Source organism: Gouania willdenowi, chromosome 20 (assembly GCF_900634775.1).
Source record: "Gouania willdenowi chromosome 20, fGouWil2.1, whole genome shotgun sequence".
NCBI lineage: Eukaryota > Metazoa > Chordata > Actinopteri > Blenniiformes > Gobiesocidae > Gouania > Gouania willdenowi.
Genome location: NC_041063.1, coordinates 15,547,249 through 15,619,337, shown reverse-complemented (window position 1 = coordinate 15,619,337; position 72,089 = coordinate 15,547,249). Strand labels below are relative to the sequence as shown.

The 72,089-nt window shown below is 37.7% G+C and overlaps 1 protein-coding gene across 1 annotated transcript; it reads right to left on the bottom strand.

The window, feature by feature from the left end:
• Positions 1 to 15,200: 15,200 nt before the first annotated feature.
• On the bottom strand, positions 15,201 to 52,626 carry dipk2ab (divergent protein kinase domain 2Ab). The gene is made up of 4 exons (XM_028434439.1): positions 52,134 to 52,626; positions 44,388 to 45,237; positions 25,524 to 25,827; positions 15,201 to 15,835 (listed from the first exon to the last, which is right to left on the bottom strand). Exons 2-4 carry the CDS (start codon positions 45,039 to 45,041, stop codon positions 15,492 to 15,494), a joined length of 1,302 nt encoding a protein of 433 aa, XP_028290240.1. The 5' UTR covers positions 45,042 to 45,237; positions 52,134 to 52,626; the 3' UTR covers positions 15,201 to 15,491.
• Between the last annotated feature and the right edge of the window lie 19,463 nt (positions 52,627 to 72,089).

The following is a 72,089-nucleotide window of genomic DNA, read 5'->3' as shown; positions in this document are numbered from 1 at the left end:
TCTTTATATCTTAATGAGCTCATGTCTTTGACCCTGACAATTACAAATGTCTTACGTATCATAACCAAAGAAGACACATGTGCAGCCATGTGCCAGGCAAAGGAAGGAGAAACCAGATAACAACACTGGATAAAAATTACAACAAAAACTACGTGCGAGGCTGAAGTCGGTCGACCCCTGGGGCCTGTGGGTTTGGACAATGTCTATTCTTACACAAAAACAATAATTCATCCCCCTCACAGTAATTCATCGTTGAAAACATACTGATCCACTTGACTGGGGATCAAGCCCATCACAGCCTGTCATTTGACAAAGCCGCCGTTCCGAGAAGGTAAACAGAGTTAACAGCAATGAGTGTAAGTAAAGTGACAAAAAATGAGTAACAGGTGGCCAAAAATAGTCCAAAAGTGGTAAAAACGTGGCAAGAAAAGAGTGAAAAGTGACTAAAATGGGCCAAAAACAGTCAAGAATGGCAAAAAAAAAAAGGAAATAGGTGGTATGTAATGACAAAATGTAGCTTAAATGAGTAGAATTTGGCAAACAATAGTGAAAAATGTGGAACAAAAATGGAAAAAATGAAACAGATGTTTATTTGGCAAAAGGTAGCTCATTTGGATGAAAAATGGTTAAAGAATCAATAAAAAAAAAATGAATAAATGTGTCAAAAATAACTTGCAAAAAAGGACAAAAATTGGGTAAAAGGGATATTTATTAACAAAAGGAAGCTAAAATCTGAAAAAACAAGAAAGCATAATTTTTTTGGAAAAGGGGTAAAATGGGACAAAGGAAGCTGTAAAATGGCCAAAGAAAAAGGTAGAAATGGGTTAAAAAGTTTCCACCTTTCAAGTTTTTCTGGGCAAATAATCAAAATTAAAGCAAAGAGCCACATGTTGAGTATCACTGACTTAATAACAGCTTTATCATGGTTTTAGTAAATCAATTTAATAAACTAAATTGGGAGTCGACAGTTGTCTCACCCTTAGAACACCCTTAAATTCATCCCTGCTTCTATATTTACATTCATTATTATGTCCTAAGTCCATCATAGGGTTTATGCACAAATATAAACAGTTAGATTCTTATTCTGCAGTTATGCACTTTAGTTGGTATTTATTACAATGGATTGCTTGATTTCTGTAAAAGCATCTGCACATGAATCAAAATCTATGAACGATAAAGTAGCCTGAGACCTCCCAATCGACAATTAATGATGGATGTGAGCTATTTATTTAGCATCGTTTCTGAAATATTACCTCTTATAGTTCTTCAAATCACAACTAAACAAATGAACACATTTGATAGGTTAGATCAATTGTGAACTTAGAGCAGAACTGGTGTCCACAGGGTAAATGATCCATGAAAACAACAAGAAAGATGTGTGTTTTTACTTTGGAAGCTGTCAGTGTGTGAGAGTGTGTGTGTATTTCTAAGAGTTTGCATCTTTCACTGTAAACTCAGGTAAAAACCCACCTGGAATATTCAGCAATGTGGCAACAATCCAGGGTGAAACTTTCCGCCACATTACCAGCTTTAGTGGAATGTCACTCAATGAGGTGGACAGTCATCAGAGAAAATGCTCTATTTTGTCCACCTCTGTGTCTCTAAATGATGGATGGTCTCCAGAGAGAGTTGGTGCGCCTGGAGAGCTAATGTGAAAAGCATGAGGGATTTTTAGCACTGCTTTTCACAGCCACAGTGGAGATGCCATGTAAGGTCACAGTCACAGAGGAGTAAATGTATCCCAGAGGGAGTGCTTGACAACCTCCACACTCACGTTCCATGTGCTGTCCTTTGGAGGGCAGAGAAGCTGAACATCTCATATAGGTGTGCCAACACACTCATGACAAGCAAAGGGCAAGTGGTGAGGCTGGAAGATTCTCCATCTTTGCCCCACAGAAGAGTTTGATATGAGCCGTGGGAGAATAACCAATTATTATCGTCAACACAGTAAAAGTCCCCAAGAATTATCGCAAACCTGCTAAATACTTAGGAGAGATTGGGGTAAGATGAGCCATTTTTCATATCAGGCAATCATAGTTTTTTGGCTAACTAATGTATTTGTTTATATTTCAGGATGTTGTGCATCCCTTCACACAAACAGAATGAGTGTAAACATAATTCAATTCAACTTTATTTATATAGCGCAACTTCAGACACTAGGCAGATTGTCTACAGAGCGACAGTGGTCCCATCTTAATGCCACATACAGAGCACTTTTCTCTGTTTCGTGGGTAAATGTAGCCGAATCCCCTGTAGCCTCTCCACCCACCTCTCTTAAGCCCAGATTGTCTTCCACATTAACGGACGGCAATTTATAGCTTCCATTTCAAGATAGCCTTTGGAACTTTGGCTTTTCTGTTTCAGTTTGTCTGTACATTAGTCCTCTGCTCATTACCAGTAATAGAGACCCCTGTACGGGCCCTACAGTATTTCTCCCAACACCGGATCACCATGTAGTGTTGGACTTTTGAGCACAGGAAAGGATCATCTTTGATAAAACTTCTTGCACGTTCTTTGTACTTAAACTTGACAATTTAAGGTAACCCAAAAATACAAAACTAAAGTACAAAATCAGGGTGGGCTCAAGGGAAATGTAGGCTGAGTTAAAACCCCATGGGATGGAGACAGGAGCCAGACACCACACACACAACAATGACTCTGCTAAATAGTGAGGAAGGCTTGATTGGGAATGTGACACACATGAGTGTGGGAGCGAATCACTCACAACCCAAAAGCAGAAACACCTGGGAACACCACGACACAAGCGTTAAAAACATCAATCACAACAAGAAATAGAACCAAGTAAATAAAGATTTAGTATAAAAAACTCAAAGAGGAAAACAACAAAACAATACCAACCCTGACAACTTCTCTCATATGTTACTGCTGTAGTTTGCTGAAGTTTTTCTGTCTTTTATTGTAATTTTTAAATATTGTTATTTTTTATAATGAATTAACATGGAAAAATTAATTACAGGCCTACCTGTACTAATAATATAATCAAACCAAAATATAATCCCTATATAAAGTATATAAATTTGACTATAGTTGACTGTTCTTAGCTCAGGTATATCAACATCAATGACAACTTTATCTCTATAGCATCTTTAAACAGCCAAGGCTTACCAAAGTGCTTTACAATAAAATAGACAAAGCAAGACAAGCATTTCAAACACTTGAAGTTGACTGTCCATCCATCCATCCATCCATCCATCCATCTTCTTCCGCTTTATCCGGGGCCGGGTCGCAGAGGCAGCAGTCTCAGCAGAGATGCCCAGACCTCCCGATCCACGCACACCTCCTCCAGCCGTTCTGGGGGACCCCGAGGCGACACCAGGCCAGCTCAGAGACAAAGTCCCTCCAGTATGTGTCGACGTGAAGGAGCAGCGACTCTACTCCAAGCTCCTCCCGGGTGACTGAGCTTCTCACCCAATCTCTAAGGGTGCGCCCAGCCACCCTGCGAAGGAAACTCATTTCGGCCGCCTGTATCCGCGATCTTGTCCTTTCGGTCATTACCCAAATCTCATGACCATAGGTGAGGGTAGGAACGTAGATCGATCGGTAAATTGAGAGCTTTGCCCCCCGACTCAGCTCCCTCTTCACCACGACAGTCCGATACAGCGACCGCATCACTGCTGACGCCGCACCGATCCATTTATCGATCTCACGCTTCATCCTACCCTCACTCGTAAACAAGACCCCGAGATACTTGAACTCCTCCACTTGAGGCAAGGACTTTCCACCGACCCAGAGAGGGGAAGCCACCTTTTTCCGGTGGAGAACCATGGCCTCAGATTTGGAAGTGCTGATCCTCATCCCGGCCGCTTCACACTCGGCTGCAAACCGCCCCAGTGCACGCTGAAGGTCCTGGTTGAGTATGCTTGTACAGTCATTCTTGAATAATCATTTAATTATTCAAGAATAAACAGCTTCTGTCGTCTGTTTGTTTCCTGCTTATTTACTTTTGCACCAAAATGTCACCTACACCGCCTTCTTTTGAAAACTTCAAAAGGGCAACACAGCAGCTTTGTGCATTGTGCTGCGATACTTTTCTGACTTACAATAACAATGTCTGATTTCCCCAATAAAGGAAATTAAGACTTTTTTTTTTATTATTAACTGATTTATTTTTATTTAAGCCCGTTTATATTTTCATTTATTTATTTTTATTAAATGAAAATGGGGATTGTCTCAAAAGGAGGACAAATGACCGCATGGCCATCTTTAAAGGCACACTGTGTAACTTTTGGCCACTAGGGGCCCTAGATCAATAACTTTCACGCAAGCGCCCCTCGTGGCTACAAGAACCGTAGCACTGTCGCAAAAATCAACAAACAGTCAGTCGGGCCAGACTTCCTTCGTCTTTGGATTGTGTATGCAGAAAGTAGTTGACCTGTAACTTCTGGATGAAGATTGGCTTCAAGGGCTGGGGGTGCGAAGTGGGGATGGGCTCGCGCCGCGGCTCAGTCTATGGGCTGGAGGAACAGCCACCACCGCCCACTCTTCTCCCCACCGCTGGGGGCCCGGCGCTTTACCTTCCTCGCTGCGTTGGTGGCTCTCCCCCCTACTCCCTGGCCTCACTGCAGTCGTCGGCCCTCTTTACTGAGGGTCGGCGCGGTGGCCGGAGTCGGGGCGGATGGGTGACCATGCGCACGACGGGTTGCCCATCCCCTCCGACCCCCGACTGAGGGGGCTGAAAACGGCGGCGAGGCCAGGGAGTAGGGGGGAAGTGCCACCAACATGGTGAGGAAGATGGGGCGGGGAGAACAATACGGTGGTGGCGGCTGCTCCTCCAGCCCATAGACTGTAGCCGTGGTGCGAGGCCAGCCCTGAGAGCCAATCCTTATCCTGAAGTTACAGATTTGACTTGCCGACTTTCCTTACTAAAGAATCCACGTTTAACTGAACTATTGCGTTATTTAGTGCACCATTAACCCAAAATGAAACTACCATATTGTGCTATTTTGGCTGTAAACGGAGGCTAATTCGTTTCAGCTGCCCACAGCAATGGCACCAGGTCTGGAAATGCCCGTATGTTATATATACCTGAGCCTGTGGTCATGTGACTACCGTAAAGTGGAACGTTCTCTAGGCATTCTCCAGGTCACATGACCTGGTGATAGACGGTCCGTCTCCTCCAAACTTACATAGTCGGTATTTCAAGAGGGAAGCCCCGCTCGGAGTATTGATAGTATCTAACGCTGTACGTATATTGGCCTGAGGAATCATTTAAAATAACTCATATGGGTCAACTCTTTATGTCAAAAAGTCCACGGTGTGTACTTTAAATTTAGCATCCACTTGACCTTACTATTTATATTCATAAAACGGCGTTGATCTTAACTTTACTCGGACACAAGTTTAAAATACCTGACATATCACGAATAAAAATGATTTGTGAGTATCACAGTTATAGAAACTATATCTTAACAATAATTGACTTCCGGTTTCTCTTTCCTGACCTGGACACTTTAGCGTGTTCCTAATGTCAACATGACAAAAAAAAAGAAAGTGCCTATTCGTACGGTTGCCGTACAAACAACCCCCGATGCTATTGGTACGTTTACCGAATACACGTACGTAGCGTCTTAGAGTTAGTGTTTAAGGTTAGGTGTAGGTTATAACCCTTTATCGCAACAATTTTTTTGGGTTAGGGTTAGGTTTACGTTTAGGTTTAGTCTTAGTCGCATGACCTAAACTGGCCAATGAGGGGCGCTGCGTACCGATAGAATGTCGTTATATTGATATGGCAACCACACGGATAACCACGGCAAAAAAAAAAAACTCCTTAACACAATGTGTTGTTGAAAAAGCCAGAATTTTAGCTATTAAGTCTATCAGAATCAAGTACATTATCTTAAAGGACTTTAAATATAAGCTAATATCCTGTATGGAGGACAAAAAAGGCTTGTGGATTTGGTAAGTGATGAGACATGCAAAATAAATAAGACTTATCTACATTTCACTTCAGATGTCGATGAGATACGATGGAAAAAAGTAGGTTGGGGGTTGATATTGAACAGATGTGCACATCAGAATGTGATTAAGTGGGGTAGAACTGTAGCATCGTCTCCTATCTGCTGATCTGTGCATGGTGGGGATAATGTTTTGTCTTCAACAGGATTGAAAATAAGCCTGGATGAGTGAGTCTGATGAATAAATTATGTATCATCATAGATTTGAATGTTCAACTGGGGCAAAATTGGAACCTAAGTGTGGCCGTTTATGATCCATCAACAAAAAAAAGGTAAAGACAAATCACTTTTTGTGTGATGTTCTAAATATACATTTGCACAGGTTTTGACTTTGACTTTGTGGCTGAGGAAAGTGTTTTCCTTTTTAAACCTGGCCGAGCTGAAAATGCATTATGATCGAATAGCCCTGATGTAAATTGCTGCATGATGGGAATGGAATTGTGTTGTCTGGGATGTGCTGCTCCGATAGCACGACTGACCCCTTCCCCTGCAGATAGCAGGGATGGGAGCCTGTCTGCTTTGTTTGTTGTATACAGTGTGAAGGCTTCCTGCAGGTGATAGATAGAAAAAAAAAAAAACAGGGATGCAGGACGAAGGTGGAAGAGAAGAGTGTTTGAAACTTTGCACAGCTGTGTGAATGAATAACAATGAGGGACGATGGTGCAGGTGTGAATTACAGTTCATAGAAGGAAAAAAAACTATTGGTTTAAAATAGATTTTTAAATAAAAAAAGGAAAAATGACATATGCTCAAAACAATAAAGGGTACACTTAACACAGGGGTACTCCCAGGTATAAATTAGATAAAGTATGGAAGGTATGAACAATATCTAATGCAGTAAGTGACAGATACTTGAATGCCCTTATTTATTTTTGACTATTTTTTTATTCAATTCAGGAAGAATTTGTGGAATAATTTGAAAAAAAAATTGCAGGATTTTTCAAAAATTCTGAGTTCTTTCGACATCAATTTACAAGTGAAATGTTAGGTCATTTACACAATGATTCATGTTTTCTCTGTCATTTTCACTTTCTCCTGCGGGCCCAATCGGTTGCTCTGAAGGGCAGGATTTGGCCCCCGGGCCTTGAGTTTGACATATGTGACTTAACACATCCTGAAATATTCTAGTTCAATGCACTGAGAACAAACCAACACAAGAATGATCAATGGGAAACCAAATCTTTATCTAATGGAGGTTTACATTTAGAATCATACTTAATATAAAGGTTGAAAAATCCAACTTCTGTAGAAATACCTTAAGACAAAATGACAAAAAAAAAGGTAGTGTGTGTCCTATTATCCTCAGTGAGCCTGTTTCTGACGGTGCTAGGAGGACTAATGCCCACCAGACTTTAGCGTCAAGTCAAAAACAGAACATTTGCTCACCACTAATTTATTGTACAAAGCAAAATCGGTTAGAGTTAGTAAATATTTGAGCATATTTTAGAGGTTGGCATCAGGGATGTAACAATTCGTTTAGCATTGATTCGATTCAAGAATAATAGTGGTTAATTTAGAATGTTAAATACTAATCTAAACGTTAATATTAAATCTGAATAATAATGTGAAATCTAAATATCACGGGTGAAATAGAACTTGTTCACGTCAATGAGCTTTTATTTTGGTACTTTTGGTGAATTTGCATATTAGCTAAATATTTAATTTCACATTTCAACATTTAGATTGAACATTTAGATTTATTATTGACATTATATTTTTACGAGGATAAAAAAAAATCACAAATTTTAGAAATATTGCTGTAAATCTTCATTCACATACGGTTTTTAAACGTGTTTTATTGCTAAATGTTGCAAAAAAGTTGTTGATTTTAGCATGCACAACGTTATAATCACAGCACCGTGGAGTTGTCTTGCTAATATCCTCTCATTTCCACCTGTTGTCTGTTCCATTTGCACAACAGCAGGTGGAAATGATTCACAATCAGTGGCGCCTCCTAACTGGACACTTGAATTTCACAGGTGTGATTGACCTGGAGTCACATTGTATTGTTCGTGTGTTGCTTTTTCTTTCGTTTCCTCTGAGTTGGACTATGGTTGAACATTTTTTTAATTGGCCCTTTTGATCAAATTAGCTAACATTTTATTTTTATTTTTTTTTTATTAATAGCTTTTAATTTCAACACATGATTTGTCCCTTATCAGCTTAGTTGGGTGCCTTGTGTTCCTTTTAAACCCTAAACATCAAAGCACTGATTGCAACACCTCTTCACTGTGCTGCTAATTAGCAATCACACGATTGTACTAAATAGCTAATGTTTTATTTCACAGCAAAGGTCAGAAATCAAGCAGTTAGCTTGCAAAAGTTAATGGCTTTTATTAAACTCTTCCTATATCAACCAATTTCAGTCATAAAAGCAGTGTTGCTAAGGAGTGATGAAAGTTTCAAAGCAAGAGGAAGCTTGATGTATCAAATGAGGCTGTGTTTGTTCCATCCGTTTTCTACAGCTACACGCCAAAACTAACTGCTGGATGGATGGCAGATGTGTGTGCCAAATCTAATGCTTTGATGATGGTTTTTGACAGGCTATCAGTCAAGAAAACGGATACTTCAACAGCAGTTGCTGTAGGTTTCCTTTTATCCTCATCACTAAAATGTACAAAATCCAACGAAAAAACCAGTGACTGCACATAACATTTGGAATGGGTATAAACAACATTGGTTATAGTTGTAGTGCTTTCTCTTCGGAAGTAGGAAAAAATGTATGTAAAGTATTCTGTTTTTGTTTGTATGAAGAAAGAAACATTTTCTTAAAGCAGCCTATATATAATTTAACTTAATCTATAATTATAAAACATTTTATATTTTTTCAATGTCAGAAATTAATGATGCAATTAAAAAAAAATGTAATATGTCATTTAATGCTTTCAGGACTTTTTTATTATTATTTTTTTGGTTTTTTTTAAATTTGTATTTTTTGCCACATACAACACAAAGACAAAGACAATTACAGAAAAAAGACAGTATTTACAAATTATATATGTATATTAAAGTCTGAATATATATAAGAAAGTTTGAATATATATATATATATATATATATATATATATATATGAAAGACTTAATATATATGAAAACCCCGGACGCCATCTTTGCAGTCACGTATATCGCGCGAGACAGAAGGCAGGCAGATTTTTTTCAATCGTTGTACACTCATGTTCTCACACCTTTTCTGTCTCGAACGATTCCGAGTAAATGGGTGAAAGTTGTAGACAGAGGCTGCTTGGGGACTTTCTAGAGAAGTGCTGCACCTCCTTTCATATATATATATATATATATATATATATATATATATATATATATATATATATATATATATATATATATATATATATATATATATATGCATGCTTTCAGCTACCAAACGTCATTCTTATCATCTACCTCGGATGTCTAGCCGAGCCAACGCAAGAGATCATATCAAACCCAGAATCCCCACATCTCCGGTTGGTCCTTGTCATCCCAACTCTCAGACAGCAAACAGTTTAAACAGCAGGTCTTTGAGTTGGCCTGAAATCTGTGAAGCACTAAAAGAAAGATAAAAGAAGCATGTAGGCGGGGACTGGAATCAGAGTGTAATATAAACGAGGCATAATAGATGTGAGAGTGACATAACCATGTAAGCAGGCTGACAGGAACATTGCTACTAGCAACTCCTGTGCTGCATTAGTGATGACTTTCCAGGAGGCGTGCACAGAGAGTCTTCTGAGGACTGAGCTGAGCCTCAGCCAAACCCGGAAAAGAAACAAAACCAATAGTGATTATTGTTTTCCTCGTGAAAGTCAATTACAATTACGTTCTCAATTACTAAAGTTAATGCTGGGTTTTTTTTTTATGTGTACGATGTCGTTTCAGCATCTTTACATTTATATTTTAGTGCATTTATTATAATATCTAATGTAAAAGCACAACTAGGGACAAGAGTTGGAATTTTGCAATAGCTATAAACTCTTTCATTCACTCTTTATGGTCCCTATTTAAATATATTCAATTATATTCTAACTCTAACCCATAGACCTGTTCTGCGTTGAATTAAATTGTAATTTACCCTTTTTAGTGAATTTCCAAGGTAATTGCAATAACAAAAATAAATTATCTGAACTCAATTACAATTCAATTATGATTACAACAGCGACAGATTTTTAAAAATATAATAATTACGCCATAATTATTATTATCATTAATTATGCAATTACAATTATAATTGACCCCAACCCTGATTTTCAGTTCATGTCATTTTTGTGTGTTATTTAATTATTCTATTTCGGTTTTTGTGTGTGTGTTTGTGGTGTTGTGTGGTTGTTTCTTATGTACATTGTGTACTTAGTTTGTGTGTTTTTGTTGCTGTTTTGTGAGTTGCTGTAATATTTAGTATAATTTTTATTTGAACTAAAATAAACATAAAACTCCATATTTTATGCTTTCATGCTGTTGCTTACCTCCATTTGAGAAACACTGCATTAGAAGTACATAATAGACTTTATATGTGTGTCATTTAACACCTACTTTATATTTTTCCATTTGCTCCTGAACTTTTTATCTTTTTGATCAAATAGTAAATTTTCTCTTTTTTTTTTTTTTTTCTGTCAGCTGAATAAGATATCAGCAGTTTCCCTGGTTGGGAAACATGGACGTGCCTGATAATGTGGCAGCTGAACATTTCCCAACATTCCAGCTCTGCATTTCCATATTTTACTTCTGCACTGATAAGCGAGAATTGGAGGCGTATTTCAAAACTCTTTAGGATTAGAAAAATAGAGGACTGATATGGCAAAGGTAGTCACATCCAGCCTATTTGGAATGCTAGTGGTAAATGTGTGCAAATAAACATGTCAGTGCAATAGTAAGCAGTTTTTTGCTCTATTTTGGTTTTTCTAAAGTTGTTAATAGAAGAAAACTCCTTCACATTGAATTAGATAATACAGGAAGAAGAATTATTTTCTAGTTTCCACCACATTGTATAAGATCCCTTTCCCTCCAAATGGCTTCATGTTTATTTAAACTCAGAAATGGAGCGTTCGGGGCCTCATTCGGTTCCTGTGGTGTTTTCCTATAGCCAGCCAACCATGGAGCCTTTCATTAGCTACAGCACTTCACCACAATGAGTGTTACATTAACCCTCCACACACACAAACCATTGGGTGTGTCAAAGTAAGGCACAATTACAGAGCAGGGGAAAGAAGTGGAGAAGTGATCAGGAAGCGTCCGTCATGCAGCTTCTAATTTCAGCTCTGGTTTAAGCATTGCTCCACCCGACGTTTTTATATATAGATGAGAAACTTTTAAGTCTCAGCAAAATTGATAAGACAGAAGATATTCAATAAGCAGGAGTGAGACATAGTTAAAGCTGCTGGAGGTGATTTTTTTTTTTTTTTTAATCATTTAAAAACAAGTGTACAGGTCTCATATAGTTCAATAAGTTGAAGATTATTTGCTTGAAAAAAAAAAAAAAGTAAACGCTTAATATTGCAACTACAAGTTTGTTTTAAACGCCACTGCGCACTCGCTTATTACATTCTCAGAAACGTTTGGTGAATTGCATTGTGGGTTGTGGAGTCCCTTAAACCAGCGATTCTCAACTGGTGGGCCAGGACCCAAAAGTGAGTGGCAGAAAGCTGGTCAAAAACAAGATGACATAATTATCAACATCCCTCACCAGATTGGTTGTCAATATAACTCACAACCTAAATCTAAGAACTTAGATGTATACATGAGGAAATATCACATCAGAATATAAAATTACTATCTTAAACGGTTTCTAAGAAAAAGCTGTCCCCTTTGAAGATACCTCAAACATAGTTGAAAAAAAATAAATAAAAAATGGCACAAGGGCAATAATTCCGGAAAAAATATTTGCGCACTTCTCATTTTCGAACTCCATCAAGGTATTGATACCCTGAAGCCACACACCAAATTTGGTTATCCTATCTTAAACAATTTCTAAGAAAAGCTGTCCCTTTTGAAGATACCTCAAACAGAGGTAAAAGAAAACCGTGACAAGGCACAATAACTCTGGAAAAAATTATTGCGCACTTCTCATTTTCGAACTCCATCAAGGTATTGATACCCTGAAGCCACACACCAAATTTGGTTATCCTATCTTAAACAATTTCGAAGAAAAGCTGTCCCCTTTTAACTCAAGACAGACAAACAGTGCTCAAACATATAACCCCCTTCCACGCTTTGTGGCGGGGGAAAATAAATACTAGTCTCTCATGTGTGACTTTTCTTTTGACAAGCATGCTGTGAAATACATGTTGCACAGGAAAATATATAGATTTAAGTTTTATAAAACGTGTGCTTTTAACATCTTTTTTTTTGTTGAAAAACTAAATTTGGTTGGTTGAATTTTAAAAAGAAATGGGTCTCGATTTAATGACCGCGGCAAAATTTGGGTCCCAGGGTCAGAACCGATGCTCTGAAGTGTTTTTACTTCATTCTTCCCCTGATTTCTTGTGTTGACCCACTAAAAGGCTGTCAAAGTGTCCTCCCAACACATTTGTGGTGTTTTCACAGAGTAAAAAAATGGGACCAAACAATGGCGGCTGTTTTTTCTTAGGCCTGCACAAAAAGATTGGATACTGGCCAAAACTAAATGTCTCACGGAGTGAAATGATAGCACAGGAATACCGGCAAACGACTAGAACTATTATGATGTCAAGTGAATCACTGTCGTCCTTGTCTGCTAAAGAAACACAAGAAATCCCAGTAAGAATTAAGAATGAAGTAAAAACACTTCTATGCATCCGTCAACGAGACAACATCCAACAACGAAATGTGCAACACTTTAAATAAAGTGGAAATCAAAACAAACTTTTTAGTGGAGCAAATGGTCTATGAAGCATATTCTGTCTTAATCTGAAAAAAAAAAAAAACCTGTAGCTTTAATGGATTTAAAAATGTGCACGTCAAAGCAAACAACCACATTTATTTGCAAGCGAAGCAGTTTTGACTAAGAAGATTGATCAATTTTCATAATTAGCCTCATGAAGATTTCTCAGGAAAAAAAAATCCCTAAAAAATAAGTGAATTGAAATATAGATATATATCAACCCAAATACAGATCGAAGGGAAGAAGACATGAAAGAAAATGAATGTCCTGAAATCTAAGTTTTAAAGACCACAGAGTCAACATTTAAAGACAATAATAAATGACAGAGTCAAAAAGAGTCCACACAAAGATGATTTTTATATATATATATTTATCTCTTTCTATATATATATAATCTTCATTTATTTCAATATTTAAACCCACTAAAAGTTGCCTTAACAACTTTTGAATGAAAGGCACAGGAAAAATCAGACCGAGCTGATAAAATACTCCAAAGGAAAAGTACAGTACAAAAGTGGACAGTTAGTTACACATGATCAGATCCCTCCAGGTTGATCACCTTCTAGACTGGGAACAAAGAAGTCCAGTTTTTTCATTCCTCTCAAAGGTCAGACATGTTATTGCTTTTCCTGACAGACAGTCGGATCAGCTTTGTGAGCGCTGCTCAAGGGCAAAACCAGAACAGGTTCTTTACCGATTCTTTAAGTCGATTTCTGAGCATTAAAGTAAGACTTTAATCTTTTGTATTGAGCTTTTTTTCCCCTCCAACGTTTTCAAATGATCAAACCTTGATTTTTACACTAAATTCTAAACTAAATTTTTCCAATTGTATTTCAATTAACCATTTGTTTGTTTCTGATTTGATTCAACACATTTTAAACTCGACACCAGCTTCCAAAAAAAAAAAAACTATGTAATTATTTATGTTCTGTCGACTTGTCAAAGCCCAAAGAACTCCTAGCATTACGCCAGAGTTAAACATTGTACAATTTCAGTCCGTTAAGAATTACAGGCGTTTTTATGAGATCCTATTGAAATGATCAAGTCTGAGGCCACAATCGTCCCCATTTGGCAAGTTTTCTTGTGTTGTCCAGGTGACATTGTCAGGAGAAAGTGCCTAAACTTCTCCAATCTTCAATATGTCCATAGACACCAATGGCATAGTGTTTTTGGAGGAATTTTGTCAAGGCTGTGTACATTCTTATTAAGTTTGGTTAAAATAATACTCAACTGCAGTCTGGTGTTTATCATGGGTGTATACCAAATGCAAACAGTTTTTCTAATCCAAATTATGTAGGATGGAACGGACACAACATAGTCTGTTAATCCCCACTTTGACCTTAATATATCCAAATTATGACACATCTATCCACGCATCATCCTATCTGTCCTCAGTTTCCATCATCTGGTCCTTTACCAGGAGATCAGAACGCGTATGAAAACGATGAACTTCTTAGTTTTGTGTGAACACAGCCTTTTAGACCTTTGGTTCTTGTTCTTAGGGGAGGAAGATAATCAGTATGCAAGCCTGACAGCTCAGTACTGATTTTTGTACACATGATCTTTCTCCTGAACAGCTAGTAGGAAAACAACTGGAGGGAAAGCTACCGTCTCTGTAATGCTCCACGTTCACAATATTACAAATAGCCTCTTTGGTTTAGGCACGTCTGCATCAAGGAACCGCCGATGTCTGTTTAACGCCCCTTTTTTTTCCTACGTGCAGCTGTTTTGCTGTTATTCCTATGAAAAAAAGAACACAAAAAAATGATTGCCACTTTCCAGAAAACAGGAAACTAAGAGATTGATTAGAGGAGGGGGGAATTGGATAGCTGCAAAGGGTTTGCTTTGTTTTCCTGCATGAAAACCAAAAGCAGCCAAAGCCTTCTGCTTCTACTCTCACTGGGCGTTCCTTCTGCCTCGCAGCGGGGAAATCACGCTTCTCCTACCTTCCTTCCTTGCAGCGATGCCACAGAAAAGAGACAGCCATGGCATAGAAAACAATGAAAACATACCAAGTGAGTTCTAGCCTTCCTAAAAAAAAAAAGACAAACTAAAAAAAAGATGTTTAATAATAATCCTAACAAATCAGATGGTCTGAGGAGTAGATGATCTGGTTTGCATTTTCCTAAACCCACAAAAGCAGGGGTGCCAGACTCCAGTCCTCGAGGGCCGGATTCCTGAGACTTTTAGATGTCTTCCTGCTCCAACACACCTGAATCAACTAAATGGGTCGTTATCATGCTTCTGCAGAGCTTGATGACAACACATTGGTTTTAATGAAGTATGTTGGCGAAGGGACACATCTAAAAGTCTCAGGTATCCGGCCCTCGAGGACTGGAGTCCGGCACCCCTCCACTAAAGGATAATTCCCAGAGCCCTTTACCCTTCTCTCTATGGATGGCAGCCCACCCCAGGTGGGAAGAAGTTATCTCAATGCTTTCTATCCAAGCTTTAACTGAAACGGGAGCATAAACCCTGGCATTAAAACATTTCCTTTGAAGTTTGATTCCTTTCCTTCCTGATGTAAGACTTTACACCTTCCTGCTTCAGTGCTCCCAGGAGAAACGGATGACATCAGGTAAAAGAACCAGGATCTCAAGAGTATGGAGGTAAAGTGTACAGAATCCAAGTCTCTCAGTGCGTCAGGCCAACGCCCACTCCATTCACTACCTGGCTGTGGCGGAGGACGCGGCAGCTAGATGCGTGAGGTAATCACGCAGTTCCTTAGCCGCCTGAAAGCGGCCGTAGTGCTTTTTGGGTTTGGTGCACTCGTCCAATAGAGCCTCCAGCTGTCCATCTTTGGCTATGTGGGCGGGCGGGTCGTGGAGGAGGCCCCCGGTGGTGCCTCGCCACGTGGCGTAGCGGGACAGCAGGTTCTGACACACAGCGTAGTAGTTGTGGTCGACGGTGACTCGGGAACAAAGGGAGTCTTTGGAGAAAGACAGGCAGGCCTCCCTGTCGCACTCCTCAAAACGACTCTCGTACCACACGTCGTAGTTTTCTGGTTTGTCTGCAGAGAAACACATTTTCAGTGACTGTGGTGCTATGGGCAAGAAATCCAATGAGATTTATAACATTTTGGGGTGCAGCAGAGCACAATGCACAAATATTTGAACTAAAATCACTTGTTGATCAGCAAAACCTTGAGGTATGACTACAAAGTGTAAAGTTATACACATCTGAGGGTAAAAGCATTCATATGCAAACCAGAAAATGTTCACATTTATGAAGAAAGTGACATAATTTACTAACAGTAGAGGTCAGAATTGAATCAGAGAAAATTATTGTGTATTCTGAGCACTTACACAGCAACAGTTTATTTGTGCTTTGCAGCTGTAGAGCCTCTGTTTTTTTTTTTTTTTTTGCAATAAAAAAAACGCGTGGCTCTACAGCCGACATCGTCTTTTATTTTCATTCAGTGCAAAACATACTTCAGGCTTCACCTGGAGAGGGTGCGTTTTGTTATGGAAGAGTTGAAATAAAAGGTGTGGATGGCATCTTTAAAAGACTGTAAAGGATTTTGTCTTTGGAAGGAGGGTAGAGTGAAAACTTAGTGGTGTACATATATAGTCTAAAGGTCGAGTTTGCTTCTGTACAACTCTGCGGGTTTAAAAAGGAAAGCACAACCACTGACAAGTAAAACAAACACCAGCAGTGATTTTCATGGCACCTTAAACAAAGAACATTTTGTTTACAAAGTTGAGGAGTAGAAATATAGAAAAAAAAAAAAAAAAAAGAAAAGCTTGAAGATTTGAGCAAATTGACAAGTTCCAAGTTGGTGGTTGGAAAAGTGAGAGAGGCTATTTGGTGCTTGGATTCTCCACAAACCCTGTTTTGTATGTGTATTCTCCTTTTTCTGTAGGTACTTGTGTAATCCAAGGGCAAAAATATATATATTGTGTTCCTTGGAAAGGTCCAGCAGGTAAAAATGGTAGGAATAGCTATATGGGGAAATGCCTCTCTTTTAGGGCGTTGCCATTACGCAGGGGTTGGGTATGATAAAAAGCTATCACAGAAAGCAGTAAATGGACTGACCTACACAATTATTTGGCAGTTTTACAGAAATCAAAACAGATCACAATAATTCTGAGAAAGATATCACAATGACAATTGCAGATCACCATTGTTTATGACTAAATACAACCATTAGCATGAGCTAAATAGTTCCCAAAACGTTAACCTTTGTAGCGTCAGACTAGCGTGAAAAAGGAAAAGAACTGTTGTGTGAAACAATCGAACTACACGCCTACAGTTCCATTGGACGGAAATGAACCACTTTGCAGATTTATTGAGCAAATAAAACTCTTTCTTCAGCTCATTTCACATAGATCTTTTATTCTTTGGAGGATTGTGCCTGGGAAGATGGAAAAAAAGAGAACAGGAATGATGAGCTATTGGGTTTGTGCATCAAAAAGGCAGATCAATTATGTTGTAGATGTGTGTGTGTGTGTGTGTGATGTGGAGATGGTGTACAGACCCAGAGGATGCAAACACATAATCAGTGTAATAATGCACTTCTCCTCAGTCTCATCAGAACAACTCAATCAAGCAATTCACACTGCCCTGTTAGTGAGGGGCCCCCGTGGGGTCCCTGCAGAGGAGGGGCACATCAACCTCAATCAGCACGGGTGATGAAGATGGATCTGTCTGCATTGTGCATACACACACGTGCAGAGATGGGTGAGGTAAAAGCAATTAATGTTTCAGAGCTGGCTATGCATCACATATCAGAGCTGATTGACAGACGGCATCAGGAGAGTGAAAACACGCACTCACGCGCGCGCACGCCCCTAATGATGGAAATTGGTCAATCTTTAACAAGTCTGACGGGCACCACAAACATAAACTCCCTATAAACACTTGGCTAAAAACAAAAAATAAACTTTATATCAGTTTACTCAGCCCAAGGCTCATATTATTAATGCAGACGATATTCAAACATTTCCAAAGCAAACTAAATCATTTCCAATTCAAATAACGTCCCACTAATCCTTCTCCTACACAGCACTTTCAATGAGGTCACGATCCAAAAAAGGTTGGTAACCAATGCACTAAATTCTGTTTCTTTCCACTTATTTACAAAGTTAGATTCTTTAAAATGTGTGTTATCACTCGTTCGTATCCTCTATTAGTTGTTTTTAAATAGTTTTCTTTGCAAAATGTTGTCGTCGGACAAAGGGGGGACTTGGATCCAGACATAAGAGAAATGGGGTACTTGAGCCAAAAAAAAGTTTGAGAAACACTGCTATAGACCATGCAATCTGGTCCGCAGGAGAAAGTAAAAAAAAAAAACAAAGAAAAAACCATGAATTATTGTGTAAATAACCAAATGAATCAGTTGTAAATCTAAATCTCCCAGCTCTTCTAAATACACAAATTCAGTAAAACTCAAAAACTGCAGTCAAAATCTCATGTTGTTCAAAGAACTCATTTTCCTCAAATAAGTTCACATAATTGCCCCCAAATTAAATACAAACTTTAAATTGTATTGATAAAAATCAATACAATTTAAAAGAGAAAATCCTGCAGAGAGTGATATCTGTCACTTATTGCCTGGATAATGTACTTACATACTTTATGTATCATTTATACTTGGAAGTGCAAACATGGGGACATTAATGTTGAAATTGCTTGTTTTTCAGCCTAAATTCTGCGGCCCACTTAAGATGAAACTACTTCGTATTTGGCCCCTGAACTAAAATGACTTTAACACCCCTACTATAGACATTCTCCTCACTGCTCGGCCTTCATGAGGCCTCTCAGAGAAGCCGCATTGGGCTCTGAATGCTTGTTGGCGTGGCCTTACTTTTGGCATTCTGGAAAACGACTGAGTTTTAACAATGAGCTCCTGCATTACAGAGTGTGAGAGAAGCCCGTGTGTGTGTGTGTGTGTGTGTGTGTGTGTGTGTGTGCGTGCTTATTCCATGTGCTGTAGTGCGTTTATTCGAGAGCGACGGTGTCAGGAGAGAGCTAAGGAGCAGACCGAGTGATGTGTGTTACATTACACAGCATGTGTTTCCAAAAACCACTGGGAGGTGAAACCAGGCCTCAATGAGGAAACAGCTCCTTTTGCACCATTACACCACTGGTAATTATGCTGACTGAAGATTTACATCATAGTTTTCATCAACTACATTTTTTTAAGTTACAACAACAAGACTATGACTAGTTAAAAAAAACACAATTAAAATGTTTTGACATTTTTAGCTAAACTACAGGTTCACATAAAAAAAAAACTAGGTTTCTTTTTAGAAGACTTCGTCTTTGGAAGGAGAGCAAAGTGAGTTGGGAGGAACAAACTTAGCTGTGTACCTTTAAATGTTCAGTTTGCTTAAGCACAACTCTGTGGATTTAAAGGGAAGCACAACCACTGACAAGTTAAACAAACATCAGTGATTATCATGGCACCTTAAATATAAATAACATGTGTACAAGTTTGACAAGCACTTTTTTTTTTTCTATAATTCGGCAAGCTTGCAGATTTGAAGACATTGACAAGTTCCAAGATGTGGTCTCCACTCCACAATAAGGAAAAAGCTCCTTTTGCGCCATTACATCACTGGCAATTATGCCGACTAAAGATTTGCATCAACTACATTTTTTTAAGTGACAAGAACAAAAGACTATAACTAATTAAAAACAATACATCTTAATGAACACTATGTCAAAGATGTTTGTCTAAGAAAAGCTAAACTATAATGTTCACATGGGACAAAATCCTGTCAGAACTAGGTTTCTTTTACGGAAGGTTTTCAATCAAAACTACTTTTGTTGTGCAGAAGGCGGGACAAGCTGGTAATTGATCCAATAGAAAGTAAGCTGATTATGTCTGGATATTTTCAGCTCGTGATCCCATTTTTTATATCACAAATTTCTGGCGACTCCCTAGACATTTTTGATCAATAATTCATTTTTAATCATGTTTGTTATACTGTGCTACAAATACAGAGTAGCCAGGATTAGTGCACATATTTTTATACTTCTTTTGATATGAACTAGATTTTTAATCAAGAAGGTGAAAGTATTAATATTGCTAAGTATTGATAATTTAATAATTATATATAGTTTGTCAGTGATTTACTTTTATCATATTTCAGGCGACCACACATGGGGTCACAATCCTAAAATTGATAAACGATGTTTTATATTGTAATGGACTATATCTAACAGATTCAGTCGACTGCAATCATGTAATTTAGTAAAACTAGCCCCGATGACTACATTTTGTCTAAAACTATGTTGCATTTTAGTCAAAAGACTAACAAAACCAAATCCAAATTTGTCATCACAATTAAAGCACTATAGCGTGCAAACACGGCACATGGCCCCATGTGAACTTGAAGTGTTTTACAACTGAAAAAAATACAAACCATTAATACACTGTTGTTGCCAGAAAGATTTGGTTGCTAGAGCACTTGGTTTTCTAGTCATTTGATTTGCAAATCCATTGGTCTTGGTTCAGACTGAATAGATTTGCTTCTTACCATTTATTACATTTTCATTCTAAAGGTGCAGATATTTGTATAAATAGAATTTTGTTGTTTGAGTGTTCTCAAACAAAGTTACTGCACATGATTCCTCCTGTTGTCCGACTCGCAGCCGTGACCTCATAATACTCATTACCGACATCATCCCTCTTCTTCCTGCTGTGCCTTTGCACACACACACACACGCACGCACTCTCTGACTATAAACAAATCCAGTCACACAAACCCACGAGAGGCAAATAAACTTGAGGCTTAAACTCTGAATGGTCAGGGTAAGCCGCTTGATTTGTGGAGCTCCAAATGTGTCGGCCAGACAAAGAGAGTCTCAACCTGGGCTTTGCTTCAGGACATGTGGAGAGCTACTGTGACAGTGTGGAAAATTACCGCTTTTGGCAATAACATAAATATAAACACTTCTGAGTCAGGCACACTAGTACAATCACACAGGAAAATCAGAGGGGGAGGGGGGGAACAGGGGGAACACCCGCTAGGCATGCTGGAAAACTCTGAAGTTTCACACATTTTAGTTGTTTCTGGAGTCGGATCTTGTAATTTGGCAAGGCGGCACTTAATCCAGGGATAAATGTATCACAATCCTCTAAGGATGCACTGATAGATTGGCCGGCCAATCGGTGCCGATCTTCCCATATTTTGGGCGATCGGCCGATCATAGCATGTGAAACCGATCTTTTCCGCTGATTTTTTCTACCTCCACAAAGGTCCTAAAGTCAGTCACTCTCCTCTTCTGCTGTGAGATGAATAATAGACCCATCCACCAGGTCATATGTGCATGTTTGTGCTTCGCATGCCTCTGCTACACAGGATAACAACAACAGCCACCTGGAGCACGATTAGCTTAGCAAGCTAGCAATCAAGCTAATGCTAAAGCTATCAGAGCAAAGAGCCAGTGGTCTGCTGAGAGTGCTTATGAGCAGTGAAAAGAACAAAACTACTACAAGGAAAATTATGGACTTCACGGCTGAAATGTCTGAAATAAGACTGAGAACAACTAACCTGTGCCATGTTCATTCTGTCATTATCCGGTGACTTGTGAAAATGTTACACATGATAAAATTTATTATTTCTGGAGAATGTTTGACTTTTAGGAGCTTTTATCCTGTATGCTGTTGCAAGTTAATATAAGATTAATATTTTTACGTTAAATTATCCACAAAGCTGCTTCATTTGGAAATTTTTTATTTTTGCTCTACAAGGAAACCTAAAATTCAGGACACTTTAATGGTGGTTTAAGACGTTTTGTTAGTTTGTCCTGTAACTTATTATTATATCATCTACCTCAAATTTGTGATTTTCTTCATTTGTAAAACCAAAATACTGCTGAGCACTTTATTTTTGGCAAAGAGCTCCAAACAGGTCTGCAGTGGAACCTGTTGGACACATTTATTTTGTTTTTAAAATGTGCAAAATGAAAGACTAAAGGAAGTGACATAATTTAGTATTTTAGACAGCAATGCTCTAAACTTTGAATTTATATTCGAGATAACTACCTCATGTGCAGTTAAAACACATTTGTATTGTTTCAGGTATTGTTCAAGGTTTTACAATAAAACAAGAAGACAGTCATCAACATCTCCTGCCAGATTGGTTCTCATTATAACTATTTTTTTTTCCTAAATGTCCTAAATCTAACTTAGATGTATACATAAGAAAATATCACATCAGAATATAAAATTACTAACTATCGTAAATGCGAAAAGCTGTCCCCTTTGAAGATTCTACGAACAAAATAAAAAAATAAAAAAAACAGGACATGGGCAATAATAAAAAAATAATTGTGTGCTTCTCATTTTCAAACTCCATCGAGGTATTGATACCCTGAAGCCACACACCAAATTTGGTTATTCTATCCTAAACAGTTTCTGAGAAAAGCTGTCCCCTTTAACTCCGACGGACGGTAGGAGCTGAAACCTATAATCCTTCCACATTTGTGGCGGGGATAATACGATTGAAACATTCAAGGTGTATGCTGTCAGTCATTAAAAATAATTAATTAAAAAATCGATCTCGGCAGGTCAGGCTTTTAAAAAAATAAATAAAGAAAAAAGAAAGAAAAATGCAATCGGTGCAACCCCTCTCCTCCAACTGACAACATGCCCAGACCATAGTTCATTTCTGTCACAACAATGGTAAAACCGCTACAACAATGGTACAACCGCGACAACAACGGGAGAACCGCAACAACAACGGTAGAACAGCTACAACAACGGGAGAAACGCTACAACAACGGGAGAACGGTTTCAACATCTTGCAACACAGTTTATCACTTTAATATGATTTCCCTCAAAATTGGACAAAATTGGACAAATCTGAGAGCCCAACTTGGTGGTCTTTGCTCGCTCTCTCTCTCTCTCTCTCTGGAGTGGCCCCTGAAAAGCGGGTGCTGAAGCATGGACGCTGCACTGAGTGTGTGAAATATTGCTCTTTCTGCCCTTGTTATGAGGTTTATTCTGAGAGGCAATAAAAAACTAGGGCAGTGGAGATGGCTTGTTATCCAGACGATCTTTTGCTTTGATGGGGCCGAGGGTGTTGAAGGAAGACGGGGTGCTGGTATAGAAGAGTATATTCTTAGAGAAGGAGGCTTCAAATAAGAGAGCACATGTTCCCATAGCTTTGTATTGAATGCGTACATTGCTTTAAAAAAAAAAAAAAAAAAAAAACCCTAATTAACAAAGCATCGCAAATAAGGATGAAACAATATTTAATGCAACAAGATATCTGGATATTAAAACATCACAAGGTATAAGTCAGTGGTTCCAAACCTTTTTTGAATTGGGACCCCTTTTTGATATCACAATTTTTTTTTGACAAAGACATTTTTTCTTTCTTTTTTCGAGAATGACTTTGATTCCGCTTGTTACAGTACAACAAATACAGAATTAGTGACGATGGTGCCACCTCAGATATTTTTATATTGCATATTATTTGAGCTAAATTTACAGTATATTTGAGAAAATGAAAGTATGGAATACAGTTGTTTAAGGTTGTGTTTTAATTTGAAAAAAATTCAATAATAATAGGAATTTAATATTCAAAATTCATTAATCAGTAATATATATATATATATATATATATATATAAAAGACAATCCCATTTAAAGTCCAGGCTGCCCCAAATGGGGTCATGACTCCAAGGTTGAAAAACCCTGGTATAAGGGGTATTGCAATATTGTCCAATGCCAGCGTGTCGTTTCAACTACAGGAGTCATAGTCAATGTCCGAAGGACTCAATTGCTGCCAAAAAATGTAAACATGTTAATATTGTTGAAAGAAGAACATGTCCAATGAAATCTTGGCTGTCAACTGTTCTAGTTTGAGGTTTTAAAAAAACTTCACGTACAGGTCGGAAAAAATTTTTTGATTTGGTTTTAATTTTAAAGTGGCATGAATTGTCGGTCTCTGTTTTTGTGTACCATTCACGGAGTGACCATTTTTGCACTTTAATTAGGAAAATTTACAACTTCTAATTGTATATTTTATATTCACTTGACTTGAAAAGGTCAGAGTATATGCAACAGGGATGTAACGATTAATTGTAAGGCAGTTAAAAATCAGTTCATAGGCATCACAATTGACATCGATACTTTGCTGTTTAAAAAAAGTACTGCGATTCAATTTTCAGAGGGCTATATATTTATTCCTTCTCTTATCCAGCAGTGTACACAGCGGGCGGAATCTGCTACTACTTTGTTTCTGGCCGCCATCTACTCTTAAACATGTTCATAAATGATTCCTTGCCCCATTAGCACCGAAGAATATCTGTAATATTGCGTGAATATCTGTAAAAGTCATGTTTTTCTATTAGCTCTGTCTGCTAGCATAGGATCTCTTCTTCACTGCAAGAATTTCTGCATGCCAACCGACCACTGCTGGTCTAAACAAATATCTGCCGTAAATCAGTTAAGTCCAATTGTTAAGGCACAAAATACATTTTCAGTTGCACTTTTAAAAGGAAAATTAACTATTAAGCAGTTTTGCATTGTTTACTATAGAACCAGAATTTAAATTAATAGGTTTCTTCTTCATTTGTATTAATCCTTTATTTATTTCATTCAAGATTTATTTTTAGTTAAATTGCATCGTGTTAAATAGTTTATCAAGGGATTCTTTTGACAATGAAAAATAAAAGGAAAATAATACAGTATTTTCTAGTTTTTTTCCCAAAAAAAATAAAGGAATATTTTTCAGTCATTTGACTACAGTCCCATTTTGTTGAATAAATCGTGAGAGAATCGTATCGTGAACCCAGTATCGTGAATCGAATCGTATCGGGAGTTGAGTGAATCGTTACATCCTTAATATGCAAGTATGCCCAGAGTTAATAAATACAAGCATGGTGATTTTTTAAACTGTATTTTTCATGGGGTCTTTTGCCCTTCCAAAAAGTATCATTATCGTGTGCACATAAGGTTAAATGATGAAATGATGGCTGGAGACTTCTGGATTATTATGACTCAAAAATATAGTCTGGTGTGCTGAACTCAAGACATTTGTGTCTGAAAATGCATCTAATCTCATTTCAAGTAGATGGCATTCTTAAATCTAGAACACTTTCTCAAATGCAGGACTTAAAATGAGTTAAATACACCTGAAATAAAGAATGGTGCAAAAACACATGCTTCCTTTCAGGAGAAAAATACTACTTTCAAGCTTTACAACTTTCTTATGAGACACAAAATTCTTACAATCCAAGTGAAATATAACTGAAAATGAGTTATTAAAACTTATTTTAAGACCCGTTCAGTCATGCAAATCTTAGAAATGATGTATTATTTAAAAAAAACACCTTATGACAGTTTTGATTTTGCTTAATTCATGCAAAAATATTTAGTTTTAGTTTTTTTAGATCAGCATTTTTTCTAATGTATCATCTATTGTATTGTATAGAGCATTTTGTATACAGTTCCACCCCTATAAGATAATACTAGCAGATCTAAATCAATAACTCATAACTGGCAGCTTTATATGACACATTCATAACAAAGTTTCAAGTGTGAATGTTGAAAGCCAACTGAAAAAAATGAGCTTATTCTTTCCTAATAGGTGTTAATGTGACGCCCACATGCTGTGAAGAACCACCATCGCCATGGCAACAAGATGAACAAGCCATATTCATCCTTAATGAACATATGGACAAATACCTTTGCACAAAGAGCACATTAGTGTTCAGTAATTTAGCCACCAGACGACTTACTCTGCTTGATTAGCCTTTTGTCTGCCACAAGGACGTTCTCGGCGTCCACCACTATAACCTTCCCGTCACGTGGGCCCACTGCGAAGTTGTCGAAGCTGACGTCGAGCAGGTAGAGTGCAAAGTCAAAGTCGTTGTTAGTGAGTTGCTCGGCGATGTCCATGAGCTGTCGTGCCAAGTCCACTCTCTTTTCCCACGGTGCGTTGTAGAAGCTCCACAGCTCGTCGCCCACGTAGTTGACGGCTACCACGCGTCCACATGCTCCCAGGTACTTGGCAAACGGCCAGCCTTCGTCTGACGGGAAGCTCTAGAAAAGAGAAGCATTTTAGGATGAATAACACATCGGATTTGAACACAGTGGTAAAATGTAGAGAAGACGAGAGAGAAAAAAAAACAACAACAAAGGTCAACCAAAAGGACAATGACACTCTCAGATCACATTTGTAGAAATTTCAAAGAAATCCAAATGAAAAGAAAAGCACAATCTGAACAACAACAGAAAATCTGCCAATGGATCACGTGAAAAAGAGCCATGTGCCGTATAAGGGATTAAGCTCTATAAAGAGCAAAAAAAAAAAAATCAGTTTGCACAAAAGCCCTGCAGCTATGGGCTGATGAATGCTGCTGTAGACAGTGTGTCCAGAGAACAGATAGGAGTTGATTTGTGATAGTGGCAGTTAGCAGAAAAGCCTTATGTGTTATGACGCAGTAGTGGGGTGATATAAATGGGATGTTGGCATACCGGGTTTGCAGGTTTAACAAGAGGGACAAGAAACGAATTGTTGTATTGGTAGAAAGCGAGAACATTCTAGTTACAGTATGTGTTGAAGCAATGCAGGAAAACTATCACAACAAAATAATGAAAAATGATATACTCTTCATTCTTTACAAACCTTTTTGCTTTAAGCAAATTACTTAAATAAACAGTCATATGCTCACCTAATGACAACCTAAAAATTCTAAACTTTGTTTTCAGCAGCCTCTCATGTTTCACTATATCCTTTTCTTTTTTTCACTGAAACCCAACAACATTCAAGAATCAGACATGAACACACAATGACATTGCCGGTAAGGTGTGAACTACTACGACTGTTACATCTTGTTTTACGTTGAGTCATTCAATAGGTTCATAAGCTTTCAATTTCTGTACACAGAGTGGAGGTTAAATATGTATGGCTGCCTCAACTGCAGTGAACTTTAATGAAATACAAATTATTTAAAGACATACATTTTAACCCTCCCGTGGGGCCAAACAGCTGCTGCATCTCAAACACAACAGCTGGACCTCTGCTACACCCAGACCGTAGCATTGTGACTGACCATTGCTCAGTGAACTGGTGACTATGCAGCACATTTTTTAGGTCAATTTGAGCTTTGCTGACAATTACTGAGACATTTCTCCTGAGCATCTCTCCAACGGTGCCAAACGAGGTGCGGCAAAATGAAAAGTCCTGAGTAAAAGGAGCTTCACAAGGAGGTTCTTCCCTGTGGACTGAACTAAACAATAAATTAATAAACATTTCAAGACCCTTTGTTAAAAGGAAGAACTATGGTTATATACAGTACCTTATCAATTTATGGGCAGATCGTAGTCTATCCATTAAAGTTGAACGATTAACCTTAATCTCATCGATATTGAGGTTTTCACTACTACGATAACGTAACCTCAGATGGTGAGGTTTTTTTCTTTCGTCTCCGCCCTTTGAGTGATATATATGTTTGCCAATCAGAAAGGCCGAGAACCGCCTTCCTGGGCTGCTGGCCGATCAGAGATGGTTACAGGACACAAGCTTGTATGCGCAGCAATGAATCTCTGAGGGGCCTAAAAAAACCATGTTAACAGGATCATGGAATCAACCAATGAAAACGGAATCTATTGTTGAACGCGGAAATGGACAGAATTGGTTTGAAATGCCATCACCGTGAGGCAAAGGACGTTTTTTCTGCAGAACCACTCTTCCTGGCAGTCTCAAACACCACCTAAACAATCCGAAACACCATTTAACCAGGCAAAAAACTATGCAAATCACCACTGACACCTAAATCAGAGCCGAACCAGTGCATGCTTAACTTTAACGTGTCTGTAAAGCTCCGTCTGTTTCTCGTGTAGCGCTGCATCACTCCGTGAAAACAGCAGCAGCTTTAATCAGCTTCACCTGCTCAGAGGATTTGAACATCTCATCAAAGCTACAGAAGATCTGTGGAAAAAGTTGTTCTGTTGTTGTGAACGAGACCATTGATGCCAGGGATTGTAGAGTCTGAAACATCGTAGGTTAATAATAACTTCTAATACATTAAAATATTCTGTCCCCTAGTAGTAAAATAACTGATGCATCCTTGCGCCCATTTATTTTGTTTAATCATTATGGTCTGAAATGATGTCATCAGGATCATTTAAATTAGATTAATTTAAATTAAGTTGATCAAAACTTAATCAATAAACCTGCTCATATTCAGTAAACCATTGATACCTGAGGGGAAATTGGGTGACAATGCTGCTCTCATACATCTTTATATGACATATAAATAATTCAAAATGAGCAGTCAGAATAATCCATGTCAGTACAACTTATATTGACCTTTTAATTGTATCTTACTTTATTTTTGACATACATTTTTGTTTAATTATGGGTTTTTTATTTATTAGTATTTATTTTGTTCCCTCACAGGTGTTAAAAACTAACATTTTCTGAAAAAACTGATTCATTTTTCTAAAAAAAAACGGAATTTAAAAAAAATTGATGTGGAAAACACAGAATTTGGAAAAAAAATAAAACGCATATGCATTTAAATGTGGCAGGATTTTACAAACGGACCGGGTGACTTTTGGATGATAAAACCATAATGGGTGGAGGTTCAAAGGGACATGAAAACAAAGACACAAAGGAGGAAACTGAGCCTATAAGTTAAATTTATCTCCATCACTTTCCGTTTTCCTTTTGATGAACATCAAATGTAATGATAATATCTCTTTCAATTTTTCTTCTTTACAGTAAGTCCATGCAGAGTGGACACGCCCCTCCCTGGACATTAGAACCATGAGATGACCCTCCAGTTTCCATCATCTGATCTAGACCCCATCACCTCCACAGACAACAGACAAAAATAAAGCTCAGAGTCAACATGGGTCCATGGCATGCACTTATTTATTGAGATGTATATTAAATGATTATTTAACGTTCTGTAAGCCTCAAGTTTTTTTCTCCATAGTTTTAATTTCTAAGAGGAAATGTTTGTCATTGTCTCCATTACATGAGATGTTTCAAGCAGCGATTGTTATAATGCATAATAAAGGTGATTGAAATTAGTGGTGACAAGTCAGATAGTTTCTAAGTCTGTATAAAAAGACTTCAATGACTTCTTTATATGTTCACATCTATGAAACACAATTGCTGGTTTCCCTATTCCAGATAAGATAAGGTGATGCAGAAATGGTGATGAAAATAGTCAGAAATGTTAATTTATCCAGAAATTCGCTTCTTTGGGTTGCGATGGTTTGTCATTTTTAAAAAATGTGTCACCACAAAAAAGGTTTGGGAACCACTGCATTAAAGGACTTCTACCGGTACTTGATTCCATGAGACAGTCTATCTGTAGCCTTGAAAATCATTGAAAAAACTGCTAACATTCTTGCCCTGGTGATTATTCCCTTTACGTTTTCTGATTAAGCGAGGTAAAAAAAAAAAAAAAAAAACCCTGGAATTGGTAATTATCACCAAGACATGCCGATGAACAAATTATATAGGGCAGCAACAAACACTGACAGAATACCAGCCTACTGGGATATTGCCAGCCAATGAAAATCACTACAAACCAGATTTCAGGGATTACAGGCTTAACAGGCTAAATACCCAAAATGGCTGTCTAAAATTCTTAAGGTTGAATTAGTAGGTTGTAAATTCCTATTAGGCTCAAATCAGGTTGAATCAAATTCAAACCTTAAATTGTTTGATTTAAGAGGCTCTCTGGCTTGTTGACAAAACGTGGCTTTCCCAATGTTGGGAGTGACTAAATCAGCTTTCAGCTCCCTCACCCCTGCAGGGGGTAAGCTAGTTTTTACTGAAGTAGTAATGGGGGTGAATGGAGAGAGAACCGCAAATGAAGGAAGTGGGGGGGGGGAGAAAGTCTTTCACTTCTCCGCCCCAGTAGACAGGAAGAATAAACCAGCGAAGTCTGCTGGTTTAAACCTGTCTGCTAAACACACATCTCTCTTTGTTGCCAGGTTGCAGGCCTGAAAAGAAGCAAGCGACAGCAGATGGGAGGATGGCTGATAGGAGGGAGGAGAAAGAATGCTCTAAGGCTACTTTCAGACACATTCAATGGTTCTTATGGAGGATGCTTTCATAGGGCCACGGTCACATGATGTTTTTTAATTCGGAATTAAAGTGTTCTGCTTCGTGTTTACATGGACAGTCATTTTGAATTGAGGTTTACATGGAAAACATGTTTATTCGGCTTTATTCAATTACGCTTTCGGTCTGGGGGTTGGGAAAGGTTCTGATTGGACAGGGGGTGAACGTGACGTATCACGTCTATCGGGAAAAAACACACAATGAACGGTTTATTTTCGGCTACAACAGAAGACCACATGAGAACCGTTTTCACTTTTATTTTGATTGTAGTTTTGAAGCAGCAGCTGGACAATAACATACTGTTTCACTTTGGCCCACTAAACAAGAAAAGGAAAATAGGAAGTAATCACTGGTAAATAAAGCCCAGTAAAATTATATAGTAGCTCCAACAACCATTACAATGATAAAGTTGGTGATATTACAGCCTGTGCGTGCAGTACAGGGACGCATTTACTCCATCTACAGGTTTTAGTATCACCCTGTTTTGTTTGCCAATGTCTGTGGGTGTGTAATAAGTCCATCTGTCCATGTGAATGTCTGCAAGTTTAGTCTTCTATCCGTCTACTCTTTACATTATATCCAAGCTACAATTTTGAAATATGTCGTCACCACACGTCATCGCAACTGGCTGAGCATGCTCAAAACGACCGGAATTAAATGTTTACAAGATAGAGGAATTATTTAATTCGGAATTACTATTGCCTACAAAATGAAGTGTTTACAAGGTCAGTTTAAAGAGGAATTAACCCTAAGCTCCCATATAATCGTGGCCAATCACTTACCGAGATCTCAGAAATGGTATTTCATTATAATGCCGGGCGATATCGATATTTTAATTTATATCAATACTTATACTAAGTACAATATCACACCGGGCAATGTCATTTATATCAATATAGTTCATTTTGTGTTAAAATACCAATACATTTATTTCCATTGGCCGCAAGTCCACAACCAATTTCTCCTCTCCATGTCTCACACACAAGAGTTGGCGAAAAACTGTACAGCACTTTGGTCAGCTGAAGTTGTTTTTACAATGTGCACAAATGCACATTATTTGTTTTATAAATGTTGATATTGTTCTCTACACCTCTGTTAATAAAGGTCCCTTTGTGACATTTGGCATGTGGCTTTAACTGACTTACCTTATTTTAAGGGTTTGCCGCTGAAAAAAAGAAACTAACAAGTACGCTATGCTATAATAGTTAGGGGAAACCCTAATTACATCACAGAGAAAACATCAATATATATTGAGTATTGCCATTCTGGTTTGATTGTATGCATCAAAGCATCTCAAGGGAAGGGCAAAATATTGAGATCTATATAGTGTATCGTGAATCATACAGCTTGGAAATATTGAGATTTTTAAAAAAAAAGGCCATATCGCCCTGCCCTATTTTATTATTTACCAAAATCCCAAAAACCACTTCTTTTTAAATAATATTTTACAGTCTGCAGTTTAAAGAAAAGAACAGATGGGTGCAGGTGGAAGTATGGAAACGAGGACACGAGCTCTGGACTGAAACTCACCTATTGTAGTTTGATAAATTCTTCACGTGTGCCTCCAATCATTTTCCCTTAGCGCTCTTTAAACGGTTACTCTGCTGAAGTCATTAACGTATGCAATGAGGCGTTGACAGGGAGGGGGAGATAAATTGGAAAGGCCATCCTAATATAACATCCACTGCAGTGTTTTTTTTTTTGGCAAAATCTTTCAAATTCACCACCTGTGCGAACCCCACACAGTAATATCTTGATCGTCTTGTAATGTTTATAAAACTACCACTGATTGATGCTACACAGTAACATTCACAACTCAAATGTCTTTATTCCATTTTTAATCATAAAAAACTAGGAACTAAACTTCACACTGGCAGCCAGTATATTGCTCAGAGTATCCTACAAGGTCAACTTTCAGCTACATTTACTCCTCTATGCTACTTCATCCATCAGCATACACCATCGTTCTACTGGAACACAGTCGACAAAAAGCTCTACATTAAAATAGACACACACGGCTACCTTTGAAAATAGCGACATTTTTTACACCCGTGTCATCACATTGTGATTCTGCTAGTTGGCACATTCCTGATGACCTGTGGTTTATCCGGCATAAAATATGGCTTAAAAAACACATTTAATTTAAATATATCAGAATTCAAAAGCTGCCAACGCTGCCATCTTTTGATCTAGTGCGCATTTTGTATTTTGAAAGTGCATGTGCACCCCTGATAATAACCTCATGCTGCATGTCATGGCTGCCAAAACTGGCAACAGCGGCCACGGTTACATGATGTTTTTTAATTCGAAATTAGATATTCCGAATTAAACCATTTGGAATGTTCAGCTTCCCGTTTACATGGAAATAGTAATTCCCGAATTGGTATTTACATGGAACACCGGTGTATTGGGCTTTATTCAATTCCGCTTTCGGTCTGGGGGTTGGGAAGGCTCGGATTGGACAGGGGGTGAACGTGACGTATCACGTCTATCGGGACAAAAACATACCTTTTATTATCGGCTATAACACAGAAGACCACACTTTTATTGTAATTGTTATATTTTTGAAGCAGCAGCAGGACAACATACGATTTCAGTTTGGATCTCGGAGCATAAGGGAGAAAGGAGCCAATCGCCGGTAAATAAAGCCCAGTAAAACTCCGGAAAACAATCACCAGTAATAAATAGTTGCTACCTAGTAAAGATACAGTAGTAACTCTATAAACTGGGACAAAATGATAAACTTGGTGATATTACAGCCTATGAATGCAGTACGGGGCCACATTTACCACGTTTCGTTTACCGCGCTTACAAAGGTCTGTGTAAGTTTAATAAGTCTGTGTGTGTCTGTGTGAAAGTCTGCATGTTTATGCTTCCGTCCATCCACTCTTTTCATTAAATCCATGTACGGCTCTGATTAAATAAATAGTCTCGGCCGGAGTCCGGGCGGCCATCCTGCATTATGTTGTCATGCGCAGAACGACCTGAATTAACTTAAATTAAGTGTTGAAAAGAAAAAGGAATTATCTAATTCAGAATTAAAATTGGAATAAACCAGCCACCTAATTCGGATTTAAATTTAATTCGGAATTAAATAAAGTGTTTACATGGTCAGTTTGAATAGGAATTAACTTTTATTCTGCTTTAAAGAGGAATTAAAGCTCCCATGTAAACTTGTGATTGTTTGTACCTTAACTGCAAATGTTTTTCAGCAAAATTCTGAATCATATTAGAGAAGTAATGAGACTAGCTCAGTGGTATTCAGTAGAGATCATATTACTGTGACTTTCTGGTCTGTGTCTGACTAATGCTATCTTTATGGTTGTGCAGGTGTTTAACAGTAGTGCTGAGCAGTGTGTGCTTTCCTCCTCCCTCCTCTCCATAACACAACAGAGGCCCCGACAGAGACATCATACTGGGAGGGGATTGGAGTGGGCTGAGATGGAACAGGGCCACAGACAACTGGGCAGCCTCTAGTGTAGATGATGACACGAATGGAGAGAGAGGCACAGGAACACACACCTGCGCCCTGACAGCTGCTGACAAGGCATGCCCTTTCATGGGGGCCACTTGGATGGTGGTGGCTGAAGGTGTGTGTGTATGTGTTAGATAGAGTCTCCTTGTTTCTGCGCTCATATGTCTGAAACTGTATCCGAGTGTATATAAATGAAGACCTGCAGGAGAACCAAGGCAGATAACCTGTATACAGGGGCCAAGTAAATAAGGGCTATAAAGATACAGCCACTCTATACACACACACAGCCCACACATGCATGTAAACACACAAGTGGAATACAGAGCTGTGATTTGTAACTGTGTGACCAAAACAATGGGCATAATAATAAAAATCAATCAACTAATTTACCACAAAGTGTTTGACGTGTGAAGCTTGTCAACTCTTGGAGTAAGGTCTGGTTTGAATTCTCTACATTTTCTGTCCTCGTAAAATCCAAGCATGTCATAGCAAACAAGCTGGAACAGGAATACTAGAGAGTGCCAGGATAAAACTGGAAAGTTGAGGAAGTACGATGGAAAGAAGCACTTCGTCAGAAACAACAAAGCAAGCAAAAAAAATAAGGTCAAAATTAAACAAACACATCCTATACAAGTGGATGGTGCAGACAACACAATGTTCCATTTGTTTATCGGAGAGGTTTGACAGAAAAGAGCTAAAAAGCTGCTAGGGGATGCCAGGATGGATAATGCTTTCATCTGCAGCTCTCTGCACGACCTTGTGTTTGGAGGATGTGTGGTGAGCTCGTCTGGCATTTCACTGGCCATTTAAGTTTAAGATTCAGTCAATTGGTCTGTGGCCAGAGCTCAGACCCCACAGGGGGGATGGGGTTAAGTCCTCATCTAGACACACAGGCTGTTACCGCTTTCTGCTCTTTCTTGCTGCTCTACACACACACACCTCTCTTTGTTCACCCAAAACCTGCAGTAAAGGACCATGATGCAGTTTGTTCCAGACATGGAGGATAGGAACAGCCTCTCCAGAGCACTAAATTGAGGAATATGTGTCCAGGATTTGAATGTTAAAAAAAAAAAAAAATTAACTGAAGTGCAGGTTTCTCGCCTTTGGCTCATCTAAATCCAGACATCTACAATATATAATATTGCCAGGTGCTTGTGATGGTATGTTAATGATTTAGGTGCATTTAAAAGAAAAACAAAAAGACAAGGTCATCAACATTCCCTGGCAAAAAAAAAAAAATGGAACAAGGGTAATAATAATTGCGCGCTTTGTGGCAGGGGATATAGGTTTCAGTTCGAGTAGTGACACGCAGGTTTGGTTTAAAGGTCTGACGATTGTCACTTTTGGTACCTTTCCTGGAGCTGCTCCATGTTGTGTCTGCAGCCAGACATCAGTTGAAAGCTAAATGTTCTGGTTTTTAGATCATTTGGGGACAATTGTCAGTTTGGTACATTATCTGTTTTGTGTGTTTTGAAGGCGGATGAATCTGGAATTCATTACTTGTGTGCCACCTTTGGGCTACACTCAAAGAGCAGAGGCAGCTGGAATTTCGCCTGTGACGCTGAGCTCATCTGGTTTAATGGAATGGATTGTTGGGGAAGGGTTGTCTTTGAGTTATTGTTAGTCTGAATTTTGTTCGCACCGCTGATAGATGCTATCCCACCTTGTGTTTGTAATCACTTGTGCAGAGTATCCCTTTTTAGGGTAGGCAACATTTTCCGTTGAACATGCTCTGTCTAATGCTTTGCTTGGGAGCACAGCCCTGGTGTCTGGAGAGTCACTATCCAGCCAGCTGCTTTCCTAATCCAGCATTTAGTGTGTAAGAACACACAAGGGTGATAGTTTGGATTTGTGTCAATTAACTTTGCTACACCCCACACATCATTTCCCGCACTGTAAACAAAACTGATAATACTGACAAACATATCCCATAATTAGTTTTTTTTAAAAAGCACTAACCCTGATGTTTGTTGATGCTTTTCTCATGGCCTAAGATCCGGGTTGTGACAGTAAGTCCTAAGCCTGGGCGATAAAACGATAATGATATATATCGCAATAGAGATGTAATCGATATCTATAGAAAATATGTGCGATAGACTTCGATGATTTCACTGAACTCAGTTAGAAAAAACCCGGAAACAACCAACGACCCAGAACCGCAAGGCATTCTGGGGGATGTGGGCAGATGAAAGGCTTGAACCGCTCCAAAGTAGCTGTGTACATTAGCAGTTTCATGTTTCACCACAGATGTACTGGTGCTTGGTTAAAGACCAGACATCCAACAAAGTTAACCAGTCCAAGATCCTCCGTCAAATCGACCTTAAGTTCCCGCAAACACGTTAACTAAAGCATACTAAGCTAAGCTAACCCACCGTCTCGTCAGACTGGGCTAAGAGCTATTGCTAATCCCAGGAGAAACCAAGTAAAAAATACACGGCTTACAGTCATCAAACCACAAATGGCCACTGATTTACTTATGGTCAGATTTAACACTTGTATGGAAGGATAAAATTCAACGTCACACGTCGTGTGAAACAATTTAATTTAATTATATTTCAAATGTTCAGACAAAGCTGATCCCGTCACAGTAATGGAACTATTGTGATAATTACACCAGAATATCCTGTTAGTACTGCTCTCAGTAATTAATGATTAAATCATCAAGTCTGATCTGGTTTAATTGAAGGAAATCAGTGAGATATTTCAACCATAACTTTATGTAACTCATTATCAGATATAAAAAAAAAAAGATTCAGCAGTTTGTTAGTTCTACCTCAGGTGTGCACTGATTGATTATAAAATGTGTTTCACATTTTGTTTGATTAAGCATTTATTTGATGTCTATATTTGCACATTGAACAGTTTATTTTTTGAATCAAGGTTTTTTAGTTTATTTCCATAGTTTTGTTGACCTCTTTTAAATGTTAATGATTAAAAAAATAGTATTTAAATTTGGCCTTTTTCCTTCAAGGTCCTTATTTTAAATAGGAAAAAAAAAATCAATAATTATCGATGTCGACTGATATGAAACACTTATATCGTGAAATATTTCAGGCATATCGCCCAGCCCTTGTAAGTCCATTCAATTAGAACTGCACAACTTAAAGGTTTACCGGGTCGTTGTTTCGCTTGAGTTTGTGTTCCCAACTCTTAGATCAGAATTTTTTCTCCAAGGCAAAGCCAGTAAAACAAAAACAGCAAACAGTGAAGGCACAGATGTGAACAGGACATCAAAATCAGAACTTTGTGATGAATGGCTAAGCAAAAATGTAACCCTTCAACACAATGAAGGGGGGGATCGGTCACTGCAACTAAAGGTGGATAGAAAGACAAATAGTGACACAAAAGAGATTGCGGCAAAAAGACAAACCTTAAAGGTGCAGCTTGTAAAATCTGTGAGAGTGGAATGGAAACAACCATGCCAACAACCGACATCCACATGAACTAGCACGGCTGTGGAACTATTTGCAGTGACTGTCGCTAAAGTTGGAGGCTTTCCAACTCCTCTTACCAACTCCTCTTACCAACGTTTTTCTCAAATGCAACTAGTGACAAATCTAGCTATATTTATGTTATTCGAGTGTTTTCTGATGTTTTAGAGACTGACCTGAATGCTCGTATCGCTCTGTAGTTACTGTCCTCAATGAGCAGCGGGTGCTGCGTGAGCCCCTCCCACGTCACAAAGCACAAGTTCACAGCAGCCCCCGAACGCAGCACTCCCAGCTGCAGGTCAGAGCAGAGACCACTCCACCTCCAGACTCTCACCACCTTGATATGCTTGTCCAAGGTTAGCACATGATTTCTTCCGTGCCTAACGCTGCGTTGGGGAGTGGGGACTATTCCAGCCAAAACGCCTGCTCACCTTTACTACTGATTGGACGTGAACGTTCATCAACTTGTCAAGCAGCCAATAGTAATGCCTAAAACAGCTCATGGAACTCTGTAAAAAGATCTCCGATATGCTGTAAAAGAGCATCCCACTCCTTGATTTCTAAGGCTTGAATATGAAGCCAATAGAAGGTGCAGAGGTCCAGTGCCCTCTCAGAACCCTTTGAACTTCAATGACAGCAAAAAAATAATGTAATTTAACGAGTAATTATTACAGTTGATAGTAGAAAACCAAACCAACCACTCACTCAGTAGAACCTGAAGAGACTTAACCCAAACGTTTAGGCTTATACAGCAAAAACATACCAAAGTGTGTCTCTACATCATAGGGTATGTTAGTAATAATAAATGTGTTATCAGAGTTCTACACTCAAACTAACACAAAAGATAAAAAACATAATGCAGAGTGACCTATCTGAGTACATACAGACAGAAGGAGAAAGACCATCAATCACTGAGCCCTTTGAGCATTGATAGAAATGGGTTAACCGTCTTTGTGCTGTGCAGGTGTCTGCTCTGCAAAGAGAAAATGAGAGCAGTATGAAGAATGAGGGCACGGGACAGAGATCAGGGTTCCACGTAAACCCCAGCTGATGGCTAAAACCCTTTAATGACCTGAGCCCAAGCCACAACGCACAGAGCCACCTCATAAATCCAAGACGAGGAATGTATTAAGCCATGAGCAGCGGTGTTGACTCAGTTGAGGTGGTATTGCCGCCCACGCAGCTGAGCAGAAACCCAAGTGAATCTTGACCTCAGACCTGAGGGCTGTGGGTGTGAGGCCTACATCAAGGGTTGTACATTTCAGAGCAGAAGCCAATTATCTCAGGGGCATGCACGTGGCAGAGCGAGCATGGAGCCCACTGTCTGTGACCCTGCACTTACACTTCTTCATAAAACAGAGCAAGTTTCGATGAAGACTAGGAGGAGGTGCCAGATATAATGAAAAATTTGACAAAAGAAACTGCTTCATTACAACCAAGAGTGTTGAATCTATAACTTCAGCTGGAGAACAAAATTCCTCCAATATTTTTTTTTTTTAGCAGTTCATTATTATATTAATACTATGAATTAAAAGTATACTATTGTTGTAACATTAGGGCCTTAGGCTTACTAGAACAGTCATTAGGAGGACAAGTACACACAAGTTAACAGTAGAAGCTGTGAGGGGGATGAGCGACATATCTAAAAAAAGGAGGCTGGTGGGTGGGATGATAGGTGGGGGGGACAGCCACAGGCATTTACCTAACCAAACACAGCTGTCAGTCGTGTGTGAGTCTGTGCGAGTGTGGGTGCGCATACAGAGGGAGAAAAGAGAGAAAGGATTATGGTAACACAAGCAGTCTGGCTCATTCAAATGAGGGGGCACCACAAGGCTCTGGCTTGTACAACACACACCCTCCACTGCTCTCTTCTCTCTCCTCCCCCTTCTACCATCCCGCCAAGGCAGCCAAAAGAGGCAAGCCGGGCCCAGATAAGTCTCTGTCTTATACTAACAGGATTCAGTTTGTACACAAAGGCCCATAAGAATAATGAAAGAGGCGTTTTGGGAGTACTTGAAGCAGGGTTAAGCAGCATACACAACCTCTCATGTGCTAAAAGTGTCACAATCCCCTCCAAAAACAAAAGCTACAAATCATAAACCAGCAACTTAAATACCGTTTGCTAGTGGATCTCAGCCACTGAGCAGGCTGCAGAGACAGAAGGCACTCACTTAATCCGGTATAGCATGTTAAGTGTGTGATTAAAAAAGAAAAACAACCTACAAACAGAATAACTTTTGATCCTCTCCATTAAAGATATTGTGGACGATTTTTAGCTTCCGGGTGGATCATCAAGACTATTGGTCCTCCTAATTGTCAATCATGTTTACGAAAGGCCGTCGTACGTGCTCGTGCCCACCGGGTCCTTTGAAAATGGATTTTCACTTACCGGTGGTGAGTATGACGTAGTGGGAAAAGTGCATATCTTCTTTTGGTAGGTAAGCTTGTATGACCGATGTCCACACCAACTTGTAAACAGAGCTGTGCACGAGAAAAACGGGGCTCGTGCACGCTCTCCCGCACACGTAGGCAAGTTGCGCATGCGCGTTTTTTTTTTAAACATCGTCCACAATACCTTTAAGATGAACAACCCAAATACCATTTGAGGATTTTACCCAAATAAAAGCTTGACTGAGTACATACATTACTGCACCGATATACAAGTGTTTGACACCATCTAGCATGTAATTAACAGATTTTATTAGCAGATTCTTCTAGGCTTACAAACAAGTCCAATGTAGTTGTTTGCAAGTTGCTCCTCAAGTAGCTTGAGTATGTCAGGCTGCTTTAAATGGGTTTGGTGGAATGCGGACTGGCACGTTTTTTTAACCAATTAAATTTTTCTAGCCTCTTTTTTACCACGTAGACCATTAACTGGGGAATGAATCATTGACTTATTCAGTCAGCGCATGAAAGAGGGAGGCCTCTTGTAGTTCTGGTCAAATTCTCTGCGATAAATGAGTTTTACTATATTCTATTAAGTGAGTATCTATGAGCATCTTAAAACACCTGCACGACAATGCAGGTTCTGCATATGAGTAAATGTACAGATCTTTTACTGTAATCGAGCTGCTGCTAGCCTGCTACGCTAACTGTCCATCAGCTCTACTTCACCGGTTGGAAACCAGCGTCTGCTTTTTCATTCCACCCCACACTGCAATCAGAAAAACTTAATGTGGCGTTTTAGACATGGCGTAGCTAGTTAGGTAAATTATCATTTCCAGAAATAACGCAAACAAGCTTTCAAAAGGCTGATAGCCAAGTGATTCACAATTCTAATTTTTACTTCCAAGAATAGATGGTGTTGCTGACTGAAAAATCCACAAATAGGTCATGCAGCCGTATAAGTCGCTTCCTCAATTCCAAATACAAATGTAGCAGTTTATACTGCAGAAAGGTGTATACCACTGTTACAGATCAAGATGATTGTGTCAAGACAAAGAAAAAAGTCAAAAGTTGCATGCTTTCCAAGACTTCAAATCCAACGAACAGCAGCATTGGATACAATTTTAAAGTAGTAGTTTAAATTAGACTGAACAAGAAAAGAAAGTAACCCCTGGCATCAGTTCAGTCATTTGCCTGCCAGATTCTTTACTCCCAAGTGGGAAGAGTGTGATTTTAGAAGGAAGCGGGAGGTGAGACAAACTTAGCCTCCTACCTCCAAATTCAGCTTGGCTCTGAATCTCTGTCGAAAATAACCAATCAGGATCTGGCAAATTAAATTAGTGCTATCGGCTGATCTCAAACTGCCAGTGATTAATCAAACATCCATTTTTTCTTACTTTATATGTTAAGCAAGAAAGTGATGGTTCTTCAGTGGATAATGATATGTTTTGCAAAAACCACAATTGAGAATCCCTAAAGTTTAACATTTTCAGTACAAGATGGTATTGCGTCACATTCCTACTAAGTGTTTGAGGGAACAGGAGATACAATCATCCTTACATTATCTCCCGTCCGTGTCTTGTCTGATTGGAAATCAGACGTCTCTGTTCAAGGGGAAAAAGAGACCGTGTTTATGCTGCAAGTGTATATACACTGCCAGGTAAGGATGAAGTGAATAAATAAACAAGGAGGTGGATTTGTGAAGGTGGGGAGATTGACACTAACCAAACAAAAGAAAGGGCTGTAAGCAAGTGCACAGATTGGAGTTTAGAAGAGATGAGAGTACCGCTGACTGATTTAACCCCACAGGGCTGTCACATCCTATTCTCAGCTTCACTGACCGCGATAGGGTGGAGGACCAAAAAGGGTGCGATCGCAGTCACATGCTTCTGGCTAACTCAGCAGGCTTAATGATTTGATTTGAATCGAACTAATTTAGGGTTGAGCCAGACGTTTTCAATCACATTTAGGCAACGCCTAAGAAATAATAGTCATCTAGCTGCAGGAACAAAACCCATGTACGACAAAATTGATTTAAGCTTCACAAAAAAGGGGATGATGAGCTATTCAAGGAAACCATGTTATAGATAAAGAGAAGGTCAAATTATTTAGATTGTGTTAGTCCTTGTGTTGGCAAAAGAGCAATCATTTCACACAAACGTATAAATCTCACATACAAATATAGCTGAATGAAATGTTTCTTACTGAGACTTTCCTTGTTCAGCTTTGCTATTTAGTCTTCCAAATATATTAATTCCCCGAAGCCAAATTGTCTGTGTGAAAGAAGTGGGGGAGGCATGCGTGTGTGCACATTTGTATACGACCGAGCAAACAGAAAACATATTGTTGGCAGCAGCCAAAACAACACAGAAGATTGTTTTTGAACTGACAAAGAAGGTCTGGTTTCTCATCAGGGCCATTTGTAAATTCAAAAATCTGAAAAGAGAAGCCCCTCTAGGAGAGTGTGAAACCAAGAGGAAATAAAATACCTTACAGTGAGAGAAGCAGAAATGCTATTCACGAGTTTTACTAATGTAAACAGGCAGAGTGGCAAGAAATACCCCAAATTACAAAAACTGTCAAATATTGTAGATAGTAACGCGTTAAGATTAACAGCAAGTATACATTGCAAAACTTAATGGTGCCTTTCATCTACAGACAATTTCTTTTTTTTAACCAAGAAAACAGTGTAATAGAAAGAGAGTTGGGTTGTATTAAAAAATGGGTCATAAATGTCAGCACCATCATTTAAACTTTTCTAAAAATACACCCACACCACATTATAAAGCCATGTGTTTTTTTTTTTCTTTTTTGTATTAAGGTGTTGAAATGCTGCATGTTCCTCATCCCTATTGGTTGTATTAATTCTTCATGGTTAACTTCTGCCAAACCTTCTGCAAAGTTTCTCTCGGTCTAGCTCTCTGTCTTAGAGCTAGTTTTCTGTGTCTTTTGATTTCGACGACGCAGACGTGAAATACATTTGTTTTTGCTATCCACACACTCGTTGCCTGCCATCTGTTACCTGTGGCCAGGTGGATACACAATCATCCAGCAGTTTTCTTTGTTATACCCTCGGGTCAGAAGTTCAGGATGAGATCAACAATTCATGAGTTGCTGTAAACGTTGGGAGGCAACATGAAGCGGAAAATTAAAAGAGCTGTGGACAATGTGAGTTCAGGATGCTCTGGTGGGAGATGTCTGGAGCCGGAACCGTGTGTAAGATAAGAGATAAACAAGAAGAAAAGAGAAAAAGGTTATTCACCAGTCTTCTGAACTGAGCTAATGTCATTAAAAATATTGAATGAATCATCTGTGTCGAGCACACAATCAGGGCTGAGAAGTAGGGAATGATGGCACAGGAAGGGAAAAAAAAGATGTAGAGAAAGGATAAAGGGTGAAATGGGCCAGCGACCACACACAGCTAATCAGGGTTTATAGATTGACCAGACTAAAGGGCTGAACTTGCCTTTTGTCCTCTGAAATGCCTGGAGGTGTCCAGTCCTACGAGTAGGGGGTGGTGGTGGAGGTCAGCACTAGTTATTGAATGTCAATGGACCAAGACTATTGTTGTACTGTCCCCTCACGAGACAGAGTCAATGCCAGACTGAAATTGAAATTGATTGTCTGTAAATCAGTGGAAGAAATAATGCCTGCTGGGTTGATACGATACTTCAAATACCGACGATGGGTTACATCTTTTTCCCTTCACGACTGTCAAAGGAAGCATATTAAAAAACACATTGTCTTGTCTTCTCAAGTTTGTTGTAGTATTCCCCAAAATAGAATAACATTATATTTTGACAAAAGTGCTTAGTCTTTGTGCACTATAATCTCATTATTCAGAAAGCATGCACGATCCAACATGGTGCATGTGTAACTTGACATCATCGTCCCTGTTCTGACTGATTCTGACTTTATTACTTAAATAAATGTCAACAGTAGGGATGTGAATCTTTGGGTGTCTAATTTATGGCATCAAAACAATACAGTTTGTATAAGATAATCTTAAATAAACTGATTCCAATGATGTAATCTAACCCTAAGGCAAACTTAGGACAAAAGGTAACATTTATTCATGCTAAACAAATAAACACACACTCCTTGTGCTGTCTATGTAATACATTGTAAGTTGGGGTCGCTGTTGTTTCCTGTTGGGATCGTGTCTCGACTGTAAAGGTCTGGGTGAGTTTGTGTGTTATGGTCTAACACTGCTGCAGTAGTAGTCGGCATCTTGAAAGCCCGTGGCCTACTAGTCTTTATTAGGTTCTTGTATTTTCGCCTTCAAAAAAACATATGGTTGTGAGTATGTTTAAGTGTACTGTTTAATAACACGCCTAAGACTGTGTTTGTGAAAGTTAAGCATAAACGGTATGTTATATAAATCACCGCCGATCGCGATAAATGTTAGCATGAGAAATCAATTTTAGAAGTTTATGAATCGATTCAAATTGTGGATGATTAGAATCGCGATTCTTATGTGATTTTTTTCCCCCACCCCTAGTCAAGAGTATTCATTTTGGGGTAAGTGTCTATTTTTTAATATACATATAAAACTTGAACACAGAATCAAATACAGAAAGTGAAAAAAAAATAGTGGTTCTCATAATACTGAGGCTCAATCCAGAAGTGTGTTTCCACTCCAGTCAACTTCAAATGACAGAAATCCATTCGACATGGACATATATTCAAATTAAAAACAACTGGGACACTTTACAGATGCATAACTTGAATAATTTAAAAACTGCCCTACATATGGTGTTAAATATGCAGTATTGCCACGAGCAAAATGTTTTTTCTTTTTTTTTTTGGAGGCCACAACTCTTCAACCCTTCTCTATTCCAGGCAGAGGAATATTTGTGCTCCAGATAGCAGCCACACAGCCTGCAGTTCAGAGTGGTTGAAATGCTTCACCTTAAGTCTAGAAAAGAGAAAAAATAAGAGGATTCCCACCTTACTTGCTATGTACGATTGCTCCGATCCACCAAAAGTAATTTAGGAACCACGACTTATCAACTACCTTGAAAAGTTCCAGCTGCCACAGAGGAGCAGACACACAAATTTGACCAGATAAAAGCAATCCTTAAAAAAAAAAAAAAAAAAAAAAAAAACATTGAACAACATTCTGAAGACAAATTATCTTTCATGCCATAGTGTCTGAAATACATTTAAAATGCTTTAACAGGAGTGACTGAAAAAGGGTAAAGAAAGCCTTTAGATTACATACCTGTAGTACAAGAGGCTCCGGGTTGAAAGCCAAAGTCATAAGAAGCTGCATCCGCTCCGTGTCTTTTAGGTTCTTCAGCAGAAAACTACCAGAGTCCTTGGTCTCTGCATACCTGCGCACCACACGGTCCAGCAGTCTCTGAGAGGGGCAGTGTACAAGGTCTGACCAGCCCTCCACCACCTCTGGCGTGAGCAGACGAACGTCCCCGTTGATCCGGGCAAACTCAGTCTTGTACATTGCCTGAATGAGGTCACATCGTGGCCGGCCAGTAGCCCTTTTGCAGATTTTCTGGTCTATTTCAGCCAGTTCCTGGTTTGAACCGAGACGTTTGAGAACCACGCGACGAGTCCCCTCCCTGGGCTCTCCATACTGTGCAAAGAAAACGTTCTTGACATTGAAAACGTCCAGAAACCGAAGCCGTCCCCAAGTCTCGAATGAAACCTGGCCATTCATGAACTTGCGGCACCAGCTGGTGCCAAAGCAGGCGGGACACTTGTTCAGGTTGATGAAGCGTCTGTCCATAAGCTCATTCTTCTGGAAGGAGGCAAACAGGTTGTGGGTGTTCATCAACAAAATGACAAACAATCCAACCACCAACAAGAGCTTTAGACAGCGGTAGAGGCGGCCCAGTTTAAGGGGTAGAAAACGCAGCATGATGGGGACGGGACAGGGGCGAGGGGTCGTGAGGGAGAGCTGCTTCAATGATTGCTGGGAGCTAACCTAAATGCCTCTCCATCATGGCGCAAACAGGATGCTTCTAATGCAGCAGATGTTGGCAAAGATGGCAGGGTTGCCCTGGCAGAGGCCAGTGCACCATGATTCTTTTTCTTGCAGGCTGGAGCCAGAGGTGCTGAAAAATGAAAGGAAAAGAAAAGGGAATTTTAGATATGGACAATATTTGATAGTGTTTAACAGATTAGTCTTTTTTTGTAAATAAAGTTCTAACATTTTATGGTCATACAAGGAAACTACTTATTTCATGGCATATGGCATTGTTCTAAAAAAAAAAAAGAAAAAATGTAATTGCCAAGGTAATTTGAGAGACTATTACTTCTGGAAGAAAATAAATGGCTGCCAGCCAATGTAACAAACCTGCCTATGCCTGCATTCTCTTTGGAAAACCACAGACTGAGCTCCCAAAAATCAAGAAAAAGAAATAAACGTACAGAAATGGGAAAAATGAAATGTCACTGACCAAATTAGGAAAAAAGCAGCATTCCTCCTTAGTTTAAATAAATTGTGCTCCACAGCAAGGAAGATTCCTTGCATGCATCTGGTTCAGAGCTACACAAGCGTCCATCACTTTTCCAGCCGACAAATACCAAAAAGATTTGCTGTGCACATCTCAGTAGTTGCACTGAGTTCAGAAATCTCTTGCCTTGAATGTAGTAATCTTACTTTGCATTGTGGGAGAGTTAAGCTGTGCAGAATTTAACCTTTGATCAGAGTTGCACAGCTTCGATTTATTTGTGCTTTGAAGTCATTTCTTTGAAAACGATTTCTGCCACTAAAATAACATTCATGATCGAAGGATGAAAACGCAATGGGGGGGGGGGAAATCAGTACTGTGGGGGAAAGTAGGAACAACCCATGAAAGAGAACCATAAAATCCTCGGATCAGGGTTTGAGAACAAAGCCTTGTGGGAGCCTCACAAGTCCCCCACAGTCTGCCATGATGAAGCCAAGTTAGGCACCCCAGAAAGAGTCTTATTAGACGCTTTAGGAACGACAAAGACTCGGGCCACGCAAATTAGCTGCCACAATTAGAACTCATTAGGACATGCCAATTAGGACAGCTAACTTGAGAGAGCATGGCTAACAAGAAGGCACAGTAGAGCGATTAGGGTGCATATCGATGGGATCCTTGCATTTTGCTTTCATTCAAGTGACTGAAAACTAGAAAGACGTGGGGGCTACAAGCAAGTAAGTGAGAAGAGGAAGTCAGGAGACATTTCTGCAGAATGTTGACTGTTTTTGTTCTCACATTCTGCTAAATCTGTAAATCCCTTAAACATAACTAATGTCAAAGATACAATTTAATAAATTGTGGAAGTACTTACTGAACTGAGAACAAAAATGGAAAAAAAAAATAATAAAAATCAAGCTAAGGAATCTGATTCAATGTAGCAGCTGGCAATAGATTCTCATCTCTGCTTCTGATGACAATGATGATTAAAGATAATCCATATCTTTGAAAACAATAAGCAGGTTTGCATGGAGATTGCATGTTCAACCTGAACTAGTAATGAATTACTCCAGTAATTCTGGTTTTCTTTCACACTCCAAAGACATTATAAATGTCAGGTTCATTTGGGGTTTTCAAATTAAACAAGTACCGTGATTGTAAATGTGATTAATTATTTCGTCCCTCGTAAAACTGAAAACAACATTGTCCATTTTTTTGCTGGATCTAATCAAGTCTCCTTGCATCCCAATCAAGCTAAAACCATGCAAACAAATTTCAAAAGCTGTGTAATTATTAGAAAGTCGTCGGACTTCGACTAAGAAATAATTTACATTTTAAATTTGAGTCATTATCTGGAAAACAAGTGTGAAGAATCTACAACAACATGCAACATTTAAGATTTTTAAAAGTCTATTTGGTTGACTTTAAGATAATCTTAAGCAGTGTGCTGATATTTCTTTCTCTAAAGAAAATCCAACATTGTCCAATTGGTTTTGATGAATAAAATATGCCAGTAATAAATAAAGAAAAGCTACAAAGAAAGAGAGTGAAATAAAGCAAGTTTGTGTAACAAAGCTGCAGGAAAAAGACAAGAGTTGTTATATGCACAAAAAAAAGGAGAAAAATGTGATTGCTTGAAAAGTGAAACAGAAAATCCTTTTGTAAGATGTCAATTTATGTCTGATTTTCTGTGATCAAGGAAAATGGACAAAGAATACGCAATTGCTGGAACTGAAACATTTATTAAACTGATGTTTTAAAAAAATAATAATGAAAACAAATCAGAAATTGCAATCCGACACTGAATAAAGCTTCACATGCATATTTTAGGAAAATGTCACAATCAGGTGGTCAAAAATACAAAAATATTTATTCTTGTGCAAAATCTAGCGTCATAACAATATCACACATTTCCAAGATATTTTTCCACCATAAAATGGGTGGCCTAATGGCTAGCTCTAGCAAGTGTCGCAATCTGCTGGACATCAAACCTTGCGCAAAATGTTGTGCAAAGCGCATACTTGTTTTGACGCATTTGTGTATAGTTCTTACATTAATTACAGTTAATAACTCCATTAACTGTGGCATGTTTGGCATGATTTCGGAAAGGCAATGAAGCGGAAATATGTAATCTGACATGGGAATGACAGAAATGTGTATTCTCTGAAACAGAATTAAAGGAAAAACTGAAAATCAGAGGCTCCCCACGATATCTTCAGCTGTGCCACTGTGTGTCTGTCTGAGACGACCTTCAAAGCATTGGGAGGAAAAGGCTCAACCGGAGCAAGGCTAAGAAGATGTGTGGTTTTTTATCCCACAGGGTGTGTTCACACCAGCGAACCTTTGCGTTTTAACTGCTCAAGGATTTAATTGCCCACAAAGTCCACCTCATTTTGGTGAACGTGCAACATAGTCTAGACCAGTGAGTCTCAACTGGTGGACTGCGGACCTGTACTGGGTGGGTCGCGGACAGCTGGTGAAAAATAAGTAAATATTTAAAGTCTCTCAGGTTAGGTTGGACTTGTCTTTTATTTTGAAATAAACGTTTCTTTCGACAGGCCTGTTGTGAAATGCTTGTTGCACAGGCAAATGTATAGATTTATGATTAATAAGATTAAATTTGGTTGGATGAATTGTTAAAAAAAATTTTTAATGTGGGTCGCGATTTAATGACGGTGGCAAAATTGGGTCGCAGGGTGAGACCAGTTGAGAACCACTGGTCTAGAGCAGATCAGGCAAGCAAATTCTCGAACTTTGGTTTTGGTCAGTCTCAGAGTTTGCAATCAAAGTCACACAACTGACAGAAAGCTGGGTAAGGCAGTCACTGATGGGTTTTACCTTCACCTCTTTTGTTCTTTGTGCTCTAAAATACTCCTGAAAATCATATCCACCATTCTGTAAATGAGGAGTTTTTCCTGTTTTCCTTTTGGAGCAGATTAAAAAGTGCACTGTGAACACAAACCAAACTAAAATAAGGCGATAGGATTATCAGCTATTCTCCGCCAATTCAGACTGAGTTCTGGACCAGAGCGGTATGAAAATAGCCATAGAAAGAGCCGCACAAAGCCAGGGCAAACCAAAGCAAAGCTTGGAACAACCTGGATATCAGAAAGTGCTGAGCTCTGCAAGCTGGTGGTGGCTCACACATGGACACAGCCACCAAAGGAGTGAGTCGAATTTGTCATCATTTGCTCTTTTGGCTTCAAAGGAAGATCAACAAAACATGGTTTTGCCCAGTAATTAAAGATACCTCAGCCACTGACAGCTCATCTCTGATCCAACACTTGTTAAGCAAGTCGGATATCAATTGTAATCAATCACATGTCAAAGAAACTAAAAATTTGATTTAATAAAAGTATGACATGGTAATTTTGTAAATATTTTCATATGTAGTAGTTATCCTAATCAACTGCTACTCAGCTGCAAATCAGTTTATCCATCATTACAAGCAGGTGCAGAGATCAATGTCATTCAAACTGAAAAAATAAAGCTGTTTTTCTCTGTTTGACAACCCCTCACTAGACCTGGTAGAGAACCTTTAGTTCAAAAAGGCACCACACTTCATCTGGCTCTCAAAAGTGGGGTGAGAAAGTTTTTCGGTCTACAATGTAAAACAGTGAGCGTTTCAAAAAGTAGCAAAAAAAAACAGAACAAATCAAAGGATGCCTTACTCCTCATGCATGGGAGATGAGTCTGGAATTCTAAATGTTCCAGGTTTGGCAGATGTAAAGAGCCGCAAAATGACTCATTACATCGACAGAAAAGACCTGAGATGAAGCAATAGGACCATGCTGGCTTAAAACAGAATGACAAAGCTTGGAGAATTCAGAAATGACATTGTAATATTCCAATATGACAATTTTTATTTAACCTAGATTCAGACAAAAATTTAGATTAGAAAGAATAGGGTTGAAAAGGACTTTTTTTTTTTTTTTTTTTTAATGGTGAATGAACTCACTGTATAAAAGCCAGCATCAGATAATGGCGTGTGGGGCACGGATACTCACAGGCTAACCCATTTCCTTTACTGCACCTGAGGCAAAACTTCATTATGATATAATGAAGTCTAGCCACACAAGAACAGGCTTGATTAATTCAACTGAAAATGCAGAAAATGGTGAAAGAGATTGAATGTGAAGTAGTTGGTGGGTTTGTGAAGAGCTATAATCAATGTATTACTAATGTACAGCTGGATGAGACTGAGAGCATGTTGAGTTATTGCTCAGGTGATTGAAATGACTGGAAATAAATTACTTAAATACAGAGTAGAGGTTTTCTATCTGTTAAGTGACACAGGATGAACATGTTCTACCAATCCAGTTCCATGAAGTACGCTTCCTAACCTGTATCTTGCTTGCCGTGGCAACAAGCGGCTATAGATCAGAAGAGAAAGCACTGTACTGTGGCCAACGTTATTGACAGAGAGAGTCAATATTGTTTGATCACAAAGACAATCAACTATAGCTTGATCACACAAGTACAGCAAACCTATGAACGGTGACGGATAGATACAAATGAAAGCGAGGCTTATACACCTAGCTGGAAAACTAAGCCCACTTCATAACTCAATTAATTTTACGATAAAGTAAAGCTGTCGTCTAAAAGGATACACAAATATACACATTTAGTATAAATAATGAAATCCAGATTACAACAGCCTGCCAAGGCAAGCAATTTTTTTAACAAATGGCATACTTTCGTCTAAAAAATTCATTACCAGGCACACATTTAGAATCCCATTTTTAGTAATTTCCAGTGCACTTCTAATGTTTTATCTGAGAAGAATCTCAGGGGCTTGGGAGGTCAGGACCAAAAATGTACAGGTCCTGTGGGAGCTTTTAAGCTACAATTACAAAACATTCCCCAGCTGAGCACTCAAACATTCAAATCAACCACCAGCAGAAAGTCTTCAGTGTTGTCTGGCTTTTTTCACTGTTCCCCTGCCGGCTAACCTTGCAGCAAGGCTTCACAATTAGTTTCCTATTATGGAAAAAAAAATTAATTCCGAGCAGCCGATTCTATTCATTAGATTGTAAAGACAAACTCTAGGGACTTATTGTCAGCTTTGTCTGGACTAATCCATACAACTCTTCTGGCAATCTCTTACCACTTGAATGAATCGAGGACAGGAGTTTGCAGAGTGCAGGATTTTTCATGCCACAAAACTCTCAATGTCAATTCATATTCTTTAATGTATATCTTTATTTTTTCTGTGTGCGACTACTAGAGTCGAAAGAAAATACACCTCAACCTGTTGTAACTCTAATATGAAAGGAAATAGGAAATAAAAGAAAGTGTCTATTGGTACGATTGCCGTACAGACAACCCCTGGTGCTATTGGTACAATTACCGAAGTACAAGTACATAGCGTCTTAGGGTTAGGTTATAACCCAATATCGCAACAAATTTTAGGGTTAAGGTTAGGTTTAGGGTACGGTTTAGTCTTAGTCACACGACCTAAACTCGCCAATGACTGACCAATCACGCGACCTAAATTGGCCAAATAGGGGCGCTGCGCACGGATAGAATGTCGGTGTAGTGATCCGGCAACCGTACAGATAACCACTACCATAACAAAATTGCTGAACCCGCTTACATTAGAATTATACATTTCCAACTTGTATTTTTTCATTTCTAATTTGGGAAGAAACCAAAATTCAAATCCAGTTAAGAAAGTTAAAGCGACAACCTAAAATGTTTGTTTCGTTGTCTTTTTAACTATACTTTTGTAAATATTGTTGGATTTTTTTTTTCTTCTATTGTTGTTATTTCATATATTTATTGTTATGACAAAATATTGATTATAATTTTCATCAATATTTTATATGGTTGATAATATTTAGTATATGGGAATTATCATAGATAGTTGGCCTAATGTAATGTACTTTAAAGCAAACAGTGTTGACTTATTATTTTTAATTCCATTTAATTTCAACCCTATTGTGAATCCCTTTGAGAGGTTTACAGCACCAGGTTAATATACATTGTATAAGAGCTACGGTGATTTTCCTAACTTGATTAAAGTACATATATAATAGTATACACATTTGGGAGCTAAGGGCTTCATAATAAAACATAGTGGAGATGTGTTCACAGACCTGTAATCTGGAGGTTTATCTGCTCGATTGCGACTGCAAGGGAGATTGGAAGTCCAACTAACGGGCAATTTAACATTTACGTTAAAAAGCAAATATGTGTTTAGTAAAATGAAAAAGAAAAACAAAACAAAACTTGACGAGCACTGACTCATGCAGAGTAATAAAAAGCTGAGTTTCACTACACAGCGGTGTGGGAATCAGATAAGTTTGTGTCCAAGTACACTGCCCTCATTATTCTATCTTATCAAGTCATCTTTTATGAAAGTGACACCGAAAGTCACAATGTTTATTATACGTTTATTAAAATACAACACTATCGTATATGTACTTTTTTCCTGGATACATTTTAGCTTTAAGAATAGCACAAAAGCTCCTGCTGTGCTCTTTACATGCCAAAAACTCAGGGCTTTAACAAGGTACTTGAACGTAGCATCAAAGTGAAGAGAGAAGTGTAAAACAAACCTGAGACTTTTCCTCCAGCCTCTGCAGCAGCAGTAGTGAAATAATTATCGCTCTGCTGATTTCATTCTTCAAAGTTGGAGCCAATTATTAAAGAAGGCGACGGAGACTTGAAACTAGCAGCATGTTGTTAGAAAAGCAGACAGCAGCTTCTCCAAAAGGTGTCTATAATAAACCACGCTGACACTGGCTTCCCATGTCTAGCTCTTCTCGTGTGTAGCCAGCTAGCCCGCTAGCTGCAGGAATAAACAGTTGGGTTATGGAGTCTTAACTCTTCGTATACTGGCTATTTCCGAGCGGGCGACAAGGTCCTCCTCACAAAGGACAGCAGCCCTGGTGGCGTGTGAGGTGGTCCAGGTCTTTCCGCTCCACATGAAGCCGTCCGTGGTCGCAGAAAAGGTATCTGGTCTAGTTACTAGGACGCAACTCACACCTCTCCGACACCACAATGGGTTCTGCTTCGACCCTTTTCAACACCAGCCTCCTGGCTCGTTACGACACCCGCGCGCCGTTTACGGTCCCGGTTGCTAGGCGATTATTCTAATATTGTCTGCTCTGAAGCTCCGCCTCCTCAGCGAGTTTGCTCATATTTCTATTTATTTGGGAAATAAACATTCAGAACTAATTTTGCAAAGTTAATCAAATGTAAAATCAGCGTTTGGACTTCTTTTTCAAATGTAATGGGGAAAAAATCTAATGAAATCTAATTTACTATAATGCATTTACTATCAATTTTCATAATCAATTAATATAAATAAGTTAAACAAAAACAGAATAGTAGAACTAAGCAAGTCATTCTTTATTCGGTGACTAGCATGAATGGGTTATTTCACTCATAGCTATTAATAATATTAAAAGTAAATACTACTACTACTACTACTAATAATAATAATAATAATAATAATACAAACAATAATAATAATATCAAGATTAAGTTATTTAACAACAAGAACTTTGAGAACTGTAAAAAAAAAAAAAAACAGTCAAGATGTTAAACATACCTTTATTTTTTAATTTTATCTTTAAAATCATTACTAGGATTTATAACCACAGCAAAAACCAAATTTGCGTTAACTGTAAATCCAACAAAATCAGAATAGTAACACTAAGCTAATGATAATAATGTACTTATAATTAATTAAAATGATAATGATAATAATAATAATAATAATATCAAGAATAATTACTTTAACAACAAGAACTTTGAAAACTCTAAAATGCATAAACGGACCCTTATTTTTCAATTTTCTCCTTCAGTTAATTATTAAGATTTATCGTATAACCAGAGCAAAACAACAACAACAACAAAAAAGTGTCCGATTAAACCTGTGTGGATTTATTTTTATTAGGTTCTTTTTGCGAGAATAAAGTTTAAAAGTATTGTTGCATTTGATGAAGTAATAATCGAAACAACACAGATGGAATAAAAACGTTTCAACCAATGAGCAGGTTAATTAGGAAGCTATTAAATATCTTACAGAAAAGAAAAGTGCATGTCTGATGATGATGATGATGATGATGATGATGATGATGATGATGATGATGATCTATCAACATCAACACAACTGTTCTTCAGTAACAGAGTGGATGGGTGGCGGTGCAACGTTCAATGTCATAGCTTTGTGTCTATTAGTTTGTATTTACCGCCATCTGTTGGAGGAAAACAAAACGCCATGAGGCTGATTTCAGAACAAACAATTTAAAACCACAATGGCTTCTGTTTTGTTTTCACTGCTCATATACACATTCACACTTGTTTTCTGTATTCATATATTTTTAATCTGTGTATTTTATCAAGTCATTTATGAATTTCTTTTGGCGTAATAGCTCTGTGGCAAACCTCTGGTGAACTCATTTTGCAACATGTATTAATTACACTTCCATTATATTGATTCCTAACAGCATGAAAAATGTAATTGGACTATTAGTCACCTGTAAAACCAAATTACTGCTGCTGCTGAGTTGAGTCACGAGTTAGTTTCCATCAGCCTCCAGGTGGAACAATGGGTTTTGGTCTGACAATGCATGATCACAGGTGGTAATTACAGTTAGTTCAGCCTTTATTAATCAACCACTAACTGTATATGTTCCTCCAACACACCATGGACTGGTATATGTCTGTTGTCATTGATCACACATTGGGGTTTCAAAAGGTCTGAGATTTCATGTATTGACTTGGTTTGTATCACTACAACCTTTTGCAAGTTATTTTATCTGCTAAAACTGTGCTGACATTTTGAAGGAGTCATATTTATTTGACCAGATGTTTGTAGCAGATCTTTGAAAGTCATAAGCATCTATTCGTACGATCTATTTGTACGGTCTATTCGTATAGTCCTCGGACTATTTAGTTTGGAATAGGGAATCAAAGGCAAGGCACAGGCCAACTCGTGTCGTCAGCATTCCACCAAACCGTGCACGTTCGGGTTAGGGTTAGGTTTTGGGTTAGGGTTAGGTTTAGGTTAGGTTTATTGTTTATTGTTTATGGGACTCGATGAAACCCCCTGAACAGTCCTCGAACCATTCAGTTTATTGCCTATATAGGGTTAAGGTTACGTTATAACCCTATATCGCAACAATTTTCAGGGTTAGGGTTAGGTTTAGGGTTTAGGGTTAGGTTAAGGTTAGGTTATAACCCTATATTGCAACAATTTTTAGGGTTAGGGTTAGGTTTTCATTAGGTTTAGTCTTAGTCACGTGACCAAAACTGGCCAATGAGTGGCGCTGCGTACGGATAGAATGTCGGTATATTGATACGGCAACCATACGGATAGCCACTGCCTTAAAAGTTTACGTGTTTCTTGATCCCTACCGTCCTCACAATGCATGTGTTGATAGCACAGTTGGGGTCAAATACATTTTTCAGTTACAATTACATTTTCAATTACCCATGTTCAATTGCAATTCAAATATGATTACAGTTACCAGCATTTTCCCAATTACAGTTACATTTCAATTATGTTTCACAGAGAGTCAATTACAACTACATTCTCAAATACAATTTATCACAATTACTGAGCCTGAAATAAATAACCTAGCAAAGGTTAACGTCTTGTCCCTAACGAGACCTAAATCAGCTGTAAAATACAATAAAAACAAAAATCTATCAACTCATTTATTTCCTATCAATTGGTTTCCTTGTCAGGCTTCATAATCAATAAAAATATAGGTTTTAATATTTTTGGTGTGGGCGTCTGAGCGTCTTTTGTCAGTACACCCCTTAATTTTTTTTTAAATAGTAAAATGTGGAAAAGCTTGATAAAAAAACATATTTTAATAAATAACTATACATGTGTAGAACTGCAACATGGTTCCCCAGTTTTGCATTAAATTGCAATTGACAATTTTTAGAGAATTTTCATGGCAATTACAATTACAAAGTCAATTATCTGATCTCAATTACAATTTGATTACGGTTTTTTAAAATTACAATTACAATTGTAATTATACCTGAATTGTAATGTATTATCAATTACGTGATTACGGTTGTAACTGATTGATGGTTTGGGAAACCACGCTATACAGAAATAACCAATATAAACAAAGAGTTTTGCAAAATAACTGGTTGGACTGTTAATCATTGTTGGGCCTAACAAACAGAAGTAAATACTTTACTCGTAAAAATGTGTACAAAGTTTGCTGTTTCACCCAGTGTTTGAAGTTATATAATAAATATCATAGCACATAGCACAGTTGGCTTCTTGTCCACTAAAAGAGTCAGCAGATGGCCTGCTATGGGAAAATTCTGATGCACAGTGGATGGGATTTTATTACAGCAGATGTGATTTTTCCCATATTTGCCTTATTTAGAAGCTGTAAGGTGCTTGCATTGGATACTGTTACAAACATAATGGAAAAATCTATCAAAGATGCTTTCTGATCTTAGCATTTCACATGGTAACCATGGCAATTTAATTGGCCTCCACTGCCAGAGTCAGCCTTTTATCTGAACGTGCACTCCAGGTTGTAACACTCGTCACAAGTGAAAGATTCTCACCCAGTGAAACTCATCCACTGTAAAACTACATCTAATAAACATTGTCAATGGGGCATGTGAATACAAAGTGAGGCATTAGTCCTATGTTTATTATTCTTTTGTTATTTATTGCTTTTATTTCTACCACTGCTGCTGCATATTTATATAAACAGCAACAACATATTAGGAATATCTGGGATTGTTTTTTTTTCTTTACACTATTTTCATGGATGGTTTAAGAGCAAAAGTAAGAGCATGGGGTACACCAGGAAAGAAGGCAAGGAAAAAAAAAAAAGAAATAAAAAATTCCATTAGGATAGAACTTGGCTCGGATTTAGTCAATAAAAAAAAAATATTGCTGCCAAAAACAAACAAAAACGGTTTAAAAAAAAAAAAAAAAAAAATCATTGTTTTCTCTGTGGCATTGTCTTATGAAGCTTGTTTAGTTGATTTCACACAGTATTTCTATTATGAGGTTTGCTTGTGCTGGATAGCTCTGAAGAAGAAAGACTGCTGGGTTTTTCAGCAGTCCCCTGAGGTATTTTTATTTATTTTTTTGACACTGGCCTAAAGTTGACATTGGACAGAGAGCTACACATGGAGGTGAATTTTAACTATCTGGTAAAAAAAAAAAAAAAAGAAAAAGTGAACTGGAAAAGTAAGGCATAGCCCTAACTTTGTGTTTCGTGTGGTTAGTCCAGAATCTTGGACTTCACTGATGCTGATAAAACAATATATAAAACATTAATTAAATTTTTCTATTTCTAGATTGACTGTCATTGTTTTTGTCATTTTTAAGAACGATAAAGTTTTTCTGTTTAAACAGTGTCTACAAATAAAGGTAAACAATGGTCTGCTCTTTCAAAAAAAAGCAATATACTGTACATTGTTTAATGACCAAAAACAGTACAAAAATAAATAAATAAAAATAAGGATGATCAAAGATACAACCAAAAACAAACACAATTGCTGACTGAAAACCCTGACTGAATAATAAAAAAAAAACCTTAAATAGCGAGGTAAGGTAATTAGAAGATGAGGAACACCTGAGTGAAACCAGAGAAAACCTAAATCAACAAACCTCAGAGGAAAATGTATATTATATCATACTTTTATTTTCTTCATTTAATGGTGGGATAGGACTTTATATTAAAAAAAAAAAAATATATATATATATATATATATATTTTTTTTTTTTTTTTTTTGGAGCCTAAGGTTCCAGTTTAGTATCTGAACACGAGACAAGGACGTTTTATTTTGGGAAATCAAAATGTAGTCTTACGATAATAACAAAATTAAACTGTATGAACATTTTTTGTGATAATACACAAAAAAAGGTTGGCCCTGTGGCCTTTATTCTTTTATATTTTTTTCCCTGTCTTTTTCAAAACAGAGACAAGTAACTTTTTAAGGGAAAACCCTAATTCACAAAACCAGGACTGTTGCATGTTCTCCAATCGGTTCCAAAATATATCAAAATTAAACTGGGTTTTGTTTTGTTTTTGACATGATTAAGGGTGGATGTTCTTGAAAGACAGTAGGAAACCAGCTGAAGCTAATCTGTTAGCAAAAATGCTAGAAAACCTTTATATCAATAAATGTGTGTTATTTTATTATAATGTAAATTAGAATAGTCTGTTGCAACCACATTATTGTAGAAGTCTTATGATGATTGATAGAACCTCAATACATTAGTCACACATACTATGTTTATTGTCACATTTGTCCAATAGTAATTTTTTGTCAACTGTAATTTTGCACCTCACTACATTTTGACAAAAGCTTAATGCAAACAAAAGCACATTAAGTCAAACTATGAGTACAAACATTTTCATTAAAAAAAAAAAAAAAAGAAATACAAAATTGAGAAACATGCTACTGAAGACTGAAATTTATCTGAAATAGTTTCCGAAAAAACAAATTAATACATGACGTTAGGTGAGTCAACCAGAATGCATCCTTATTTGTGAAGTTTAGATATAACAACACCATTTAAATAAAATAAATAAGTCTTTTTAGTGGACTACAGTAATACCTTAAATATTTCGTCAACTATGATGATTTTAAATTTTGTTGACTGAAACTAAACTACAACTAAGAATAATTCAGATTAATTAAATAAAACAAACTAATTATTTCATCATAAAATTGAAACTAGGACAAAATCTGAATTTGCCATTAAAATAAACTTGGTGGCTACTTCAATTGTTCAAGTGTTATGATTAGAGACGATGGGTGTGACGATGTACAAAGTGTACGAGAAGAGGTGGTATACGTATGAACCTTATTTTTTTCAAACGATTAATATAGCTATTATTTTTGCGATGCATCGATTCATCTTAACGATTCATTTTTCCAGTTCGATTTGATTTGACTCGATTTAATTATCTCCCCATTAATTGACTAAAAGTAATTCATACATGTTGATTTACATATATAAAATGGAAAAGAAAAACATGAATTCTTTAACATTGCAATATATGTGTATTGCTATTCAACTCAAAAATCCAAAATAAAGTTCAAGTAAGAATATAAAAGTACGAAATAATGCATTCAGAGCGTTCAATAAAAAAAATAAAAAGGCAGTGGGAGCCGGCAGCCTGTCATGGTGTCCTTCCTCAACCAACAGAATTTAAGATTTATGTTGAAAACACATAGGCCTAGTTTACTGAAAAAAGTGCATCTTTTAATTCTTTACTCACATAAAAATAACAACTTAAAATAATACACTCTGCCACTCACATCACGTCATTGATTACGTTGACGCATCGTCGCGGCCCTAACCTGGGCTTATGAAAACAATACAGGATGATGAATAAGAACCATAAAAAAATGCAGTTTGAAAAAAAATCAACTATAAGCTTATATTTAACTAAATGTCTATATATACTTACATTGTTACTCAGTTACTACCTTTTAATCCATTCATTTTCTGACCCACTTGGTCCTTTTTCAGGGTAACCTTTTAAACTTAAGTGATTATAAAATATAAAACAATTAAATAAGACAATTTTTTTCTATTGAATGTGTAAAAAGAACCAAAAACTAAAAACCAAAAAAAATGAAAACCCAATCATGTCATCATCAAGACATTCTTCAAAATAACATGTTTTTTTTATTTATTTTTTTTTAGCCCAGATCTAAGATATGGAATACTTAATATTTCACTTTGTAAGAATAGAAATAGGAAACCATAACCTTGCAAATAATCCAGACTCAAGTGTAACACCTCACTAATGGCTTGGACGCTTTGGCAGAAGCTTCCACAGAGGCCATTACATCTGGATGCTCGGTGTAGCCTTCACATCATTAAGCGTGAAACATACAGGGAGCTAGCAGCCAGAGATAAGGATTTCACTGCATTGCTAAGTCCATTATATGCCACTAGAGAGTTGGGCATTAAAGTTTGTGGTCTGAATAAATTTAGTGCTGCTGAGCAGAAGAAGTAATTAGCGTATACAACACACCTCCGTTCTTAACTCTGAGGTGAAAGTAGAGGGCCAACGTGTGCATAATTCATTCATACCACTTTCTGTATTTGTCTCTCTTATGGCTTTTTGTACTATTTGTCAAACGCAGGCTGCATACATAAAAAATCCAGATGATGTATTGTGCTGTGTGGGTAATTGCCGGCAACAAAATGTAATTTGCATCGAACGGATGATAGTTGCAGGAATGCGCGAGCAATTTGTTGCCTCAGCAATGACTCTAAATGAGAATTAAGAGAAAGCACGAAGGCTCTCCAGATGAAATATGGGCTATTCTGGCTTTAGAAATGATCATTTCAAAGAAAATAAAAGCAAATTTTCCTCACATTTATAAGCTCACTTGAGTGAATATGCTCTAAAATGTGTAATGTCTTTAACATTGAACATAGAAGCAGTTAACTAGTAATGCATTGAGGTTTTTCTCAGTATTCTGTATCAAACTTAAGTTTTCTCTCAAAGATTTGTGACCACAGTGATCCAATATATATATATATATATATATATATATATATATATATATATTCTTCCTCATTTTTCTCCAACTGCAGTTAATTAAAGTGGAATTGAATTTTTAAAGTCAAAAAGGTGAGGAAAATAGTTTTATTCTGATCTAAATCGAAAAGCACAGCCGTTTGATCCTCCCAGTGTAGCCACGGTAGCCCTGCGAGAGATTTCAGGATGAAAGGCATGAAAGGCTACCCTTTTTTTTTTTTTTTTTTTTAGATCGGCTTTTATTGCATCACATTGACTAAGATGAGGAGCAGAAAAGACAGAGCATACCATGAAAAACAATGCCTTGCATGATGGTTGGAGCTTGTTTTCAAAGGGATGCAGGATCTGGTAATTATAGAGGTTTTGCACTGACGTCACTGACACCACGTGGGGTTTGTTTATGCTTCCATCTTGGACGGCATCAGCATGTCAGCATCTATAAATGAAGACACATGTAACAGAGTTTCTACTAGCCCTCTCTCTCCCCTGTCACGGACTCCACACACACACACACACACACACACACACACACACACACACACACACACACACACACACACACACACACACACGAGATAAGCACTAAGCAATTCATTGTTCGCGTCGCTTTCTGACAGCTGGGAAATGATAAAAGGACAAGCCAGGGACTTTCCCTTGCCTGTTTGTACATCCAGCAGCACAGCAATGAAATACCATGGTATTATTTTGACACTCTATTAAGTAAGTGATCTCTGTGACACAGCGCAAGCCATCCAAGATGGCTGATAAACAAAGATCACATGACCTGTGACATCATCAACAAAGACTCTCCATGGCCTGTTTTGATTCAATGAACTTGTTGGCCTGGTTTAAACATTTCCCAGCAAGCTAGTGCCTATATAGACAAGGGTAAGGTCATCCAACAGGGTCGAGTCTCTAACCTTAGCTCATCACCAAATATGGTATTACCTTGCTCTAGAAATAGTTGGAGAAATAGCCAACCTATCAATCAGTGAAACAGGGAGCTTGTTGTTTGACCCCCAAGTTTAAATATACTTCAATGGTACACTGACTCAAAACTGAAGGCCTCTAAGCTCTTTACTCTGATGAATTGAAAAGAGTTAACCTTAGCTGAAGAGCATAAACTTCATAATATTGAGATGTTAAATACTTTGATACGCTTCAAAAGAGTATGTGCAGAATGGTTTAGCCAATTTTAAGTGATGGGACATTTCTGTAGCCTTATGGCTGGTACTGTTGATTGCATTGCTCTTTTTATATTCACAGCTGTAGAAATATTTGGTAACTTTTTATTTATTAGAGTCTAAACCAGCTAATTACAACCCAGAATAGGATATATCTACCGTATCTACCGCCAGATGCCTGAGTGGTATGTTAAGTCATTTCCATAGTTTCATAAGGCAGTTCACACAAATTCAATTGTTTTTTTGAGGGTTTGCTTACAAATGTAAACCATAACATTTTGTAAATGTATTTGTTTATTGGTTTATTTAACAGGGACAGTGTACATTAATATCCATACAGAAAACGTACCAGATTTAGGTGTAGTTAGGCTGATTCAACAATGATAGATGTGGAGAGTCTGTTTTTAGATGACAATCAGACCAGCAGTGCTGACGTTTTTCAGTGACAAGATATAATCTAACATCTGGAAATGATAATTATAATCCCTGGAATAAAAAAAAAAAAAACGGTGCCTGTCTGCCAAAAACAAGGGTGCTAACATGAACCACATGTGTGCAGTCTATCAGTCTGTCAGCCACATTCATTAAACGGTATTCTGTTGTACACAATGAAACCTGACAGTCCAACAAACAAGAGCTCGATCTTTTATTCTTTTAAAAAGAAGAGAAAAACAAACAACAACTTGACTTAGGCAAACATTTTGTATGCAAATTGGTCTGAAAGAAGTTTTAAAACTATGATAGAAGGTTGTCAGTGATCCAGGTCTTGCACTTTCTGCTATCACTATCATGTATTTGTAGCGCATTTCAAGCGCTAAACAATTCAAAGTGATTTACATGATTAAAGGTGAAGCATTTAAAAAGACATTAAACCAAATTTTAAGTTACCATGAAAAATAGTAGACATTAAACACTTGAAAAGTTTAGTTTGTAATAGTTTAAAAATAAACATCAACAATATAATGATTAAAAATCTCCCTCTTAGTTCCCATTGGATGCTGACTTCTCCTTTGATGGCAACATTCAGTTCATCAATGTGTCAGCTTCATTAACCTTGCTTTGACATGTAGTTTGTAACTTCAAAATCAAAACCTTTGTTGCTTAACAATAGACATAGTGATAATTGGAAATTTTCACTGCATGTATTCTGCCAAAAACCACAAGTAATACTTTCAATAAAGTTCCGTCAACCCCTGTGTCTATAAACAAAGTCATTTACTTCACAAACATAGGTAGAGTAGAGTATAAAGTCTAAAAAAGACTATTTATTCTTATTAAATTTTACTATATATTTAGCGGCTTATGTTTCGGTATGTTTTGAAGCAGCTTATTCCAAAACACACAAAAGCAGAATCTTGATTAGAATCGAGCAGGCTTTAGTGTGGTGCTGTTTTCAATTTTTTTTATATTTAGCTCGTATCATTACTATTACTTTGGACAGTTTATTTTACTAACCTTTGGTTCTTTGTGACTTGATTAAAAAGAAAGATATTAAGGAAAAATGCACAATGATCTGTGGACTGTGGAATGGACCATATATACTGTACATCTTTTATAGCTATAAGAACTGCCAATGTAGCCTAACAAAGCTAGATGGTGCTGTCGGACCTTGGAAGGGATTTAGTTCTTTAGCAGTTAAAATTAATTTAAAAAAAAAGTGAAACCCTCTTTTCTGATTTAAATGTAATCAGATTAATTAGGCTGACTATGATTTTGAAAAATGTTATAGTTTTCATAGAAAAGTTCTATTTAATTTGCTGTTACTAAAGACATTGTCTTCATTTACTCGACAGATTTATGTATTCTAGATATGTTTATGTATTTGTGTACAATGAAAGCCTTACATATTTACTAACTAACCCATCTGTATCAAAGACTTTCTTAATCCATCATTACTCATGCTTCTTTCCTCTGTTTGTAAGTCTTTTCACTGCATTTGTCAAATATTCACAGATTTCCAGGGAAGCCCGACAAGTTTTGACACTTTGGCTTGTGTTAACTCTCTTTGACGCTAAAGCACCTGCAGGCTTGGCTAATCTTCCTGCTGCCATATCCCCTGGGGACTAAAATAAAAGAGTCACAGAAGTGAAAGATGACTGACACAGTCCAAGTGTCTCCACTTCTTGTTGTCTCTTTGTGTCTTTGACCTCATCACTCTGACTCTAAATCTCCTTTTAAGATATAGAAATAAGTCACGCTGCTGCTTTGCAACCTGGGTTTGGGTTATGCCTAAATCAGCATGCATGATGTATTTAGTTATATGCGCCTCACAAAGTGGTGGAGAAGCAGGCAACGTGGAGGGACAAGCCCCAACATGGATCATATACTACCGTCAGATCCAGGAAGTGGCTGACGATCCAGCACATAGTGGCAGGGTGGAAAATGCAGCAACAATCCACCTTTCTATACAACCACTGTATAGAAACATCTGTACCCAGTAGGGAATGGAAGCTCCCAAACCCCAATGGAATACACCACCAAAGGAGGTTTAGAATAACAGGGCTAAGATCCTGCTGGCCTTTTTTTTCTTACAAACAGCTGCTGGCTAAAGCTGCTTGACCAGTAGCACTCCTGTGAATCCATAACCAGCTGACTGCAGCATCAGAAAGAATGTATATGTAAAGAAAATGCAAAAATACCAAGGGCTAAAAAAAGTACAACTGGAGCAGATGTGGAAGATCGAAGCCTGTGTGGTTTCCGTGGTAATTTATTTGATATGATTACATTTATAGTGTTTGACCTAAATGTACATACACACCAATGTAAATGACGGCAGCACAAAAAAAACAGAGCCAAAATCCTGTGATCCTATTTTTATTCAAATGCTTTTATTCCCTGTCATGTCTGTAAACAAAGTATGGTAAAGATAGTAAGGTTTTACTGTAAAACAAGGCACTTTTTTTTGTCATTTTGATGATTCATGGGAAAAAATGTTAAGCTCTTTTCTTTTTATCAACAGCGTTGATAAAAATGTAACAATGAAATCTAACATAATCTGTTTTTTTGTTTGCTTAGAGATTGTCATAGACAGGGGTGGACTCGACTGGCCACCTGGCATACTGGGCATGGCCCCGGGGGGCCGTTGACCTGAAGTGGGACGGTCTAGTTTTTTTTTTTTTTTTTGACAAGCGAGTAGAGGCAGACATGGTAACAGATGTGGCAAAAGTGGCAAAAACGTGGCAAGAAAAAATGGGCCAAAAGCATTTAAGAGTGCCCAAGAAAATGGGCAAATAAAGAGGAACCAGGTAGTATGTACTGTAATTGAAGTGTATATCTTAAATTGGCAAAATGTGGAAAACAACAGTGAAAAAGGGTAAAAATGTGGAACAAAATTAGGCAAAATGTAGGATAAAAAGGAAAAAAGTAGTATTTATTGGGCAAAAGTTAGTTGATTTGGATGAAAAGTTGCCAAAAAAAAAATTAAAGAAAGGACAAAAATTAGATAAAAGTGTCAAAAAAACTTGCAAAAATTGACAAAATTAGGGAAAAAAAGGGATATTTATTGGCAAAGGGTAGCTAAAGTCTGAAAAAAGTGTCAGAACTTTTTGAAAAGGGATTTGAAAAATGGGACAAAGCAAGTTGCAAAATGTAAATAGGTAAAAATGAGTTAAAAGTGTCCCCCTTTTAAGGATTTCTGGGGGAATGATATATAATATTAAGACATAAAGAGCCACATGTTGAGCATCACTGACATAGTAACGGCTTCTGCATGATGTCGCTGATAATGAAGTGGGCTGGTCTGGACAGAAGATACCAAAGCTGAATTTTTGTGCCAGTCCACCTCTGTGCATAGATGAACTTTTGGCCATCTCCACATGCAGTCAGAATCTCTTGTTTGAGTTCAGCAGCTCACAGCAAACAGATCTGGCCCCATTAGAGAGACTTCTCCAAGGGAAGCCCAGCTGTGGTTAGAGCGATGACTGATTGTCGCTCCCTGTTAACCTCAGTGCGTTTCCCCGTGTCTGCCTGTCTGTCCTCAATCCCTGGCCTTGCCCACTGACTTTAACAGACTGATGAAGCTATAGCAACAGATGGGGAGTTGTTGCTCACTGGCTGTCTTCAGTTCAGTGCCATTATATCAGCCACTGACCCAAGCAGTTGACCTCATAAAGAAGAAAATCACAGTAATGCGCCACCTCTCCTGGCAGCTCTAACACTTTGTCGTTCCATAGACATCTGTGACCCCATGGCAGATCTTTCTTTCAGACTTTAAGAAATCACCACTTTATCACACCGTACAACAAGGTACTACCAATAGCTGAACTTCCACACACACTCACCACAATGTCAAGTCTTTCTTTCCAACTGTTTTTTTTTTTTTTTTTTTCGTTTAATGAAGTGGTAGCATTTAAGATATTTTCACAAATTCAAATCTACTCAAGCTGTTCTTTCACACCTCGTTGTACACAGTTTCAGTAGAAAAGTGTGAAACTCAAATTGGCAACCAGTATATCTATGTGGGAACAAAGACGTTCCGTTTGGTTGGAGGATGCAAGTGTTTGAATATGTTGCTGCTTTTTGCCACAGGTGAAATCCACACAAAAAATGAAGTCGTCTTGTGTATCTTCTCAATTCAAAGCAGAGAAAAGAAACACTCTAGAAATGTATCACTATCAAAGGAGCGTTTCAGTCATTTGTAGTCCCCTTTTTTAAATCCAAGCATTAAGCTTTGTAGGTGTGTGGTTGCTGACTCCATGTATTGTAACCTAAAAGAAAAATAAATGTTAAAATATTTAGATTTAAAGCAAAAGCAGACATTCAAGGCTTTAGTGAAATGTAGCCTGATTTATGTCTTCTTCTTATTTAGCACCAGGCTAAGTAGCCTAAGTGAGGCATTTGATTGGTCTGATTTGCTTTGTGGCTATAATAACTTAATGGATTCCTGCTGGGAGCAGCTAATGACCTTCGACAGAAAGATAACATGTAGTTGCACCGGCATATGGAGACACTAGCCATAATGTTAGGCCATTTCCCGTTTATTATGTATGATCATGTCAATGGTGAAGACATACTTCCTGGATCCTACTTGGACCAGTCAGTTTGAGATTACGCAAAAGGGCAAAACTCGTATTTTGAAGACGAGCAACACTGCCTATAAAATTCTTTCAGAATCCTCTCGGAATATTAGACGAATTCTGCATTGTGCCGTCCCACAGGTGCTTTAGTTTGTAGTTGAAAACCCTGACACTAGAGCTAATATAACCCAGCATAAAGAGGTTAAAGTCCCCCTGGTGAGTTTCTAAGCTCCAACAAAGGGGTCCAAGCACCCCGGCAAACATTGTGTTTGGATCATGTGATTACATGGGAACATAATGGATGATATGCTGCTATAAAGGCCAATAGGACAGTTGGAACATGCCCACAAGACAAAAAGAAATGTGGTCATTCTAGAATGTACTATTGTTCTTTCTTACTTACACTCTAACTCTAGTCTAATGTGATGTGTTTAAATGCTGCACATTGTTTTCGTTTTCTTTGTTTGATTTTTGAGGAAGTACAAGTTTTGAATGTAAGAATAAGCCATCTGTGAAGTTTATTATGACCCCCAAATAAAAATAGGAAATGAAGAAAAAAATAAATACATACTCCTGTATTTTGTAATGGTGAAATTGAAGGAAAAAGCCATAGAGCAGAAGGTTCTTTGCTTCAAATACTAGCGATAGATGGAGAATTTTCAGTGATTAGTTAAACTGTCCAAAATCGGTTTGGGTATTAGTTGCAGAAGGTATAGCTCATTTAATACACAAGGCAATTCAATATGCTTTACATGCAGTATTTAGAATAAAAATGTAATTAGTTTCTAGCGTGCACATTCTCACACTACGTTCTTTTTTATAAATCCCAACCTTGGCTTGGGAAGTAGCGGACGCCACTTTCGAGCCCAGTTTTTAGCGTAAGCTATAAATGAGGCCCCAGGTCTTTTGTGTCATTTTTTTTTTCTTCTCTTTTGTACTTTATGTTTTGAGTTCCTATAATAAACATAGACCGTTTCTTTTTTTTTTATTCCTACTACCATTGGTCTGTTGCTGCCTACTTCCTTTTCTGCATTTGGCTCTTCCACCACCAAACCAACCCGTCAGTATAACATTAGATTTCCAGCTGTTATGGCTGTCCGAATGAGTCATATCTTATCCGTTATCAACTGGCTATGATGATCTGTGACTTTGTTATCCTCAACTGAAACGTAATGTGACATAACAATGCTTCTATTTAAACCCTTGAACTGTCTCATATCTGATATAAACATATTCTATCTACCTTGTGGTTGCTTTGGAAACTGACACTTGACAGCTTCGGGATGGGGTTACCATGACAACATAGCCAACCCACATCCTGGTGTGTGTGTGTGTGTGTGTGTGTGTGTGTGTGTGTGTGTGTGTTGCATTCTGTCATCAACCAGGCATTATAGGAGCAGAAAGACGGAACAGGCCTGACTCCAGGGTCTACCTCTCCCTCGACAGATATAGGATTTTTACCCCAACCGGGAAAGGAGCTTTAAAACCTGTCAAAGAGCAAAGAGACAAATCTGTCAAAGCAAGTCCTGAGGCTGCTCTCTTGCCACGGTACAGATTGTCTGTCTGCTTGTATCCTCACTGCATTGCCCTCACTCAGATATATCCCAAAGGAACGCACACTGTTATCAAAGCTAAGTAATTTTTTTTTCCAAATGACACATTTCCCAGAAACTCATTTTGCAGTTTATTTTTGGATCTTGGTCTCTTCAGGATGAATAATGATCCACTGGGAGCTATATGTGTTTTAGCTTATGGTGTAGACAGTGCAGTCTTATGGGGCACTGATTGTAAAGTTGCACATACTAAAATAAACAGCAACTTTTTGCAACAATTAGCAACAAATCACATTTAAAAAACCGTTTGTGATTTTTTTATTTAATAATACTTTTGACCAGATTTACAGCAATACTTGATTTATTTTTTTTGTAAAAATACGTCAATGTTAAACGAAAATGTTGAATCTAAATCTAAATGTTAAATGCTAAACATTAAATCTAAATGTTCAATCTAAATGTTAAATCTAAATGTTAAATCTAAATATTAAATCTAAATATTAAATATAAATCTTAAATATAAATCTTAAAAATAAATCTTAAATATAAATCTTAAATCGAAATGTTAAATCAAAATCGAAATGTTAAATCAAAATCGAAATGTGAAATCTAAATAGAAATGTAAAAAAAAAATCTAAATGTCACGGGTTAAACTAAATATTTAGTTAATATGCAAATACACTGGAATGAGCTTTTATGTTGGTACTTGCGGTGAATTTGCATATAAACTATATGTTTATTTTCACCTGTGATATTTAGATTTAACATTGAACAGTTAGCTTTAACATTTAGATGTAGATTTAACAATTAGATTTAGAATTAATATTTAACCTTTAGATGTAACATTGACATTATGTTTTTAATTATGCATGTGTTTGTATGTTATTATTTATTTATTTATTTATTTATTTATTTATTTTACTTGTCTGCACATGCTGTCAAAGGTCAACACTACAAGAAGTGCAATCTTTTTTTAGACAGCAATGCATTTTATTTTTTATTTTTTTGTTATTGCAATTAAATAAATTGCATTATTTTATTGCATAAAAGTTGTGTATTTTAAACTCCAGCTATGTTGCTTTTTCCAGTAAAGACAATAACCTTTTCTTTTTCTTTTTACTGTATATCTGCCTGCAGATCTAGGTTTGCAACTATCTAAAGGATGTTTTCATTATCTTTTGTACGGCAATAGAATCCACAATATCAGTCAACAGAGTTTATACATTTCTTCAACTAATATTTAGCTGGAGATACCTGAGGAACCTGATAACGGCGCTGACAAGGCATAAAAGCATTATGTCAATGTCTGACTCTATATTTACCTTCTGTCACTCACTGTCATCATCACTTAGTGTGTGTGTGTGTGTGTGTGTGTGTGTGTGTGTGTGTGTGTGTGTGTGTGTGTGTGCGCGTGTGTGTGTGTGTGTGTGTGTGTGTGTGTGTGTGTGTGCGTGCGTGCGTGCGTGCGTGCGTGCGTGCGTGTGTGTGTGTGTGTGTGTGTGTATTTTTAAAGCCACAAATTGTGTTTAAACTTATTATCTTGTATTTAAATTGTTTGCTTTCAAAAAGAATTAAGGAAATTCCACCCTCTGTTCAATTTATGCAGAGTACTATTGCTGACTAATCAAATTCAAATTTTTTTGTTTATTATGAAGGAGGAGGAAAAAGACAAGTAATTTATTTTGTTCTGTGAAGCAATAATGTACTTGGTTCTTTCAAAAACCACAAAAGATGCAAAAAAAAAAGCTGGACCACATGCACAAAAGCTTGTTTTTTTTTTATTTCTTTTTTTTTTTACCTACAGCCCAAAGTCAAACCTCTAACCAGAGGAAAAATGGATTGTCAGAGGCATGAAGCCATGTGATGCTGAGGTGGTGCCGTTGCCTGTTCAGCCCAGGACACTGAAGGATCAGATTAAGCTACGTCAGGAAAGAGTCAGCGAACAGACTGAACTACATGCTCACAGGCATCAAGGGTGACCTTGTGTTTTCTACCCCCACAGGCCACGGTCGAGAAAAGACGGAGTGACCCTCAGCAAGGCCTCATGATGACAACCAGAAGCAGCGGCCAAGCATTAACAGTAGGACTTGGTTCTCACTCCAACTTTCTTGCATATGAAAAAAGCAACTTTGAGAGGCACGGAAATCCTCTATCTGTTTTAACTCACTGTTCTTAAAATCTAACACTCGAAAACAAGGTTTCTCAAATGAGGGTACGTGCACCCCTAGGGGTACGTGATGGCACTACAGGTGGTACTTTGAAAGAGTGAGAGTGGAAAATCAACAATTAAACTGTCAGTCTTGTTACCACCTTAGGTCTGATATGACTAGAATTTATAAAAACTATACAAATAAATCTATTCAGGAGCCAATAAATTAGGGTTTTTCAACCTTGGGGTCGGGACCCCATGTGCGGTTGACTAGAGTTCAAACAGGGTCACCTAAAATTTCTGAAAAATTAAAATAGATTTTTGAATTTTTTTTCAATTATCATTCTTTTTTTATTATTAAAACAACACACAATCTTAAACAACTGTATTTCTATACTTTCACTTTGTGAATACAGTTAAACTAAAACGCACTAAAAAATAAATAAATACATTTATTGATTATATATATATATATATATATATATATATATATATATATATATATATATATATATATATATAGAATAGTAAAGTTTATATCAGGTACAACGGAATTCTTGCGCATGTCCCAGAGTCAGATTGAAGAAAAATAATTAAATACAACAACAAATCAGCCAAGACAGTATAAGTAAAGGTGCAATATATAAATGTAATGTTTATATATGTGCTCAAACATGATCAAAAACTAATTCTAGAAAAACCAGAATTTCTTGATATCAACATGGGGTCACGTTTCAAAAAAGGTTGGTAACCACTGCAACTAAATACTGCTTCTTTCCACTTATTTACAAAAACAGATTCTTTAAAATGTGTGTTATCACTCGTTCATTCCGTCATGATGCTTTGTATTTGTTTTGAAATAGTTTTCTAAGCAAAATGTCGTAGTCAGACAAAGGGGGTACCTGGAGTCAGAAATCAGAGTAAGGGGGTACTTGAGCCAAAAAAGTTTCAGAACCACTGCTCTAAAACTTGCCAACTTGATAAAAATTGAATTTTTGTTATTAATATATGAAGCCAGAAATAACCTACTTGCTCTAAACATTCAACAAATGTTTGTTCATAGAGAGGGGAGATACTGACAATGGAGAACACTTAATCTGAAGGTACAGTGTCAAGTCAACCTATGGAATAGTTTAGATGAAAACCTGAAAAGTGTTGCTCGTCTGCCAAAATTCAATACATTATAAGGTAAGTGTTTTGGAGAAATATACAAATGACCATAGCTCTTTTTTTAACTGTAGATAACCCTGTAATATTTTGAATTACCTTAAATACTATATCATAAACATCAATATAATGTATGTATAAATATGTGTAGATTGTGATAATTCTGCATGACATCAAAATGTACATGAATGCTTTTCTCTTCTTTTCTCTTGTTGATGCTGATGTTTGTATGTTTATGATAATAACTGAATATGGGGGAGGTGCCTATATGCTTTCTTGTTTCGGCCTACTCCTTTTCAGCTTTCATTACCGTGTAATGATGTATCTTGTGTTTTGTAAAAATTATGAATGTAAGTTGCTCAAATAAACTATAAAAGCTTTTTCGACCTGCTGCCACTGCTGATGTGAAGGAATATTTTTACAGTGGTCATTGTCCTCTCACTGCCTCTCCTCAACATTGTTGTTCGCCCCTTACAGAGCAAATGTGAAAGTTTTTACTATTTGTGAGCTGACACTTTTCCAAGCGTAAAGGCAGAGGGGGAGGTAGGGCTCGCACGAGAACTGTCAGGTTTGCAGAAAGTGTGTGTTTGGGCGAAACAGCACAACTGCCAAGGATATGAAGCAGTGGACTGCATAAGCAAGCTGCTCCCAGCGCTGTCAGAATCTCATTAAGGTGGAGAAACTCGCAGCCAGCAGACACACACTCGGCTAACAAACTTGGCTAACACATCTGCTGTCATATTCAAACATAGGCCCAGCATGAATTTCTGCAAAGCTCGGGTTGAAAGGTTGGGATACTGCCTTGCACAAGCATTTCACCTGCTTTATTAAGTCATATTTGCTTTTCAACTTATACAGTATGTATTTTTCAGAGTGCTAACAGTTGACCCTGGCAAAGTATAAACAGACATGTAGGAGTAAAGGGTTGAAGTGCT

Excerpts from the sequence above, each read along its gene's own strand:
- dipk2ab (XM_028434439.1), bottom strand. The coding sequence starts at position 45,041 with ATGCTGCGTTTTCTACCCCTTAAACTGGGCCGCCTCTACCGCTGTCTA. Across the intron at positions 25,828-44,387 it reads CGGAGCCTCTTGTACTACAG|AGCTTCCCGTCAGACGAAGG; the intron begins GTATGTAATCTA and ends TCTCTTTTCTAG. Across the intron at positions 15,836-25,523 it reads CAAAAGGCTAATCAAGCAGA|ACAAACCAGAAAACTACGAC; the intron begins GTAAGTCGTCTG and ends GTTTCTCTGCAG.